The sequence below is a fragment of the Salvelinus sp. IW2-2015 genome, linkage group LG14 (genome assembly GCF_002910315.2).
Source record: "Salvelinus sp. IW2-2015 linkage group LG14, ASM291031v2, whole genome shotgun sequence".
NCBI classification, from domain to species: Eukaryota; Metazoa; Chordata; class Actinopteri; order Salmoniformes; family Salmonidae; genus Salvelinus; species Salvelinus sp. IW2-2015.
The window spans coordinates 5,089,060-5,160,773 of record NC_036854.1 but is presented as its reverse complement, the minus strand read 5'-3'; the positions used below and the strand labels follow the sequence as shown (position 1 = coordinate 5,160,773).

The following is a 71,714-nucleotide window of genomic DNA, read 5'->3' as shown; positions in this document are numbered from 1 at the left end:
ATAGCCTGAAGCCACAGGGCGCTTCTCGCATGCTCCATTTCCCTACATGGGAGCATTGTGAACCGTAAGTCGGGATTTTTGATCAGGTTACATATACAGTGCCTTCGGAAAGTATTCAGACCACTTTACTTTTTCCACATTTTGTTACGTTACAGCCTTATTCTAAAATGTATTAAATTGTTAATTTTCCTCAATCAATCATCCATAATGACAAAGCAAAACGTTTTTAGAAATGATTGCTAATTTGGTTCAAGTCCGGGCTCRGGCTGGGCCACTCAAGGACATTCGGAGACTTGTCCCGAAGCCACTCCTGTGTTGTCTCGGCTGTGTGCTTAGGATCGTTGTCCTGTTGGAACCGTCGCCTCTAGTGTGAGGTCCTGAGCGTTCTGGAAGAGGTTTTCATCAAGGATCTCTCTGTACTTTGCTCCGTTCATCTTTGCCTCGATTCTGACTTGTCTCCCAGTCCCTGCCGCTTAAAAACATCCCCACAGCATGATGCTGCAACCACCATGCTTCACTGTAGGGATAGTGCCAGGTTTCCTCCAGATATGATGCTTGGCATTCAAGCCAAAGAATTTGTTGGTTTCATAAGACCAGAGAATCTTGTTTCTCATGGTCTGAGAGTCTTTAGATGCCTTTTGGCAAACTCCAAGCAGGCTGTCATGGGCCTTTTACTGACTAGTGGCTTCCGTCTGGCCACTCAACCATAAAGGCCTGATTGGTGGAGTGCTGCAGAGATGGTTGTCCTTCTGGAAGGTTCTCCCATCTCCACAGAGGAACTCTAGAGCGCTGTCAGAGTGACTATCGGGTTCTTGGTCACCTCCCTGACCAAGGCCCTTCTCTACKGATTGCTCAGTTTGGCTCAAGGAAGAGTCTTAGTTGTTCCTAACTTCTTCAATATAAGAATGATGGAGGCCACTGTGTTCTTGAGGACCTTCAATGCTGCAGACATTTTTTGGTACCCTTCCCCAGGTCTGTGCCTCAACACAATCCTGTCTCGAAGCTCTACGGACAATTCCTTCAACCTTATGGCTTGGTTTTTGCTCTGACATGCACTGTCAACTGTGGGACCTTATATAGACAGGTGTGTGCACCTTTACAAATCATGTCCAATCAATTGAATTTACCACAGGTGGACACCAAGTTCTAGAAACATCTCAAGGATAATCAATGGAAACAGGATGCACCTGAGCTCAATTTTGAYTCTCATAGCAAAGGGTGTGAATACTTACGTAAATAAGGTATTTCAGTTTTTTTTATACATTTGCAAACATTTCTAAAAACCTGTTCTTCGCTTTGTCATTATGGTGTATTGTGTGTAGATTTGATGAATTCATTTGATTTGATCCATTTTATAATAAGGCTGTAACGTAACAAKATTTGGAAAAAGTCTGAATGCTTTCCGAAGGCACTGAACAACACAGCAGCTTTTCGGCATGTTTTGTTATTTCTGTGTAATAAAATAATTGACATAGTTGGCTCTTTTACAATGGGGGTCAATGGTAAAGAATACTTTCCCCCCCCCAATTTGTGCGCGTGGTTGAGGGGAATTCCTTCATATGACATGAATACCGACTTATTGAAATGGACAGCCTCATCTATAACCATTTCTGTCGGTGTGTCTTCTCTCACAGTCTATCAAAGTGGTTCAGTACAACATCAACACAGAGGAACTCTACTCCAACCTCAAGGAGTTCATCCACACGCTCTACTTCAGGTAAGGAGCTTTTGACATAGCTAGTAGTGTGTGTAATGACTGACACATCAGTGGCAATAACATTAAAGCAACCATGGGAGTCAGCCATTTTGGAGATGCACCCCAGGCCATAATAACATTGATGATTGAATGTCTGTCTATTACCTTTCTGTCCTGCCCAGGCATCTGCTGGTGAACCCCCGTGACAGGAGAGTGCTGATCATCGAGTCCATCCTCTGTCCCTCCCACTTCAGAGAAACCCTCACCAAGGTCTTCTTCAAACAGTTTGAGGTACTGAGACCAGCTGGACCAATGATCTATGTCTCTGGGTGCATTTACACATGCAGCCCAATTCTGATCTCTTTTTTTTCTTCCACTAATTGTTATTTTGACCAATTTAGATCAGCTCTGAAAAAGATCAGATGTGAAATGATCTAATGTGATTGGTCAAAACCAATTATTGGAAAAAATATCAGAAATGGGCTGCCTTTGTAAACTCAGCCTCTTATGTGTAGAACCACTTTACCTGGTACAAAAATGCTATCCCCTTCTCCTAACCCAAACTAGATGGGTGTAAGCTAAATGGTGAATGTAATGCTCCCCTAAGCCAATAGGGAGGCTAGATGGAGCCATCTCCATAGTGCTCACACCTGATAGTAGTTGGAACACAAAGGGGCATGGATTTTATATTTTCAGATCAGGCAATGGATGTTTAGGATGATGCCTCTGTTTCCCAGGTGCCCTCAGTGCTGTTTGCTCCCAGTCACCTCATGTCCATCATGTCTCTGGGCATCAACTCAGGCCTGGTGATGGACTGTGGCTACACTGAGACACTGGTGCTGCCTGTGTATGAGTGCATCCCCATCCTGTCAGCCTGGGAAGCCCTGCCTTTGGGTGGCAAGGCCATTCATAAGTAAGTAMTGTGCATGTGTTTGAGATGGTGTAAAGATGTTGCCGTGTGTGCTACTTTGCTTGTGTCACGTACTGAACTTCAGGGAAACAACCTTTTGTTCACCTCTTGAGAGCTGTGTGTTTCAAGCCCCAGTTTCTTGACTACTGTGACAGAATCAAGTGTATCAAGGTGTGTGCTTTCAGGGGTACTTGCCCCCCTTTGTTCTAAGTGCCTGTGTGTGTTCTAACCCTCAGGGAGTTGGATGGGCTCCTGGTGGAACAGTGTACAGTAGACTCAGACTCCAGTACTGGACAGAGTCTACCTACAGTCATTGGTAAGACCCCGACATCAGAAACCTACTTGTCAAAAACATAAGTAACTTACCGTACAACTCAAGCAGTGCTTTGTCATTGTATAAACTGTCTCAGCRGTCCCATGGATCCTCTTGTTTTCTTGCTGTGGCTATATCATGCATTGTGAATAGCTGTTGTTGGCAATCTTGTTAATTGATTTTCCTAATTAGCTTCATAATGATGCTGGTGTTCCATTGTTATATGTAGAGGAAGGAAGGAATTTATAATTGCTCTCTGGGTGAATCAATCATGCAACATTTTGTATTCAGAAGTCGTTGATTTTGCCTGATGTGAAAGAAAGGAAGGACCTGCTCCGTCTCTTTTTAATTATATATTTAATATATATATATAATATATATTGAAGCAAAGCAGATACTGGTTTGTATGTAACATCACGGAGAAGAAAAAATACTTTCTAAATAATGGGCCATTTAGTTATATATATATATATATACACACACACATGGCCTATTTGAATTATTTTTCTCCCTGTGTACTGTATCCTGGAAGTACTGTTCTTTTCTGATCCGAGAGTGAATTCCTATGAAGAGCAGCAGTAGCTCACTAGCTAGCTGATGCAGGGCTAGGCAGGCCTGATGGCATAAATCATTTCAACAGGCATAACATAGACCACCTCTCTCTCTGCACTACTGAACCACACCACTACAGTACCACGGCACAACTGAATGCACTATTACAGTCAAATGACTGATGTAGCCTATGTAATTAATGGCATGAGACTGTTGTGAATGCAAACACTAAACTGTAGCAAACGTATCCAAGGCAAGCAACAAAAAGAAGTATGTATTAAAATTGGGACAAGTAGAATGCTCTGAACTTATCAAGAGTTGATATAATCTACTTCACTTTTTCCATACTTCCTCAACCAATGAGTGCACCTCTGGTGTCCTCTCKTTGTCTCGGACACACACCATTTGACTACAATGAGACACAATCATTGAGTACAGTAATAGAACCATTGACGTGAAAGGAAGGGCTCTATGTGAGGGAGGATAAGTGGGTCATTGGTAAATAGGTCTCACTTTTCATCCTGTATTTTGTTCCCAGGCTCCATCCCAGAGGAAGTTGTGGAAGATATCAAYGGTATGTTCAAAAGAGACTGAAACCACTTGTTTTTATTGCCTTTATTACAGACAATGCTGGGATTCCAGTTTAGCAGCTAAAGTAAATTGATTTAGCTACAAAAGGCAGCTAAAGCTAATTCATTTAAAAAAAAAACATATCTTCGCCCCATTCATGTATGTTGGCGGTAGCATACTCTCATAGACCCTCTTGTTTGTGTTGTTTCTTGTCCAGTCAGGACCTGTTTTGTCAGTGACCTAAAGAGAGGCCTGAAGATCCAGGAGGCCAAGTTTAACCTAGAGGGCACGGCTGAGGTCAGTGACCTTTAACCCCCAACTGGGCAGTCAGTCATTTCTATATTTGCATTGTCTGGTATATTCAAGCAGTAGCTATTGCTGTGTTCTTCCAGGAAATGCCATTCGTAAAGTTAGTTTGGTGAGTATTATAGTTCAGTGCATTTGAGACCCTTGCATCCATGTTCTTCCAACTTATAGCGACCAACACCACCCCCTGATGTTGATTACCCATTGGATGGGGAGAAGATTCTGCATATCAAGGGAACAATCAGGTAGCTGTTTTTTATATATATCTTCTCAGCTGAAATGTGATACAATTACAAAACACAGCAAAGGGGTCGTGTTTTCTGATGTAATCTCTGTCTATTTCATTCATGTCCAGAACATTTCAAACCTGGATATTTGGTTCTGTGTCTCCTCTTTAATATCTGGGTCACCTTCTTCTATTATTGAATCTGGGTTGTCTCTGCAAGGTTTTCATCATTCATCATGTCTGTCTGTATGCTCTTCTCAGGGGTGGCTAATGAACCTACAATTGCCCCTTGGGGCCACAYAAAACGTTTATTAAATTGAATTGAAATCAAGGCTGTCTTTTTGCAAACTTATTGCAGGGACTCTTGATTGATGTGTTGGTTCTGTATTGTAGGGACTCTGAGTGACGTGTGGGTTGTTGTGTTTTGAAGGGACTCGGTGATGGAGATGCTGTTTGAGCAGGACAATGAGGAGAAGAGTGTGGCCACTCTAGTGCTTGACACTCTGGTCAAGGTAACATTAGTTTTCATAATTGAAAAATACCATGTATTAATCTGGGGTTTCTTTCTGCTCAAACCGCAAGAGATGAGATYCTGCCAAAATGGGTACGGAATTCATGTTACTTCGTCAGTAATTACTGGACGATGTTTTGTTCGCAACGACCTTTCATCAGACATATGCGTCTTCTAATTAAAATCGTCAGCTATTTCATAATTCCTTCTTTTTCCATTTTGTAATGACGAACGCATTTCACCGACACGTACGAGGAGAGACTTTAACCCTGTTACCATAGCAACAGTCCCATCCTCCCGGGACTCTCCAGTTCACTGAGGTGAAATCGTCTCGGTTCCTTCTCGATTTGCCTGAAGACACGATGTTAAATTGCATAGAATTCTACTTTGGGCAGAAATTAGCATTTGTATCAGGAAAGTTTCCTCTCACGACCTCTYCAAGCCAGAATGCTGAATAAAATTATACTTTACTGGTTGTCCATGTAGTTGGTCCTTTTGCAGGTAGGAATGTGAAACAAAATATCCACAGAGTAGTACTATCAACCRGACCTTCAGTATGCTGGTCTGTATATCGTTTGTATTTCTGTTTTTATTTTCAATACTGATGCAATTCGCAGGTGACAAACATGTGCGCAATATGGTTGAGCCTAACYGAACGGCAAACACTTCCAGCTGATTGCAAAAAAAAAAAGTGCTTCGGTTGACTACATTCGGTATTGTGCATCATGTGCAATGCGTCAGCATATTGAATATACAAGTGACAGAACCTACCGCTGCCGTAGAAAGTCGGGTAAACAATTTCCTGTGGATACCCCATCCACCTCCTACCGCCAAAATGACCAACAGCATGTACAGCTGGTAAAGTAAGTGTAAATATAATTTTATTCAACATTCTGCCTTGTAGACGCTATTGCATATTTTTGACAGTWAATTTTTTTCAGACTGATATCCATGGGAACAGTCTGATGTTTAGGCAACTTCTCAACGAGTCGGATCAGACCAATGACAGACCATTCATCTTAATAGGCAGAGCAGCTTCCATTACTCTTCTTGCATGCTTTGTGCTTGTGCTGCACTCTGTAAGCACAGTACCATAAGCACTCATTGTGAACAAGTGTGACAGGCAGTGTAGTAAGCTTGTAAACAGTCCACTTCTCTACAGTGTAGGGTCGGTCAATGAGATTTCTCTCCTGAGAGACCAGCACTGTGGACGAACAGGTTTCGTCCCACCCAGTCCTTAAGGAGTTTTTTCTTGCCCCTGTCGCCTCTGCTTGGCACTGGTTGCTGTGAACCACTTAACAAGTACAACTGACTTAGTAAATGAAACAAATCTGAATGACTGATTGATACATTTCTTCTGATCACATGTTTTTTTTGTTGGTCTTATTAAATCCTTATTTCTGTCCCATAGACAGTCTTAAGCAGCAGTCAAAACACCTAAGTTTTGTACATTCAGAGAATAGCTGGTTTCTGTATTACAGTTCTACCAAGTATTKATACCACTGACAGACTTTTATAAAAGGTGTTTTGACTGCAACTAACACAAAACACAGTCTTACTGTTAAACTTGTGAAAAGTACATTTGATAAAATACMAAAGATTGATACATACTGATGTGTTTCTATCTGATGAACCCCCTCAGTGTCCCATTGACACTCGTAAGGCGCTATCTGAAAACCTGGTCATTATCGGGGGCACGGCCATGCTGCCTGGCTTCCTGCACCGGCTCCTGGCTGAGATACGCCTCCTGGTGGACAAACCCAAGTATCGTGACGCCCTGGCCACCAAGAGCTTCAGGCTGCACAGTCCTCCAGCCAAACCCAACTGCACCGCATGGCTCGGAGGTGAGAGACAGAGTAGTCTGATAACCAACCTTGTCCTTGGACGCTGTATGGATCAGTTGGGGGTTGTAAACCAGCTTTGAATAACCCTGTCTCCTGCTTTCCTCTCCCTGTGTAGGAGCGATCTTTGGAGCACTGCAAGACATCCTGGGTAGTCGTTCTGTGTCGCGCGACTACTACAACCAGACAGGCCGTATCCCCGACTGGTGCTGTCTCAGCTCCCCGCTGCCAGAATCAGTCTATGATGTAGGGAAGACCCCCCCACCACTCATGAAGAGAGCCTTCTCCACAGAGAAATAAACCACCAGACCAGACACTATTGTCTACCCCTGGTCTGCGTCTGCAGTGCCACCCTAAACCAAAAATAGTGCACTATATAAGGAAAGTGGTGCCATTTTAGTGGCACCACTAAAACTCACCCCAGACGTAACGTAAACATATCAGACGTTATGGGTGTGTCTCAATAGTCTATTGTGGTTTCCTCTACTCATGCCCTTCCCCTCATCTGTAAGGCGAGGYAGCCACTTTAGACTAGAGATGCACCCAGCATCTCAACCCCCAGATGGCTGTGGATTGTGGGGGGTTTAGTTTTATCAGTCTTTATGTGCCTGTTCTTGTTCTGTAAGACTCCTGCCACACTGTGTTCCAGATTCTGCTCACTCTATTGCTAACTAGATGTTTTGTCTAAGGATTGCACTGGTACAGTAGTCAGCATTTGAATTGAGAATACTGTGCTGGGGTCAGGGAGAGCAAGTTCTGGGTCCAGATCATTGTGCACAAGGTGGTCTTGAACAGAGTTGTGGCCATGTGTTGACTATCCCCTTGAGGCAGAAATGTGGATTTGACTCAGTTTTCCAGCTGAACTGAGGATTGTCATGTTAAAACACTCTTGAGCTGTATATAGAAACTGTCAGTAAGAAAATGTACTGCAGTTCAACCAGATAAATTGTAGTTCAACCGATTTAAATTTCAGTTCAGTTTTGAAATTTGGCTCTGTCAAGTTTCTCTTTATGTAGTCCTTGTGAATGCTACCCCCAGGCATTCCTTTTCAGCTAATATGTAGTGTTTATTTTTTATTTGCCATGTAAAACATTGTAATATCAGTTTCAATCTCCCCAGAGCTCTTATCCTGTAATGCATCAACTCAAACAGCGCTAAATAAACATTCCTGCTGTTGCATGTTGTCGTTCCTGTCTTGTCTGTTTATGTTGCTCTGCACTGTCTCTCGTGAGACTTATTTCTCACTCTCCAGAGCCTTTAAGTGATGTTTCACACAGATATGCCCACTACTAGAAAGCATACTATAGAGTACACTGGCTGAATAATGTTCACTCCATGAGACAGCAGTCAGGAGGATTGTTTGAAGATGGTTTATGGGTATTTCCCAGCACTGTCACTTTCAAAGTAATGAACACCAGGCCAAAGTAATCACCAGTTGTATCATGCTTATAAGAAATAACAGGCTGAGCAGCACACGCAGATCTCTGAACTACCTGGGCTGAAGTAGTCTCTTTTCCGACAGTCACTGGCTTCTCTGGTATGGAGTGCCATGAGTCTGACACATGAAATAAAGAAAAGATGCCCGCACACTAATGAATGCTCAAGTTGTTTTATTGTGCAACACTGACAAAGGTCTTTGTCATTTTGGGTTGTAACATGAGCTTTGAGAAGTGTGCTATTTCATTATTWWATTTTTTWAAACCAGTACCAGCAAATCATTTAATGTGRGTACACTATGTTTAAAACATGAATTATCATCCATTTCTGGCATGAATAAAAGATGGCAGTCAGAACTGGAATACATGAAATGTGGCTGTATTTGATTCAAGGTCTTCTATCCTCCTGGGTCCATATCAACTTACACATATCAACACACACATTCCCCAATCCCACAATGACTTGTAATCATACAGCTGAGATCACCATATGACTGTATCCTTAAAACCCTGAATGAACCTCTATGATCTGGCCTGGTCCCAGTCTAGTGGATTATGGATCCAATATGGACATTGGTAGGTAATTCTGGCTGGCCGGGCAGGTAGGTTTTGAGTACAACATGTATCGCCCACAAGGAGGCGCCATAGGGAAACCAAAGTGTGCCTCAGAGGTCACAAATCATAAACTTTTTAGGCGGTTACTGTGTGTCTGTCTGGGAACTGGTGAGACTGGGAAATCTGATACAGCTCAGAGTCCAATCCCCAGTTTGACTTAATCTCTGCCTGTACACGCACACACAAAAAACACCCACTGTCCCTGTCTCCCTCACTCTCTTTAGGCTTCCCCGGAGCTATCTCTGTTGGGGTCTCAGCATGACATCACTGAGCCAGACCACACAACAGTCACACTACTGTTCTCTTCCTGAGCCTCTCCATGTTGGGAGAAAGTACTTCTTTGGAAACTCTCTCTCGGATATGGAGATGGGTATAGAACTGAAGGATAACAGTGTCTAGTCTACCAATCCTGTATCTAGTTTAGCAATCCTGCATACTAACCAAACGGTACTAACCCCCAGAGTAAGTGATTCAACTCCCGAGAGTAAGTTATGTGAGAAGAGTGAGATGCGAGGGGGAGGAAGGGAGAGAGAGTGAGCGAGATATGAGGGAGGGAAGGATAAAGATACGGAGAGAGGGAAGGATAGAGATAAGGAGAGAGGGAAGGATAGYMGGAAGGATAGAGATAAGGAGAGAGGGAAGGATAGAGATAAGGAGAGAGGGATAAAGATAAGGAGGGAGGGAGGGAGGTATAGAGAAAAGGACGGAGGGAGGGATAGAGAGAGGGAGGGAGGTATGGATAAAGGGAAAGCTGGAGGATAGGGAGAAAGAGGGAGGGAATCTTATACGCTGCTTGTCTCTCCTCCAGACACTCACATTCAAAACAAACCTCCCTAATTAACTCGTTGTCAATCACTCTGGTTTTAATAACATAAATTATGATTCCACAGAATCACTACTAGTAACTGTATTCACCATCATCAGTGTAAGAGTTGTTTTATCAACTAATAACAGGGCTGTGCCATTATCATGAATGTAGATGGAAGGTAATCTCTCCTAAGGTGTGAGTAGCATGGCCTATGAGTTGCACACCCCAAGTCGATGTTTTATGTACACTGGCCCGCAGAGTGTTGTCCAGACAGATAGTGCTTGTGTCTATTGCAGGGTTCTACTCATCTTCATCCACTTTAAAGACTAGCTGCTGCCGCAGGGTCAGAAGCACCAGCTCACTCTAACTTGGGTGGTAAAAACATTTGTTCTGAGCCCACTGGGCGCAGACGTCAGTTTAACATCTAGTTTTGAATTAAATTTGGTTGAGTTGTCAACTAATGTGAATTCAACCACAGAAAAGTCACCATGTCATTGGATTTAGGTTAAAAGTCACCATGTCATTGGATTTAGGTTAAAAGTCACCATGTCATTGGATTTAGGTTCAAAGTCACCATGTCATTGGATTTAGGTTCAAAGTCACCATGTCATTGGATTTAGGTTCAAAGTCACCATGTCATTGGATTTAGGTTAAAAGTTGGGTAAAAAAAGCCTTTACGTTGATGACTTTTTTCAAATCCAATCAGTTTCCATGTTGATTCAACGTCATCACATAGATTTTTTTGGGTTGAAATGACAGAAAAACATTGATTCAGACAGTTTTTCCCCAGTGGGAGAAAACTGTATTGGTAGTGGATGTAAGGGGTGCTTTCCTCCCTTATYAAGTGCTTTGAGCACTTGGAAAAGCACCAAATCCAGTTCATTATCATAATGAATTCATTATCTGTTAAGATAAATAATGATGATAATCTTTAGATGCTGAAGGTCATCAATCTGGCTTTAGTGTGAGGGGGGACTGGTATATGGAGACATACTGTATCTCCTCCTGCACAAGTCACAATAATGAACTGTCATGTTCCTTCCCTCATCAAATATCATCCTCTATCACTTTTAGAACCACATTAGTTGTATTAAACTGCACATAAATTGATTCAGAGTGCATGGTAGTAATAATAAAAAACTAAACAGGAGACAAAATACTCATTTAAAAGTAGGTCTAAAACACATATGTTAAAATGTTAATACAAGGTGGACTGACAACCATTTAGCTGCACATAACTGGGAAGAGAGAGAGAGCGAGAGAGCGCGAATGACATTATGGGACATTTGAATGCTTTGATAAACACTTTAGTCAAAGTAACCTGATTGAATTTCACTTCACTTATCACTTTTGGATTATGTCCAAGCGCCGCAATATAGTAGGTAGCCGATCCAACAAAAAGTCAGTTCTCCTCTGACAGATCTTSACGGTCGGCGATGGTCATCGGAGCAGCGCTCAATCGGTCCTCATTTCTARAACGCGTGATAATGGTCACATCTCTTCACCGTGACTCACGACTGTCACTGCCGCTCAGTTTTGTGAAATTTAGCCAGGCTATATTTCTTTTAAACAATTTGACTACAAAAAAAAGGACAACTTTTTCCTTCAAAATGCACAGTCTCGGCATCTCGCAGATGTTGGCCTCTCTTCTGTTCCGTTTAAAACCTGCCCAGGTAAAGTATGACTGTTTTTATATATGTCACTATCAAGAGACAACAGGGAACATGTGTTGTGTAAATGGACAAGCAATTTTGTCATCTTGGGATGATGTCATGATTCTGCTTTACTACTTCATAAATCATCGTTTAATAGCCTACTCCTTGAAAACTGCTACTCAGAAAGAATGATATGCTATCAATCATTCCATGACTTTTAATACAGCAAAACTAGCACATCACATTATTGTAAGGTTCTTTATTGTATGTAATTTGTTCCAAATACTGGGCTCTCTGTAAAGGGTGAAGTTCTGCATAAACACGTCATATTTCTGTATCTCCAATTTATTCTCTGGCTCCAAGATATGACTCCCATTACCACTGAGTCACATTTAGAGCTATTTTCTCTCATACTGTAACTCACCTTTTGTCGTCACAGTAAGTTCACCATTAGGGAGATAGAGTTAATCCTCTCCTATAGCTCATACTGAAGAGCTCCAAGAGAAATCAGGGATAAACCAACTATTCGGGTTCATCATGCAAGCTAGCCTAGTGGTTAGAGCGTTGGACTAGTAACCAAAAGGTTGCAAGATTGAATCCCCGACTGACAAGGTAAAAATCTGTCGTTCTGCCCCTGAACAAGGCAGTTAACCCACTGTCCTAGGCCGTCATTGAAAATAAGAATTTGTTCTTAACTGACTTACCTCGTTAAATAAACGTTTTTTAAAAAGCACATTCCAGTATAACTACGCATTGAACAGGAACTGAGGTGTCACCACCTGCATGGAGTTCTTTAGGTTTTCTGGGAAATGTAGTTTACATTTACAGGTTTAATAGTTTATACAGGGATGTTGAAGTTGCACCTGGTGTATTCTACTATTCTTACTCTGAATAGTAAGTTGAGACRCTAAATGACTTCAAATCAAAATCAAAGCAAATGTTATTGGTCACATACACATGGTTAACAGATGTTATTGCGAGTGTAGCGAAATGCTTGTGCTTCTAGTTCCGACAGTGCAGCAATATCTAACAAGTAATCGAACAATTCCACAACAACTATCTAATACACACAAATCTAAGTAAAGGGATGGAATAATAGGCTGACCACATCGCTCGCGGGGGTCAACGAGCATCTGCATTGCCAAGGGCTAACAGACCGGACACGTCGCGTGCGCGAGCGTCACAAAATAAATGTAGAAATCTATGTTATTCAATTATTGCACCCACACTGCTTGCGCGCGCTAACGAGCGTCTGCGTTGCCAAGGGCTAAAATAGAAGTCATTCCTATTTCTGATGCAGATCACGCTGAAAGTCCTGCCTCTCCCATCTCCTCATTGGTTTATAGAAGCAGGTACCCACGTCCCATCTCCTCATTGGTTATACCCACGTGGGTGATTGAAAGACYAACTTTGTTGCCGGTCGTCGTGGTAATACAATGAAAGTTTAGATGCGATCCCCATATAAGTTCAAAGATGAAAAAGCCTGGAAGGAGGAGAGATGACTAGAAWRGATTCGGTTGGCCGTTTTATGTGTGAATTAATTGTCGGAGGTCATTGTGCATTTCAGGTAAAATAACAACTCCATGTTTATATCCCAGGACAAATTASCTAGCAACAGCAAGCTAGCTAAATAGGACAAATTAACATTAGCTAGCAAGTGCAAGCTAACTAGCTAAATTGCCATACATGTTTAATGCTTTTCGACCTGTCCCCAAATTAATGTCATTGGTTCAGAGTTTGTTTTGATATTTTAACCTGCGTGTTGTGATCGCGTTTGGTGTGGGGAGGCAAAATACATTTATGCACGATAGCGCACGATGGCGCACGCGCGCCGCCAGTTTGGGTTCCGTGTAAAATAGAAGTCATTCCTATTTCTGACGTAGATCGCGCTGCAAGTCCTGCCTCTCCCATCTCCTCATTGGTTTATAGAAGCTGGTACCCTCGTGCCATCTCCTCATTGGTTATACCCACGTGGGTGATTGAAAGACGAACTGTTGCCGGTTGTCATGGTAATACAATGAAAGTTTAGATGCGATCACCATATAAGTTAAACGATGAAAAAGCCTGGAAGGAGGAGAGATGACTAGAAACGATTCGGTTGACCGTTTTTATGTGTGGATTAATTGTCGGTTGCATTCAGGTAAAATAACAACCTAATGTTTATATCCCAGGACAAATTAGCTAGCAACAACAAGCTAGCTAAATAGGACAAATTAGCTAGCAAGTGCAAGCTAACTAGCTATAATTGGCAATAAATGTTTAATGCTTTTCGACCTGCTCCCAAATTAATGGCATTGGTTCAGAAGTTTGTTTTGATATTTTAACCTGGGCGTGTGGTGATCGCGTTTGGTGTAGGGCAGGGGTGTCAAAGTCAAATGGACGGAGGGCCAAATAAAAAATTTAGCTACAAGCCGAGGGCGGACTGTTCGAATGTTCATTGAAAATTTTTTAAATGACGCATATAGTCTAGTGAACCTAATTGAACCTACTGAAAACCTAACAAATATATTCCAATATGATCAGATAAATAAAGCAATATTTTCTTATGGCTCTGTCAGTAATCTTTAATTTTCAACAGACACAAAAGACAAATTTCTTTATATAAAAATCCCCATAACATGAACATTAAATGAAAGAAACCGGTATTCAAGGCACCATCAGTAGCCTATATTTTCTATTTTAGCAAAAGTGGGCTAAATTTACTTCAAAGAAAAAAACAATAATAGCAATTTTCTATCATCCACTCAACTGAAAATATTTTTAAAATATAATTGGATTGAAATAGCAATAAAATAAAGTGCAAAAATCTATTAATCAAAAACAACACTTTGTTTAAGGAGAAGTAACATGCAGTGAAAACAAATATTAAACTTTAACTTTTAAACTTGAACTGAGTAAAAACTCTAAATATGTGATTGCACAGTAATGTTCACTTGTTTGGAGTTGAGGGTGATACTTGGTGGTGTCCCATCTTTTCACAAGTTCATCAATGTTCGGGGTAAGGCTCTGAGCTGAGGAAATCCTCAGAATTGAGTGGAGGTGTTCAGCAGTAAGTCGACTTCTGTGTGATGTTTTGTTCAGGTCTCATCAAGAAAACAGTTGTTCACACAGGTATGTGCTGCCAAACATAGACAACGTTTGAGCAGCCTGGATGCGCAGCTGGGGCATTGTGTCGGGAGGAAACGGGCGACACTCGCGCAGCACCCACTGCCGCATATTTTGCCCTCAGTGCATCATTGCATTGGAGGTCAATCAACTCCATTTGGAGGTTTGGTGGTGAGCTTCACGTCAACAGCAAATGGGTTACCGAGCAGTTCCAACCTGTTTTTTGTGCTTCAAAGTCAGCAAATCGGCGTCGAAAGTCAGCGGCAAGCATACCTATTTTATCAGCCAACTGTGCGCTCGGGAACGCACTGGTAGAGAGCTTCTCTTTCATGGTCTGGCAGCTGGGAAAGTGGCTCAAATTTTCTTTCCGCATCTGGCGTCTCCCACAGAGTCAGTTTGGTTTTAAATGCCTTCACTGTACTGTACATATCAGAGATGACATGATCCCGACCCTGCAGCTGCAAGTTCATTGCATTCAGATGACTCGTAATGTCACACAGAAAAGCCATTTCACACAGAAACATTTCGTCTCGGAGTTGTGTTGTGTCTTTCCCTTTGCTGTCCAAGAACAGACAAATCTCCTCACGAAGCTCGAAACATCTTTGAAGCACCTTTCCCTGGCTTAGCCATCGCACCTCTGTGTGATAAGGCAAATCACCATGCTCCGTTTCTAACTCCGTCAGAAATGCCTTGAACTGGCGGTGATTCAAACCTTTGGCTCTGATAAAGTTAACTGTGCGCGTGATGATGCTCATTACATGCTCCATTTTCAAGGCTTTACCGCACAACGCTTCCTGGTGTATGATACAATGATAAGCTGTCAGCTCACCTGTCGCGTTTTCCTCTGCATCTTTTCCCGTATCTTCGCACCAGTCTCGCTCGTGTGTCCACACATCGGCAGGTGCTGCGCGTCGGTTGTCAAACCGCCACGAGTTTTTCCAGGCAGCTCCATCTCATTTACACATCTTGACACCTCTTATACAAATCATGCCCCGTAGTTGTGCCATGCATAGGACGTAAAGCCAAAAACTCCTCTGTCAAGCGCTTAGGCTGGAGTCCACTCCGCGGATGAAAATTGACAACTGGGCAATGTCAGAAATGTCGGTGCTCTCATCCACAGCCAAGGAATATGCAATGAAATCTTTTCCCTTTTCACAAGCTGCTCTTTTAGATTGATGGATCAACTGGTACTACTCTCTCGCATACTGCAATGGTGTTTCTGCTCAGACTCACATTTAAAAAGAGTTGCCTTTTTTCTGGGCAACTTCGTCACAAACTTTAATCATGCAGTTTTTGATGAAATCCCCTCCGTAAATGGCCGGGCTGATTTAGCGATCTCTTCTGCCAAAATAAAACTGGCCTTGACAGCAGCCTGGCCTTGTGATTTGGCTTTTTTGAACAGAGCCTGTCGAGATTTGAGGCCTCGTTTTAATTCCTCTGCCTTTTGTAGCCTTTGTTCCATGTCCATATTCTTGTTTTTGTCGCGCGTGTTTCGTTTCATAATGTCGTCTCAGATTATACTCTTTCAGTACCGCCACACTTTCTCCACCAGAAGACACACAGGTTTTCCAGCTACCTCCGTGAACATATACTCCGACTCCCACCTTGTTTGAAACCCCGGTTCTCAGTGTCCACCTTCCGTTTTGCCATTTTTGATGGGTATCTGAAAGTTAATTTTACTGTGATGCTGACGACTGCTGTGCCAATAAATATTGAAATGAAGGCAGCCTACTGCTCGGTGCGTCACCGTTGCATTGTGGGAAATGTAGTATTGGTGCGTGTAAAAGATCTGCGGGCTGCCGGCTTGCTGCGGTCTGCGGGCCGGTTCTAATAATAAATCAAGATCATCCCAGGGCGCGTAAAAAACCTTCTCGCGGGCCGGATGTGGCCCGCGGGCCTTGACTCTGACATATGTTGGTGTAGGGGACAAAATAAATTTATGCACAATGGCGCATGCGCGCAGCCGGTTTGGGTTCCGTGTAAGCCATCTGGCACAAGAGACTTATTGTGAGAGATACCAGACCCAGAAGTTCTGACTGAGCGCACATTTGAGCGACCCGTGACAGTACATTTACTTTGTCCTGTTAAAATGTATGCTATAAAATCCAATGATTTCATTGGGGAGTTCCCCCCCTCATAGCAAATACAGTTGAAGTCGGAAGTTTACATACACTTAGGTTGGAGTCATTCAAACTCGTTTTTCAACCACTCCACAAATTTCTTTGTGGGAGGCCTACAAACCTGACTCATTTACACCAGCTCTGTCAGGAGGAATGGGCAAAAATTCACCCAACTTATTGTGGGAAGCTTGTGGAAGGCTACCTGAAACGTTTGACCCAAATTAAACAATTTAAAGGCAATGCTAACAAATACTAATTGAGTGTATGTAAACTTCTGACCCACTGGGAATGTGATGAAAGAAATAAAAGCTGAAATATATCACTCTCTACTATTATTCTGACATTTCACATTCTTAAAATAAAGTGGTGATCCTAACTGACCTAAGACAGATAATTTTTACTGTGATTAAATGTCAGGAATTGTCAAAAACCTGCTTAAATGTATTTGGCTAAGGTGTATGTAAACTTCCGACTTCAACTGTAGCTGGCAAAACAATTCAAGCTATTTTCACATGGCCTATGTGCCCATGGAGCTGCTGGCAGTCTCTGAGGGGTAGGTGCAACTCATTAGGAAGTGTTAATGTTTTGTACATTCAGTGTATAAATATTGTAACTTTTTATTTTTTTACTAACTGCTAAAATAAGGAAACACCAGCATTACCTTTTCTAATAGGGCGTTGGGCCACCGCGAGCCGCCAGAACAGCTTCAAAGCGCCTTGGCATAGATTCTACAAGTGTCTGGAACTCTATTGGAGGGATGCAACATCATTCTTCCATGAGAAATGTTGACGGTGGTGGAAAACACTGTCTCAGCGCCGCTCCAAAATCTCTCATAAGTGTTCAATTGGGTTTGAGATCTGTGACACCACACACACACACACACACACACACACACACACACACACACACACACACACACACACACACACACACACACACACACACACACACACACACACACACACACACACACAACACACACACACACTTTAAACCCCCCATGCTCATTGGAGACCCCTCTTTCAAAGATCTCTTCTTCTAGCCATGGTAGCCAAAATAATGGTCAACTGGGCATTTTTATACATGACGTTATACATGACCATAAGCATGATGGGATGTTAATTGCTTAATTAACTCAGGAGGCTACACCTGTGTGGAAACACCTGCTTTCAATATACTTTGTATATTGAAGACACTCTGCAAGTGTCTTCATGTGTAGGATTATGCTCTTGACAGGGGTAGAAATATGAAATAACTCCTTTGGGTTCTAAGTTGTAACTTTCATCAGACAGTAAAGAATAACAAATCCATATGGATTCCTRTGTATGAAATGTATTAAAATGTAAATGAGTTTACAACAATGGACTTGTMTATCTCATTATTTATCTGTATCAGACATGGCATGTGTGAATGACATTTTGAGTTGTTAACACAAAAGTGTCCTTGTCTTGGGAATGTGCTGTGTTCATTGTACTGGGGTCATGATGTGTTGCCTGACTGACTCTTGGAGAGGAAAAAAGATCTGATTGTCCTCATGTGGGTTGTTTTGATTTTGTGTGTGTTTGTGTGTGTGTTTGTGTGTGTCCTGAGAACTTCCCCTCCATCCCATCAGTTTGTTTTATAGTTAAAATAATGTAGGCCTACTATACTGCCCTACCAAGCAAAAAGGCAGTAACTGCTCATAGCGTGGAACTGAGAAAAATTGCTTTTATTTACCTTGGTTTTTTATTTATTTATTTAACCTTTATTTAACTAGGCAAGTCAGTTAAGAACAAATTATTATTTACAATGACAGCCTACCAAAAGGTCTCTTGCGGGGACGGGGGCTGGGATTAAAAATACATTTAAAAAATATAGGACAAAACACACATCACTACAAGAGAGACAAAACAGCACTACATAAAGAGAGACCAAAGACAACAAAATAGCAAGGCAGCAACACAACATYACAACAACATGGTAGCAACACAACATGGTAGCAGCATAAAACATGGTACTAACATTATTGTTTCATGGTAACTTTATGCAGTTACTGCTAACATGACACCCATTTTCTCCAAAACACAATACAATAGAGGCAGGATACTTGTCCACATGATTAAGCATGTATTTAATGTAGCAAAAATTACATTAACTCATTTATTACCAAATGAGCAGTTACTGCCTTTTTGCTTGGTAGGGCAGTATAGGGATTTAATGGCGTTTGCATTATTTGTTATGATTATGTTATAATTATGTTATGATAATAACATAATGGCATGACCAGGGAAAACGTGTAGCCTATAAATAGTGTTCATCGAGTAAAATAACTGCAGGTGTGGCATGTGATTACAGAATAATTTGTACAGTTATGTGTTTACTTTGCAAGAGGAGCCTTGACAGCCAAAGGTTAGGTTTGGGACACAGTGGCTGAGAACTATTATGTAATGTAATATAAGACTAGGTCTCACGTCACGGATTCCCCATACGTTTGAAATGCTTGTACTGTACAACTCACATGGTTTACTGTTCGACACAATGTGATCAACGTGCCACACTCTTGGCATACGGTCACGTTTCTTAGTTTAGTGCCAACTCATCGACCAATGAGAGGCCGCAAAATCTAAGTAGTGGGCGGACTACATAGACAAAAGAATGTGACGTATCCACAACTCTCCACGCTTGGAACACGACGAGACGCCCACAGACTTCCAAATATGGATATGTGAGGTATAAAACYTTGGTATTAGAAGACTATCTTGTGTCCACTCCTGCTTTTCACCGCGGGGAGAACATTGTTGGTCATTCTGAAAATTGTACGGTCTCGAGCAAGACATTGTAACAGTGGGTTCTTGTGGCATTCCTCCCTGCATGTGCGCTAGCTGACAGGGGTGTACCATAAATCTAGTCCCGTGTACAGCACCGTTTATATTTCTACTTGCGGACACTACACTGTCACACCAGACAGAKAGACTGTGGRCGCGGAGACTGGGAACGTTCGATCACAAGGTAGGGTCGGTTGGGCAAGGGCACGAAGTACATTTGTACTGTTTCAATCATGTCTATGCATTGTTCTGTAATGTAATCGTTGCTAGCTAATACGTTTTAGAAAACTGTAGCTTGCTACGTTATTTTCAGACTTACTAGGTGGAATAGTATTCCGTAATAACCAAGTAACGTTAGTTAGCTAGCTAATTTCAATAGCTAGAAATTGGAGTAACGTTAACTAGCTAGCTAGCTGTTATGCTAAAACTGCAGCTAGCTACTGAAATATGATCCTAGCAGCAAGGACAATAACAATATATGAAATATGATCCWAGCAGCAAGGACACAGAAACAGCTAGATTCTAGCAGAATAAGAGCAGAAAGAGTATTCTACCCAGCCCAGGTCTGACGTTTTCAGTGTCCTATATGGGGGGGAACGAAATGCTATGATTGGCTGCAAGACTGGTTAATGTTTGCTAGCAAGTTGGCTACTACCGGCTAGATGTCCAAAAGTAGTGCACCACCTAGAACAGAACGAAGGAGTAGTAATAGGCATGTAGTAACCATATCATAATGCTGACATTTATTTTGGTGCATCCCAGGTTTCTTATCCATCTACTAACTACAGTGACAAGACCATTGAAAAGAAACAGAGACAAGATGAGTAGTACCAAAAGGAAAGCAGAGGGGCACACTAGGAACATGGGCAAACTACGAACCATGAAGTCTGGAAGCTCCAGAACAGACTCAGAGAGAGACTCTGGCTTCTCAGGTTTGTCCTTTCACTCTGATGTCTTCACTCCCACCCTTATCGTCTTCTTTCTACTACACTTCCATTTATTAATTCCCAACTGTCTTCCCCCACCATATCATTGAAGTTCTCTTTATTTTCTGGTCCCGAAAACACCGAATCAATCTTCTCCTCCTTCCCCCTACAGATGCCAGCACCATAGACCCGACAGATTCTGAGGGCTCATCGCACTCGGTGTCCAAGAGAGAAGTTCAGCGCCCTGGATCAGTGTTGGGAGCACAGTCCTCACAGCTAGCTGTGGTGGGGGGGTCCTACTCCAACATGCCCCCCATGATCATCCAGCAGCCTCAGGTGGTCTTCCTACAACCTGTGGTCTCCCACTGCACCACCTCCAACCCCAAGGAGGCCTCCTCTAAACACCGGCGCCCAAAAAAGTTTCTTCCCATCCTCAGGTCCTACCCCAAGATTGCCCCTCACCCTGGGGACAGCTCGAGTTCCTCTGGGAGAGGAAGCTCTTGTTCTTCCTCCTCGGGGTCAGAGAGAGGTGGTTTGTCCTCCAYCCACCGGGAGCGCCATCACAACCACAGAGACAAACAGCAGAAGCAGCAGTCTGGTAGTTCTAGCTCTGGTTCTTCTGGTTCCAGCACCCTCAGTTTCCCTCCTCCAACTAGCTCTCTGTCCCCCTCTCCCCAGCGCAGGCTCGCCCTCTCCTTCACAGACTCCAGTGCCTGTAGCAGCCCTGCTAGACCCTCCCCCGCCGTCAGTAGATCAGAGTACACCCCCGCCCCGTCCTTGACCGTAACCCCTTCTCACACCCTCAACTTTGAGCACCCTGAGAAACTCAAGTCCCAGCCTCTCTCCCTCCCAAAACACGCCGCCACAACCGACAACGGCGATGGAGATGACCACGACATCAAGCGTAAGCGCTTCTGCAACACGTACAACATCCTGTCCAAGTCTGGCCTGCTGGACATCACCCTAAGAACCAAGGACCTGCTCCGTCAGAACCGCAGGACCCAGGGAGACCTGGACCGGCTCAAGGAGCACACCAACCTCTTCCTGCAGGCCCTGCAGACCGGAGACACCAGCATCTGGAGCAAGCTGCAAACCAGCCTCCAGGAAGAAGAGAAAGAGGCCGAAGAGAAAGGGAAGGGCAGTGGGCAGCAGAGCATCTTAAAGGCAGATACAGATTAGACCTGGACTAAGTAAAAGCAGGGTTTCATCTGTTAGATTGGGGAGAGACTGAGTTGAGGTGGGGGAGGCTTGGACTTGGGCTGACTGAGGAAGCTGGACCGGCAGTAATGTGCCCACAATGATCACGCAAACAGACAGTTACTCTGACCTTGTCTCCCTGCACTGCTGCCTGGTTCAGCTACCCTAAACAAGGCCAGGCAAACTCCCTCTACACACTAGCCTGCCTGCTTTACCCTAAACCAGGCCAGGCATACTCCTGGTAAACACTGTAGCCTGCCTGCCTTACCCCCCAAATCAGGCCAGGATGGATGGGAGGCTTCTGTATGATATGAAATCGCTCTATTCCCTATATAGTGCACTACCTTGACTCTATATAGTGCACTACTTTGATCCTATGTATAGTGTATGGGGAATAGGGTGGTGGACGTTGCATTCTCTCTTTTCTGTTGTACCCAGCCTGGCTCGCCTTCTTCCTGTCAAACCGCCTTCCTGCTTCTTAGAAGAAGTCTTGTTGTGCTCTGAGTATCTCTGAGATAAGCCCTAAGGGACTTTTTTACTGGAAGCTGAAAGTGCCCACCACTTGACACTTATAGCCGTCATCGTGATGAGTAAAATAGGRCTATATTGAAGAAGGCTTGCATGGTATAGTTAGTAAGAGTGCTGAGTGGATACCTGAATTAAACCCAACAAAACCACACGTTTTTGATGAAAATATATGGTGTTAATTTAGGCTCAAACAAATATGTTTATTGATACGTTTTACAATACCCACTGGGCACACACTGGTTGAATCAACGTTGTTTAAATTACGTGGAACCAATGTGGAATAGACGTTGAATGACGTCTTTGCCCAGTGTGTAGCCACTTATACAGTAGGTTTCCACTGAAGCACGTCTAAGGAGAATGGAAAGCAAGCAGCACAGAATTATTTTTTTCCCTCGTGAATTCATGGACTAAAGACAGTGATTTACATAAAGACTCCTTTAGGACTCTAGTGAGGATACTGTTCATCAAAGCATTTTTTTTATACAACAAAGACTAATGAAAGTCCCTCAAATGGAAGATGGGCTGAAATCTTTTTGTCATAACATTTTTTGTAAGASAATTGTCAAGACTTTATCCAAAAGCAGAATTTTATTTAAAACATTTTATTGTATTTGCACTCAAATAATTAGAAGGTAGTTCCAAAGGAATTTCTATGGAGCGTTGCTTCTTTTCTTCAAGGCAGAAATGAAGATTCATTTGAGAACATCGAACCTGCATAGCTTCTTTTTTTGCTAAAGGGATGTTTTTTACTGATAGTTTCAATCGTTGTCCTTTTAGTCGATGTTCATTTAAATATAACTAAAAGTGTGTTTACTGTGCTGAACCAAGCGCTTATAACATATACTTCTCTTCATAAAATGAATGCCTTGAAATAAAAAAAAAATGGTGTGGGAAGTTACTCCCAAGTAAGACTAGGTTGGCACTACTTATCATAAGGTTAAGTTATTTTTTATCTGTTATTCTTTGTGTTTTGTAATAGATACACCAACATACAGTATCTCTCTCCAATGTTTGGTCATTCATGGCCTTATTTAGACAATTGATTATGTGGTGTCAAGGACAAAAACYAATTAGTTCTCTATACGAAGACAGACTCTCAGACATACCTTAGTGCCACATCTTGACATTTTGTCCTGCAAAGCATCTTTAATGGTTTGTGTGCCTCAGAGTTGTTACAAATACAACGAATGTGATATAATTTGCTCATTTGCTAGATGTCATCTTGTGTAAATACTAGTAATAGGCCTCAGGTCAGCCATTTTAAAATGTGAGCTTCCTGAATTTATCATCTTTAAGAACTGAATAAGATATGTATTTGCTTGTTACCACAGTTTGAATAGGTGAAAAGTGTAAATGTTTGCTATTGTTGATTGGATACATATTTTGAAACTTGACTCAAATTGGGAGCTTTTTTTGTATAATTTTACCCTGCCTCCTTATCGCAAAGACATCAATTAATTGTGATTGTATTTCTCAATGTTTCAGTAGCACATTGGTAATAGCTCGTGATTGATGACAAATGGTCCATAGCCCTAACAGATAATTATGTACCAATGTTTTTCTATTACTATTCTTCTTTAAATGATACAGTACCAGTCAAAAGTTTGGACACACCTACTCATTCAAGGGTTTTTCTTTATTTTACTATTTTCTACATTGTAGAATAATAGTGAAGACATTACAACTATGAAATAACATATTCAATCATGTAGTAACCAAAAAAGTGTTAAACAACAAAAATATGTTATATTTGAGATTCGTTAAAGTAGCCACACTTTGCCTTGATAACAGCTTTGCACAGTCTTGGCATTCTCTCAACCAGCTTCATGAGGTAGTCACCTGGAATGCATTTCAATTAACCGGTGTGCCTTGTTAAAAGTTAATTTGTGGAATTTCTTTCCTTCTTAATGTGTTTGAGCCAATCAGTTCATTTTGTGACATGGTATGTGTGGTATACAGAAGATATTTGGTAAAAGACCAAGTACATATTATGGTAAGCAAAGAGAGTTCATTAGAGTTAGCAATCTCAGAAATTGCAGCCTAAATAAATGCTTCACAGAGTTCAAGTAACAGACACATCTCAACATCAACTGTTCAGAGGAGAGCGTGACTCAGGCCTTCATGGTCGAATTGCTGCAAAGAAACCACTACTAAAGGACACCAATAATAATAAGAGACTTGCTTGGGTCAAGAAACACGAGCAATGGACATTAGACCGGTGGAAATCTGTCCTTTGGTCGGGATGAGTCCAAATTTGAGATTTTGTTTCCTACCGCCGTGCCTTTGTGAGACCCAGAGTAGGTGAACAGATTATTTCTGCAWGTGTGGTTCCCACCGTGAAGCATGGAGGAGGAGGTGTGGGGGTGCTTTGCTGGTGACACTTGATTTATTTAGAATTCAAGGCACACTCAACCAGCATGGCTACCACAGAATGTTGCAGCGATACGCCATCCCATCTGGTTTGAGCTTAGTGGGACTATTATTTGATTTTCAACAGGACAATGACCCAACACACCTCCAGGCTGTGTAATGGCTATTTGACCAAGAAGGAGAGTTATGGAGTGCTGCATCAGATGACCTGGGCTCCACAATCACCCAACCTCAACCCAATTGAGATGGTTTGGGATGAGTTGAACCGCAGTGAAGGAAAAGCAGTCAACAAGTGCTCAGCATATGTGGGAACTCCTTCAAGACTGTTGGAAAAGCATTCCTCATGAAGCTGGTTGAGAGAATGCCAAGAGTGCAAAGCTGTCATCAAGGCAAAGGGTGGCTACTTTGAAGAATCTAAAATATATTTTGATTTGTTTAACACTTTTTTGGTTACTACATGATTCCATATGTGTTCTTTCATAGTTTTGTGAATGTAGAAAATAGAAAATAGAAAGAAAAACCCTTGAATGAGTAGGTGTGTCCAAACTTTTGACTGGCTCTGTACATTTTCTAAAAGGATGGACATTGAAAACACTCTTTTTGCAGCTAAGCAAATCAGAGCATCCTTTAGTTTGAACGATGATCAGTGAATGCATTATCTGRGTTTGTGTTGCTGAAGATAAAATTTTTGTACTTTTTTAAAGATGCATTGCTTGCTTAATAAACTTTATTTCAAGGAACATGATCTCTGTCTGGTGATGAATCATGATAATATCTGAGTCAATATAGCTAATTGAGTAGAGAAAATGGATGAGATCCCAAGTGAACAGACAACTGACAGTAAAAGAAAAACATACTAATAATCCAGAGATGGGATGTGAATGTTCTTCCTCTCACTTCAAAGCAGGAGCGTAGGCAAGCATGTTGACAAGAGGTAAGAGTCCACATTTACATAAGAAAGCTATACTACTTTGTGGTAAGCGCAGCAATGCACACACAGCAGAATAAGGTATTGTGTGTAGATTTATGAGGGAAAAAATGTATTAAATACATTTACATTTACATTTAAGTCATTTAGCAGACGCTCTTATCCAGAGCGACTTACAAATTGGTGCATTCACCTTATGATATCCAGTGGAACAACCACTTTACAATAGTGCATCTAACTCTTTTAAGGGGGGGGGGTTAGAAGGATTACTTTATTTTATTTAAATACATGTTAGAATAAAGCTGTAATGTAACAAAATGTGGAAAAAGTCAAGGGGTCGGAATACTTCCCGAATGCACTGTAATGCATGATAATTAATGGCATTCTCACAAACAATCGCAACATTGTTTCAATAATATATAGAACTTTCCTCGCAGCTCTGGTATATAAAGCTTTTTTGAGGCCTTGCTCACAATTCATTCTGTGGCAGCACKATGACCAAACGATATACTGTATGTGAGGCTCTTGATCATGTCTTTGATCATGACACTGGTGAGGAYGAGAGAGGCCAGGAAACTGACAGTGAAGATGCATTAGAGGAGGAAGTGTCAGAAGTTGAAGACAACAGAATATGATCCAGACCAAGAGACAACCGATGTGAAACAATCCAGTGATGAGGAAGAGGGCTCTGCTGAGGTTGTTACATTCCGGTCAAATAATGGGAATTTGTTCTGGTCTTCATCCCCACCTGAGAGGAGAGGTCGGCTGTCGGCTGAAAACATCAGAATGACCCCAGGGCCAACGAAATACACCATATCCCGGGTTGGTGACATAAAATCCTGCTTCGAACTGTTCCTGACAGAGTCAATCGAAACTATAGTGATAAACATGACCAACTTAGAGGGGAGACTTGTTTACGAAGACAACTGGAAAGAGGTAGACCGGACAGACGTCCAAGCATACGTGGGTCTCTTGATTTTGGCTGGTGTGTACAGATCCAGAAACTAATCTACCACCAGTTTATGGGATGCAGAGTCTGGTCGGGCAATTTTTCATGCCACTGTAAGGGGTGCGTAACTGACTGCAGGGAAGTCAGGCGCAGGAGAGCAGACATGGGTAACAACCGGAGCGGTTTATTTAGGCAAAATGAACTGCACCCAGAAACAACAAAATACGGGTTGAAATAACCCGTCGCAAACCAGCTAGACATGCACAAACACTTTACAACAAACAATTCCACACACAGACATGGGGGGAACAGAGGGTATTATACACGTCACGTAATGAGGGAATGTAAACCAGGTGTGTGGGAAAACAAGACAAAACAAATGGAACATGACAGATGGATCGGTGATGGCTAGGAGACCGGTGACATCGACCGCCGAACGCCGCCCGAACAAGGAGAGGAACCGACTTCGGCGGAAGTCGTGACAGCCACTATGTCACTCCAGACATTTCACGTGTTGTCACGGGTGATTCGCTTCGACCACCGTGATACAAGACCAGGCCGCTGTCAACAAGACAAGCTGGCAGCGATCAGAGAGGTTTGGCACAAGTGGGTACAGCGCCTGCCACTCACCTATAACCCAAGWCCAGACATCACAGTGGATGAGCGTCTGGTCACTTTTAGGGGACGCTGCCCAATAATCTGTCTGTAAACAATTGTTTACTATAGTTTGTTAACAAGAAATTTGTGGAGTGGTTGAAAAACGAGTTTTAATGACTCCAACCTAAGTGTATGTAAACTTCCGACTTCAACTGTACAAGAGTCAGAAGCCAGATCTACGGCCGCCAGAGACAGAAGAGACAAAAGGTGCAATCTGTCTGCACCAAGAAATGTCAAAACGAGCATTACCTGCCATAAATGCAGTGCATATATTTGCAAGGCACATGCAGCAACCGCCACGTATTGTCCAACATGTGCATGAGAACACACAAAATGTAACCACTAACCAATTGTTAGTAATACTGTTATTGTTACTGTTGTTCTTTAATGTGTTCAGACATTAATTTTGTAATATGGTAAAGTTTTCTTGTGTAGTTTTGAGCCTATGTCCTTTCTTTACTAATAAAATCKTACCGMTCAGTTTTGACCGGGAACACAACAGATGTTATTTTGTGCCACTATTTAAACATTTGAAATGGTTTCAAATCAAATGTCCTTGTTAAACTTTGACACAGAGTAGTCTTATGATAAATAGCACAATATGTTTAATCTGAGTATTTGTTATAGTCAAAATAATCCATACATTATGCTTTTTTTTACTCAAAATGAGTTGTATGAGCTCAGGTCAATGAGGCCTACAGGCCATAAATAGCAAATAGAAGTTCACAACGTGTAATGTTCACAAGAACTTAAGTTGATAAAAATATCTAACAACATTAGGTGATAYTATATGTATTATTATTATGGATTTATAATCAGCTATAATGGGGCGGTCATTTTGGACTGGGAACACAGAATGAATTAACATGAAACCAAAACAACAGAAGGGTTAATGTTATTTAGTAGGCCTGCTTTGTCTGTCCTTAATTATTACATTGCTGACGACGTCTGTCGTTATGTCTTGATCAAAGTCCATGCTTCTTGCTATTATTATTTCGTATTGCTCACGCATGTATACCGAGCGACAGTTCATTAGAAAATAAAATTACAAATGTAGATCGTTTATTTTGATTGTACAAATGTTGTMGCATAAGTGTCGGAAGAGAAGTTTTGCTACCCTCGAAAATGAAACAATATATGGGGCAAGCGAATTATCCTACCTTCATCTAAATCTGTGTCTGGAATAAATGCAGGCAGTATTACCCAGCCATGAATTAGGCTATTTATTAGCCTATTTAGTTGATCATTTAATAGGACTAAGTAAGTAAATCATGTGCATTTTCATCAGTTGGGGTCGTTTAACAATGTGTGTGAAGGAACATAACGATGTGCTCTGAGATGCACTCAGAGTGATAGAGCACCATAGGTTTTGGCTTTACCACCATTTAAGGCACGCCTCCAGGTTTTCCGATTACGAGTATCAAGTATGATAAAACGAATATGAGTACCACGAGATCGGCACACCCCTATTTTGTAGTATCTTCCCTCTCGAGTAATGGTTGCTATAGGTAAACTACCTGGTTACAACATCCGTGCCTGCTGTGCTGCAGTGTTTCCAGAAATGTMGTCATGTAGCATCAGGGTGTAGGAAGGAGCAGCCTAGATGTACCAGGTGTGGGGGGMTTCCATCTAGTGGAGACATGCCTGGAGGACTAGCCCAGTCAGTGTAGTAACTGTGGAGGAAATCATAAAGCCAGGTCGTCAGAGTGCCCGATAAAAGTGAAACAGGTGCAGGTAGCTAAACTCAGAATAGGACAGASTGTTACTTATGCAGAGGCAGTGAGAAGGGTTGAGGGTGGAGTGGGAAGGAATGCTCCCTCTGTTGCCTTTACAAAAGGACCAACAGTGAATGTTCCCATTACAACATGGGGACCCATGAACTGTGCTTTGACAAATCCAGGTTTCTGGCCATCACAACGGTTGTAAATTGGGCTGCGCAAAAATGTACATTGCTTTAGAAGCAGCTGAACGAGACCCATCTGCGGAAGAMCTACAGAAATGTTGGCAGAAGAAGTGCTGCCCTCCCAGGCCCAGGCCCTTGGAGGGATACATTTATCTGATCTCTGTAATTTATCAGATTTTTGATTAGTGGGATAGGGGTGGGTATTGTGGTCCGAAAATTGTTAAACKGTTTTAAAAACAATTATTATAAATGCAACAGTTGGACAATGGATGAAGGTACTCCAAACTTTTWGAATTAACATAAAGGGGAGGGGCATGGCTGCAACCACCAAACACTTACTCTGTCTACCCTKCTTGCACTCACCTGTGCTGTCTAGACTGCCTCATTAATTACTGTTGTTGTCACGTTGTCTTGCATAATTCAACAAGTGTGTCAATAGCTGGATTAAAAATCAACAGGCTTGGCCGTAGATTACATCTGTCTAAACATACTTTTGCGAGATCAGACATAATATCACTATAATCCAAGTGTTCATTTTTGGACGTTGCTTTCATTTCAGCGCGTCTAATTTGTAAACATTTTAACTGTATTAAATTATTACTTTTTTCAGTTCCACAAAAAAATGAACACCCATCAAAATAAAGTTATCTTTCTTCCCTTTGTTGTGATGTAAGTGTCGAGATGGTGCGTTAAATCCCAGACGAAGCTTCAGCGTTCTTATAGATCAGGGATGGGAACTTTGATGGAGGTGGGGGCCACAAYAATCTGAACTCATCGTGAGTGGCCGCAGTTGCTCGCGGGTCTGCGTACCCACATCCATACCCGATATGATATCTGAGTGAGACTGACTAACAAAATCAATGGGGGCCACCAGCCTGTAATTCTACCATGATAACAAGTTTACAACAGCTGGCTGCTAAACTAATTCAAGCAGGCCGCCAGTTGCCTATCCCTGTTATAGATTCAASTATCCCACTGAGCTCATTTCAGCCATTACCGGGGTGTGTTTGACAGGTCATTACACATTTTTCTGCAGTCTTAACGTTAACGGGAAAACGTAGCAGACACTAGCAAGAGTATGAAAGAGTCCCATGAGTAAAATGAAAGCAATCAATCCATTGAGATTTTGCACCCCTCAAACACAGGAAATAGATGGCTGAAAAAGACTCAGGGCAGGACAGGAGTACAAATCACACATTTTCTTAGAGACATATTTTGTCTATCCAGGTGTCAGTGGAGATGCTCTATGTTCTCCAGAGTGGGAGATGACATCAGTCTGCCATGTACCAATGTGTTTTTTTATCTAGACCACTCCTCAACTACATGGATCTATAACATCTTACTTTTGATGAAGTTGGTCTGCGGAGGGTGAAAAAGGAAGAACATAACAACAGAGCAGAGAGACTGAGTTTAGGGTCTGACTGTTCTCTACATGTTAAAATATCAAATTTTCTTTCTCAGTCTTATCGTGCACACCAGAGACAGATCTAAAGCCTGATGGACCAGCGACATTAAGATGATCTCTGCCTGCCTATTATGGACTTATTATGGAAACTGTAACTCACTCATCATTAGTGGTGTTACTCTGAGCTGAACGGATGAGACAGGTACTGATCTGCAGGGAGACTCCAGACACCAGGTCACACAGATGTCTGGCTGTAATATCACTCTGACTGTGACAATGCACATCTACATTCTCAGGTAACATATATATCTCCCATTTCATCAATAACCACTGGGCACACACTGGTTGAATCAACGTTGATTCCACGTCATTTAAATTAAATTACATGGAACCAATGTGGAATAGATGTTGAATTGACGCCTGTGCCCAGTGAGTAAGTAAATCTGCCACCCTAACATAGACTGTAGAAATAGGAACTGGTTCTGTATGAAATGGAAATGGAAAAAACCCTGGGGAAAGAGAAGATGTTGGGTGTCAAGTACAAAAATGGAAAACCTTACTTTATTGGCTCAGAACGTGAAACTGATGAGAGTGACATGTTTGAAGGAGTTGAAGACAGAAATGATTCATTTTTTTTAAACTGGAGGAGCGGATTCAGAGCTGCACGGTGTGGAGGTTGATGTGTCTGTGTAACAGTATAGCTTCCGTCCCTCTCCTCACCCCTACCTGGGCTCAAACCAGGGACCCTCTGCACACATCAACAACTGACACCCACGATGCATCGTTACTCATCACTCCACAAAAGCAGTTGCKCTTGCAGAGCAAGGGGAACAACTACTTCAAGGTCTCAGAGTGAATGACGTCACCAATTGAAACGGTATTAGCACACACCCCGCTAACTAGCTAGCCATTTCATATTGGTTACATCTGTAAAGAGAGGGAAGACAGGAAAGAATGACAAATATGATTCTGGTCCAGTGGGAGTGATATTTTTGGAGATAATGGATCCTTGCCTTCTGACTGATCCATATGTAGTGTCAGGTTGGGTGGAGAAGAGTTTGGGGACTGTTGAGTCAATGAAAGTAACTCAAAGTGGACTTGTGACGATTTTTTGCATTTCTTCCGTCTGGGAGCGGGCGCTCCGCACCACGCGCCTAGGGATAACAACTGGGACTTGCTATGCTCTCTTAACCAGACAAAGTCAAGTTAGGTGTGTCAGTTATCCCGTGAGACCTTTTGTACCAAACCCATTAAAGTGTTTTAGGTGCCAAGCTTATGGTCATGTTGCAGAAGTGTGTAGGAGGGAGATTCCTAGATGTGCAGGAGGGCATGAGACAAAGTAATGTGTAGTATTGGTGGAAAGAGTTGTGTGTGTTAACTGTAGGGGTACCCATTGTGCTGGAGGTCAGAAGTGTCTGGTGAGAGAAAGGAAGGTTGAGGTTGCCAGGATCAGAGTCTGCCTAAGCAGACTTAAAATGAGCACACTGCTTTTTCTAAACATGTTACTGAATTTCTGAAACAGTTTTTAAATGTTTAAAAAAATTATATTTCATACTCATTGTCAGTTACAAGTGTGTTTTTTCCTGTAGGCTCCACTTCCACTATTTATTTAATTTCTTATTAGCTAGTCAGCATCTCTTTTTAGTTCTTCCCATTGACATTGCAAATAAAAGGACTGTAGCCTAAACTTCATTCGAAATGACGCCACATGCCCTTTATCACCTTTACCTGCAACAAAATTCCTCGCCGGTCGCGGTGGCGCGTGCCTGTATTCCAAGTCTCTGGGAGGCTAAGGTTGGCGGATCGAGTGAGCTGAGCTCTGGGCTGTAGCGTGCTATGTCGAGCGGGTATCCACACTAAGTTCGGTYCCGATATGGTGCTCCTGGGGGAGCCCGGGGCCAACAGGTCGATCAAGGAGGGGTMCACCGGCCCAGGTCTGAAACGAAGCAGGTCAAAAGCCCCCGTGCCATCCAGTAGTGGGATAGCGCCTGTGAGTAGCCGCTGCCYTAGCAAGACATCGAAACCTGATCTTTTATATTAATTTAGTTGTATTTGTTAGAAATAATGTATTTCTCGGTGGCTACTACTGCGATGCAAAAACTCSAGCATCACAAAGAGTAAAATAGAAAGCAGACGAACACAGTTAGCACGTACTTTTCTCTGGAAATTGAGAATTATACCGACCCCTACTGACGAAGGGAGAGTATAGTAGCTACAGTATTTATAACAGCTGATGTTACCACACAAGAACCAGCAGATGTCAGTAATCAAAAGCTATTTGCGTTTATATTTTAGCAACGAAACCCGGAAGTACCCGTTTTGTCCCTCAAGTATTCCCGTAGAACTGGGGTCTACCACATTTCTATGTACAAATAAGAAAACAAGGTAACGCGTATAAATTAATATTTCGTAAGTAATTTATCTTTGTGGTTTGATTAAAGTGTATATGTGTGACATATACTGACTGTTGAGAAGCTTTGTTTTGGCATAAGAAGCTAACATGCTATTAACGGCAACAAATCAAACGCTAACAACAAACTCGCCGGCTATCTAACTAGCCACAYTTTTCAATCGACCTTTTTAGCTGAGATGGAAATGAATGTTGGCCAGTAACACAAAGGTACTCTATTGTAGCTGGTGACATTTGTTCATTTTTGTATGGGTGGGTATAATTTGTGGAACGTTCCAACAGGAATCTGTTTCCAAAACTTTGTAAAGTAACGTTACAAGGTTGCCAACAAATAACGCATACAAAGTAGCATGATCAATTCACCTAACTTAGCTAACTAGTTACCGAATAGGCATCAACTCACCACATAACTTATTTTTAATGTTTGTCCATAGGCTACCAGAGTGAGGACAGACATTTTTCGGAATAAACGTGGTTAGTGAAAAACGTAATGAAATAGCCCACTCCCTACCCTTACCTGGTATCTTATGCCGCTATACAACTTTGTATGCGTTGTTTGTTGGCAACCTTGTTATTTACGACGTGTTTGTAACAGATTCCTGTTGGAACGTAACACATTATACCCACCCTTTTTGGAGAGAACAGCGGAGGTGTTGTCTTGCTAGCTAGGCGGCCATCTTTATTGATGCTGCATTAGTTAAACATAACTAGAGGCTGTACAAGTTAGCCATCTAACTCGGTAATTTACAGAGATACCTGCAACTATGCAAAGCTTGTTGTGTGATTAACACTGAGRTAACGGACTAACAGCTCAGTTGTTAATTAATATACTTCGTATATTTTGTTGAAATGTTGGTTGCTAGTTTCAACAAGTCATATAGTTAGCTAGTCTATTTAGGTTGACTATGACTTAATGAATGGGAAACACTGGATGCTGATGAAACCGAGATGATTATTCTCACCCCCACTCTAATAGGATATCTCAGTTAACAGCTAATTTTGCTCAGTAATGGAAAGTGTGATTTATCCCTACAGATCTCTCAAGGCGTAATCCATGCTTTCAGATGAGCTTGACTCCAAACCCGAGGTAAGCGCTCCACATTGTTCACCTGCCAACACTAATACATAGTAGTATGTATTTGTGGTCTTCCATTTGCACATACAGATCCACCCTTAGCTACAGAACTGTTTGATGAATTATCTTGCTTCCTCTCTCCTCTGCAGCTGCTGGTTCAGTTTGTCCAGAACGCTTCCATCCCTCTGGGGCAGGGTCTGGAGGACTCTGATCCCAAACACACCTGCCTTCCCCTGCTGGCCCCTGCAGATAGTTCCCTGTGCACACAGCTGGCCCTGACAGGTCAGACAGCCAGCAATCATCACAGACAATGACTGAAAATCATCATAGACAATCTGCCATACAATAACCTTGTGTTTTTCAGATTCTATATTGCTACTTGGACTAAATCTCTCTAAGAACCTACTCTCTCATTGGTTCTCTAGCCAACTAATCACTCCACTAATGTAATCTGTGATTGGTTCCCCAGAGGGTGGTCTCAGCCATGTGTCAACGAGGTCTCTGTCCCTGTCAGAGTTTGGGGGAGCAGTGCAGAGCCCCATGGAGGTGCACCCCAACCCCCATCCCCGCAGCCCTCACACACCCCCCAGCCCATCTCCTGTCCTCCATGACCTGCAGCGGTCAGAGAGCAGCTCCTACGTCCTCCTCAACCTCGCCAAAGGTACGGAGACGCAGGGCCCAAGCAACCATATTAAATACKATTTTATTGGTCCCATGCGCCGAATACAAAAGGTGTAGACTTTACAGTGAAATGCTTACTTACGAGCCCATTCCCAACAATGCAGAGTTAAAAAGTGCACTGATTTGAAGTGGATTTAACAAGTGACTAACAAGTGACATCAATAGGGGATCATAGCTTTCACCTGGTCAGTCTATCTCATTTACATAACTATTCACACCCCTCAATACTTTGTAGACACACCTTTGGCAGTGATTATAGCTGTGTCTTTCTGGCTAAGTCTCTAAGAGCTTTACACACCTGGATTGTGCAATATTTGCCCAATATTATTTAAAAAATATTCAAGCTCTGTCAAATTGGTTGTTGACTATTGCTAGACAACCATTTTCAGATCTTGCCACATTTTCAAGTAGATTTAAGTCAAAAGTCTAACTCGGACCCTCAGGAACATTCACTGTCTTCTTGGTAAGAAACTCCAGTGTAGATTTGGTTTTGTGTTTTAGGTTATTGTTCTGCTGAAAGGTGAATTAATCTCCCAGTGTCTGGTGGAAAGCAGACTGAACCAGCTTTTCCTCTAGGATTTTGCCTGTGCTTAGCTCCATTTAGCTCCCCATTCCTTAATGATTACAAGCATACCCATAACATGATGCAGCCACCACTGTTTGAAAATGTGGAGAGTGGTACTGAGTAATGTGTTGTATTGGATTMTCCCCAAACGTAACACTTTGTATTCAAGACAAAAAGTGAATGAATTTGCCACATTTTTTACAGTATTACTTTAGTGCCTCGTTGCAAACAGGATGCATGTTTATATTCTGTACAGGCTTCCTTCTTTTCACTCTGTCAATTAGGTTAGTATTGTGGAGTAACTACGTTGTTGTTGGTCCATCCWCAGTTMTCTCCTATCACAGCCATTAAACTCTGTAACTGTTATAAAGTCAGCATTGGCCTCATGGTGTCCCTGAGTGGTTTCCTTCCTCTTCGACAACTGAGTTGGGAAGGACGCCTGTATCTCTGTAGTGACTGGGTGTATTGATACACCATCCAAAGTGTAATTAATAACTTCACCATGCTCAAAGGTATATTCAGTGTCTGCTTTATTTACATTTTTACCCATCTATCAATAGGTAGCCTTTGCGAGGCACTGGAAAACCTCCCTGGTCTTTGGTTGAACCTGTGTTATAAATGTACTGCTTGACTGTGTGGGGTACGAACAGGAGGTAGTCATTCAAAAATCATGTTAAACACTATTATTGCGCACAGAGTGAGTCCATGCAACTTATTATGTGACTTGTTAAGCACATTTTTACTCCTTAACTTATTTAGGCTTGCCATAACAAAGGGATTGAATACTTATTGACTCAAGACATCTCAGCTTTTAATTTTTAATTAATTTGACAAATTCAAAAGGCACTTGCACATCTGAGCTGTCTTTGTTGCACGTGCATGGTAACAGTGTAATAACATGAGAGAGAGAAAGAAACCTGCACACTGCTCTTGCTAGTATCACTGCTCTTTAATAAGCTTTGTGTCGGCCTCAAGGCCTTTATTTTTTTAAAGCTCTGGCGAAGGCCATGAGGCCGATACATAAAGCTTAATAAAGAGCAGTGATACTAGCAAGAGCAGTGTGCAGCTTTCTTTTTTCTCAATTAATTTGTAAAACATAATTCCACTTTGACATTATGAGGTATTGTGTGTAGGCCAGTGACCAAAAATCTCAATTTCATTCATTTTAAATTCAGGCTGTAATACAATAAAATGTGGAAAATGTCAACACTTAACAGTTCTATCAACTATATTTCTACACTGCCCTTCCTTCAGGGCATGCCTGATTGTTGTGCTGTAATGTGAATATATGTATTGAAATTAATTCTTTATTTAACGGTTATCTGTACTGTGGTGTGACAAAGCAGCTTTGCAAATACATCGACAAGTGTTATCATCTCCTCTGCACACTGTCTGTGGCAGACTGTCTCTGCTGGGCAAATTATCACATTTATTGTCTTATGATCTTGTTTTCTTTACATTTTAGGGCTGAGATAACGTGACAAGGACACTTCATCATGCCCTGACAAACTCTCTCCCTCCTTGTCTCCCTCTCCCTTCACCTCTCCTTTTCTGTTTCTCCCCCTCGTCCTCTCCTCCCTTTCTCCCTCTCTCTCCAGGCCTAGCAGCCTCCTCTGAGCCACTAATCTTTTCAGCAGACGGGACAGAGGAGGAGGAAGAGGAGGTGATCTCGTCCGGGGACTGTTGTGTGGATGGCACTGCCCCCTGGTACCTGCGGGTACAGGAGTTGGCACACGACAGCCTCATAGCAGCAACGCGTGCACAGCTAGCTAAAGATGCCAAGGCTAGCCAGGACGCCAGGGCTGGGAACGGCTGCAACAGTAATGTCACTGACTTTAATGGTGGTGGGTAAATTGACTTTTTAATGGTGGTGGGTAAATTTACTTTTTAATGGTGGTGGGTAAATTTACTTTTTAATGGTGGTGGGTAAATTGACTTTAATGGGGGTGGGTAAATTGACTTTAATGGGTGTGTGTAAATTGACTTTAATGGTAGTTTATTGCCACAAACAGATCACTGACTGAAGAGCAGGTGTGACATTTAGCTGATACTGACTATATAACAGGAAGACTTCTGTTTATGATATCACATCCCCTCTCTGTTTCTGTTGCCTAGGTGACCACCTGCCCAGCTTCCCGTTGGAGGGTGTGAAGAGAGAGCAGCCGGCGAGGACCAATCGTACGCTTTCGTCTAAACAGAACCTCCGCTGCTCCTTTGAGGGCTGCTATAGAACCTTCACCTGGCCTGCTCACCTCAAATACCACCTCAAAACACACAGGTACACACAGGTACACACACACACACACACACTCAAATATCACCTCAAATGTTAATGTTAATGTGTGTGTGTCAGGAACGACCGTATGTTCCGGTGTGGGGCGGAGGGCTGTGGGAAGAGTTTCTACGTGCTGCAGCGTCTGCAGGTCCACATGAGAACTCACAACGGAGACAAGCCTTTTTTCTGCAAGGAGAAGAACTGTGGCAAGAAGTTCACCACTGCAGGAAACCTCAAGAACCACAAACGCACACACACAGGTGGGGACAGTGACACACACTTAGAGGTACACAGCAGTAGAGCACATACACCGGAGCGACATCTGTTTTAGTCTGCTCTGTATCCTGTAGTACAGCATAGAAGTAAAGTGAATGTCTTTCATATGTTTCAGGTGTTTTCAGTGCTGTGGGAAGATATGTGCTTAGTGTAGGAGAGTGGTATAATGCTTTCTCTGTGAGAAAGTGTTATCATTAATGTGTGTTGTCTACATTTGAGAAGCCTTAATATGTACCTTCTAGCGTGTGATCTTTAATTGGTGTGTGTGTTGTCTATAGGTGAGAAGCCTTTCCTGTGTGAAGCAGATGGCTGTGGTCGTTCCTTTGCAGAGTACTCCAGTCTACGCAAACACATGCTCGTACACTCAGGTGAGAACACCACACCCACAGATAGGTTCATAAAATCTGAATTGACCTACTAGGACAGGGGTAGGCAACCTTGGTCCTGGAGGGCCGCAGGCACTTCATGTTTTTAACAGACCTGGAAGACCAGGTGTTTGAATTTAGGCAATCACTGAACTGATCAATTAGCTCAGTTGGTCAGCTGTGGTGCCTGTGGCACTCCAGGAAAAGGGTTGCCCACCCCTGTACTAGCATTTAAACACAGTTTCAGCTTTTCATTCTATACCTAGTGAAATGACAACAGCTAGGTTGCTTTGTTAACTACCGGTATAACAACAACTGAATATGTGGAAGTCGAGTTCATACTGTCCACGAGCACAGTTTAAAAATGTAATTGTGGTAACAGTCAGTTAGATAACTTTAGCTTCAGTTTGTGTCACTGTATGCGTCTCAAATGGTACCCTATTCCCTATATAGTGCATGCGTCTCAAATGGTACCCTATTCCCTATATAGTGCACTCTTTTTTTTGATCTGAGCCCAATGGCCTTGTGCTCAAAAGTAGTGCACTTTATAGGGAATATGGTGCCATTGGAGACAGTGATAAGTGTCCCTGTGTATGAATGTGTTCTAGGAGAGAAACCCCACCAGTGTGGTGTCTGTGGAAAGACGTTCTCTCAGAGCGGCAGCAGGAACGTCCACATGAGGAAGAGACACGGAGAGGAGGTGCTGGGGAACGAGGGCAGAGAAACAGGTAACACAGCGACACACAAATTACGCCAATGGTCACCAACCCTGGTTACAAGCATTACAGGATGTACAGGCTTTTCCTCCAATTCCAACCCAACACACTACACCTAATTCAGCCGGAGCCTTGGAGTTTACCTGTGTGTGTCTATGTATAACTGGCTCGTTGTCTTCCATTTGGAATGTTCGATATAACACACACACACACCTCTGTAATGAACAGTATGGCACCTCTGTGTGATTGACAGGCGAGGCTCTGACACACAGCAGTTTGCTGGAGGCTGACGGGTCACCTGACGACAATATGGTCACCATGACTACGGGGGTGGAGCCCATGAACGTACACCACGCCATGCTGCGAGAACAAGGTAGACACTCACAGTCATACAAAACGTTTCACAAATGCAAAACCCCAATAAATCACATTTATTTGTCAAATGCGCCTAATCAACTGGTGTAGACTTTACCGTTGAATGCTTAATACAGTCCAATCCCAATACTCTTAAAGGGATAGTGTGGGGATTTCTGGGTACACGAATGACGTAACACACATTTCCCGATGCTCCTGCAACTTGCGACAACCTTTATTTATTTTAGAGCAGTTTAATTCATTGTTTAATTTCGCCTTACTAATTATTGTTGACATAGTTTCATATCTCGTTGCTCTTCCGAACGGTAATAATGGCAGTGAATTTCTGAATGGAGGATTGCTAAAGTAGGCCGCAGCAAAGCCTTGGATTTTCCTGAAAGATTTCCAATTGGAGTGGCGGGCATATTTGTCTGCTCCTGACACAGTTTTGGTTACCTTGGTCAGCAGAATATCCGAAGCAAGGTTTTTCATCTCTCTTCGTAAAGGTTAAAAAAGGATATAGTCGATGTAAATGCGACTTGACATAAGAAGCCTGCATTCAGTTACCAAACTTTCATCAGCAAGCTAGCACAGCTGCTAATTGAGTAAACGGTCATATTTCTGTTATTTTAAACCTCAGTCTAGTCTACAACTTTACTTCTATTGCCTTGCTTCATTTCCGAAACAACATAATCTAACTCTTCACTGTTCCACAAATCCCGGAATTAGGCAGATAAGAGACACCTGCTCTAAAAGAGACCCTCTTTAAGGAATCCCCAGGCTTGCCTGGGCGAGCAACCACGCCAAGAGACTCGCCAGGGCGGGAGGAGGACAGCGATGGCCAGGACGCTGCCCTTAGTTCACAGAAGCTTTGATTGGGCTCAAAAGAGACATATACAGTTGWAGTCMGAAGTTTTCATACACATTAGCCAAATACATTTAAACTCAGTTTTTCACAATTCCTGACATTTAATCCWAGTAAAAACTCCCTGTCTTAGGTCAGTTAGGATCACCACTTTATTTTAAGAATGTGAAATGTCAGAATAATAGTAGAGAGAATGATTTATTTCAGCTTTTGTTTCATTCATCACATTCCCAGTGGGTCAGAAGTTTACATGCACTCAATTAGTATTTGGTAGCTTTGCCTTTAAATTGTTTAACTTGGGTCAAACGTTTCGGGTAGCCTTACACAAGCTTCCCACAATAAGTTGGGTGAATTTTGGCCCATTCCTCCTGACTGAGTCAGGTTTGTAGGCCTTCTTGCTCACACGCTTTTTCAGTTCTGCCCACAAATTTTCTATGGGATTGAGGTCAGGGCTTTGTGATGGCCACTCCAATACCTTGACTTTGTTGTCCTTAAGCCATTTTGACACAACTTTGGAAGTATGCTTGGGGTAATTGTCCATTTGGAAGATCCATTTGCGACCAAGCTTTAACTTCCTGACTGATGACTTGAGATGTTGCTTCAATATTTCCACATAATTTTCCTACCTCATGATGCCATCTATTTTGTGAAGTGCACCAGACCCTCCTGCAGCAAAGCACCCCCACAACATGATGCTGCCACCCCTGTGCTTCATGGTTGGGAGGGTGTTCTTCGGCTTGCAAGCTTCCCCCTTTTTCCTCCAAACATAACGATGTTCATTATGGCCAAACAGTGATATGCGACTTTTCAGGGAAGTTAGGGACCAATATACACAGGCAGTTAGGAAAGCTAAGGAAAGCTTTTTCAAACAGAAATTTGCATCCTGTAGCACAAACTCAAAAAAGTTCTGGGACATTGTAAAGTCCATGGAGAATAAGAGCATCTCCTCCCAGCTGCCCACTGTACTGAGGCTAGGAAAGACTGTCACCACGGATAAACCCACTAGAATTGAGAATTTCAATAAGCATTTTTCTACGGCTGGCCATGCTTTCCACCTGGCTACCCCTACCCCGGTCACCTGCCCGGCACCCCCCACAGCTACTCGCCCAAGTCTCCCCCATTTCTCCTTCACCCAAATCCAGATAGCTGATGTTCTGAAAGAGCTGCAAAATCTGGACCCCTACAAATCAGCCGGGCTAGACAATATGAACTTTCTCTTTCTAAAATGATCTGCCTAAATTGTTGCAACCCCTATTACTAGCCTGTTCAACCTCTCGTTTTGTCTGAGATCCCCAAAGATTGGAAAGCTACCGCCATCATCCCCCTCTTCAAAAGGAGAGACGCTCTAGACCCAAACTGCTACAGACCTATATCTATCCTACCCTGCCTTTCTAAGGTCTTRGAAAGCKAAGTTAACAAACAGATTACCGACCATTTCGAATCCCACCGTACCTTCTCCGCTATGCAATCTGGTTTCAGAGCTGGTTATGGGTGCACCTCAGCCACGCTCAAGGTCCTAAACGATATCATAACCGCCATCGATAAGAGACATTACTGTGCAGCCGTATTCATCGACCTGGCCAAGGCTTTCGACCACATTCTTATCAAATGACTGCCTCCCCTGGTTCACCAACTACTTCTCTGATAGAGTTCTGTGTGTCAAATCGGAGGGCCTGTTGTCTGGACCTCTGGCAGTCTCTATGGGGGTGCCACAGGGTTCAATTCTCGGGCCGACTCTTCTCTGCATACATCAATGATGTCGCCCTCGTAAAACTGACCATCCTACCGATCCTCGACTTCGGCAATGTCATTTACAAAATAGCCTCCAATACCCTACTCAACAAATTGGATGCAGTCTATCACAGTGCCATCCGTTTTGTCACCAAAGCCCCATATACTACCCACCATTGCGACCTGTACGCTCTCGTTGGCTGGCCCTCGTTTCATACTCGTCGCCAAACCCACTGGCTTCAGGTCATCTACAAGTCTCTGCTAGGTAAAGCCCTGCCTTATCTCAGCTCACTGGTCACCATAGCAGCACCCACCCGTAGCAGCAGGTATATCTCACTAGTCACCCCCAAAGCCAAAGCCGCCTTTCCTTCCAGTTCTCTGCTGCCAATGACTGGAATGAACTGCAAAAATCACTGAAGCTGGAGACTCATATCTCCCTCACTAGCTTTAAGCACCAGCTGTCAGAGCAGCTCACAGATCACTGCACCTGTACATAGCCCATCTGTAATATAGCCCACCCAACTACCTCATCCCCATACTGTATTTATTTATTCACCTTGCTCCTTTGCACCCCAGTATCTCCACTTGCACATTCATCTTCTGCACATCAATCACTCCAGTGTTTAACTGGTATATTGTAATTACTTTGCCACCATGGCCTATTTATTGCCTTACCTCCCTTATCTTACCTCATTTGCACACACTGTATATAGATTTTTTCTACTGTATTATTGACTGTATGTTTGTTTATTCCATGTGTAACTCTGTGTTGTTGTATGTGTCGAACTGCTTTGCTTTATTCTTGGCCAGGTCGTAGTTGTAAACGAAAACTTGTTCTCAACTAGCCTACCTGGTTAACTAAAGGTGAAATAAAAAWAKATTTAAAACTCAGGCTTTCTAACATCAATCCTGATGTCCACCTTGTTAGCGACAGGTGTCGGCAAGCTCCTGCTTCATTAATACATATGTTTTGGTCCTGTTCTTCTCTACATAGCTATTGGTCTGCCATCTTTGATACCACATCTAAACTATTACAAGTGCCRTTTGCTCCTACTTCCATAACATTATTTGGGGTATTACCTGATACTATAAGACTACCAAAATACATATCTAACTGTGTAGCCTTTGTGAGTTTGTTGGCAAGAAGGTTGAATTTACTTCTGTGGAAGTCGCCCTCTCCTCCCTCTGATTTTGTGTMGATTAAAGATGTCTTACATTTCAGAAGATATAATATACCCTACGGGGTTCTTCTGACAAATTCTACCGAATGTGGCAACCTTTCTTTACCTATGTAGAGACACTACAATTTCCCTCTACAGTAAACTGCCTACCTAAGCTTTGTATTTAATTGATCTACCTAAAAATTATAGTAAGACAGGCTAATATTAAACACTTTGTTTTGAAGACAAGCCATGTTTAATAATATTTTTTGTATTAAGTAATACTTAAGTTTATTTTCGTATGGGCATATACATTCCTACCTCGTTCAAAAAGCATGATCCCATGGTATATCGAATGTATAAAACCACATGTGCAATGTAGTGTATTTCAAGCATTGTTTACTGTAACTGAAATACATTTTAAAAAATGCCAGATTCTGGAAATCAATGTGTTTTTTCCACTTACGTGGATTTAGATGAACTCGTGGATACCATTTTTATGTTTGTCTAGTATGATGGAAGTTAGCTTGCGAGCTAATAATAACTAGCGTTAGCGCGATGACTGGAAGTCTACCACTAGCTGTGTAGAACTGAACTTCCTTCATACTGGATGCAGAGACATACCAATTGTATCCATGAGTTCATCTGACTCTGGGTAAGTAGAAAAATGATTTATTTGCCAGAATCTCGCACTCTTTAACAGTTAGCGATGGTGTTATATTTTTCAGGACTCAAACCAAGGGCATCGTCCAAAACCACAYGGGGATATATATAGTCTAACTATGGCCATGTTATTTAATTACCCCCCTGTGCCTTCTGTCTCTTCTAACTCATCTCTTCTTCTTCCCTTCGTTTTAGGCTCGGCAGACTCTGTGGTCGTTCTCTCTCAACCCCATGACCTGGTCACCATGACAACGACAAGCCACACGTACGCAGAGGATGTGGTGGCTTTGCTGTAGTCAAGGCTGTTGTGCAAATCTCTGTTCACACTTCAGGAAAGGCATTTGAGGCAGAATTCTACATGTACTCTCTGCATCCTTCACTGTGGCTGCGTTAAGACAGGCAGCCCAATTCTGATCTTTTTTTTCACTAATTGGTCTTTTGACCAATCAGATAAGATCTGAAATGATGTGATTGGTCAAAAGACCATTTAATGGAAAAAAAGATCAGATTTAGCCCTGTAGATATGTAATTAGCTGCTGAGGGTTTTATGAGAAGACGGTGTAAAATGTTCTAGAACTTGTACAGACAGACGTTTTCTGTAGTTTATAAATATAAGGAATTATCAGGTGACTTTCCAAAGAAAAAGACAGGTATACAAATAATGTTTTATTAATTAACAATGTATAGCTAGCTACCTGTGTTTGTCATTGTTAAACAACATACTAAATCAATTGTGTAAGCGTGCCTGAGTGCAGATAAGGCTAAAATGCAGTGATCTTTCTTTTGCTAAACAATATTAAGGCTGATGCTTTTTAGCTTAATTCACATTAATCAAGAGCTCGAATCAATTCCTATCGTTGAAGTTAAGCACTAAAGCACGATTTGAAATTCAAGGCAATGTTTCCACATTGAGACTTCGTTCTCGGTAAACGCTGCGTWTGACCATTTCAATCGCACTATGGAGCTGAACTTCTGCAATACTCAATAGCTTACATAAAACAATTTGAAAATGTACTTTTAAATGTGCTCCACAGAAATGTACTCAGTCCCTAATCATTAAGGAAACAGTTTCAAACTCACAAGCTGCTATTGGAACGAAGGCACAGTTAATGCACAGCTGCATATAGAACAATGGAACACAATATTTTTTCCAAGCACACTCTACACACAACAGCTTATATTTTTTAATGAAAATCAAAATCAGACCTAACTGATATCAGATGGTCAAAATATCCAGATTTGTACAGTAACACAACTATGTTGAGTTTCAGCCCCCAGTGCMTTAATAGAGACGTATATAATACAAGGCTACGGTATAGCAGCCAGTCACATGAAAACAGACCTACTGAACTATAGTACCAGTCGTGTGTTGGGTTACAAAATAGTTGTAACAATTGTAATGTCATCTCAAATGTAAAATCCTAATATGGCATATCTTTAAAACATTACAACAAGACACAAAGGCTTATCAGTTTAAAATAAGTATTCCTCAGTCCATTTCTTGTTGAGTACCATGTAAACCAGTGATAAACCAGTGATCCCACCTGCCCACCCAACCCTGTGGCTTATGTCTCTCAGTGGATCTTTAGGTTCTGGAAGTGTTTGAACGTGGCACCTAAAGCCCAGCTTGTCTCAACGTTGTTCACCTTCTTAGTCAGCTGGAGAAAGGAGACACACACCAAATCACTCATGCTATTTTGTATTTATTTAAGTAAAAATGTCRAACAGATCTCGTCTGACTATTTCTTTGTTGCTAGCTTTAAAAAGTGTGGTTTTGCGTTACTGAATTGCCAAAAGGACWATTCCATTATGACTTGGCGGTCTCACCTGCAGTACAGTGTTCTCCTTYAAGCCGAAGCCATCTTTGAGCAGACAGGTGATGTAGGTCATGTCCATACACAAGAAGGGGCTGACAGGACGGTACTTAGACATCTTGTTACACACTGGAATAAGAAACAGAAATCCATTGCCAGATCAGTGCAGTAAAGGGAAACGAGGAGAGGAAGACACCTGTAAGCCATTAAGACTTCTCAAGCATAGAATCTAGCCCTTACTGCGCTATCAGAGCTGCACTAGCCAACACCGCATAGCTGTTGTTTTGATGGTGTGGGAAAGAAACCGCGTTTGAGCAGTCAAATCCACAGGCGGCTCCCGGCATTATACAAGTCCTAAGCCTTGTATGTATGCGTTCTGCCAGAAGTCCATTCATTTCAATGGGAGGCAATTCACACAGCCGGGACTTATCTGCCAGATTGCAGTGCGTGCAGTGTGTTTTTGAATTATTTTTTGCTCAGAAAACCTGGGGGGCCAACACAGTAATGATAAATCCATTGCTATGGGCAGTATTTCTATTACATGTATTTGAAATATGTATTTCAATTACTTCTGAGTATTTTGTCATTTGTATTACATCGGGCTGAACTACACTCCAATGTGCTATGTAACAAGATACTTTCGAGAGCTGTCATTTGTATTTTCAAAATACAAAATACTTTTCTATCCCATTTTTCATAACGGTTGACCATTTTGTTGATCCCTTTCACCTGGAGTTGGCATCAAGTGTCTAAATTAACTCAAAGGAATTGTATATGTAAAAATGAACAATTGCAAAGCATGCAGAATATTATTCTAATGATATCCGCCATGAAACAAGGCCAATAACAATACCCAGTGTGCTAAGCAGTTCATTTTGGTATGTTAATATTTTTTTTGCATATACATTTTGATCATTTAGCAGACACTTATCCAGAGTAACTTACAGTCTGGGCACTCAACTAAGGTAGATAAAGTAAAACGTTACTGAGAATGTTGCTGTTTGGGCCGGCTACTTGCAAATGTATTTATGTATTTTAAAATACAGTTGAAGTCGGAAGTTTACATACACTTCGGTTGGAGTCATTAAAACTCGTTTTTCAACCACTCCACAAATTTCTTGTTAACAAACTATAGTTTTGGCAAGTTGGTTAGGACATTTACTTTGTGCATGACAGGTCATTTTTCCAACAATTGTTTACAGACAGATTATTTCACTTATAATTCACTGTATCACAATTCCAGTGGGTCAGACGTTTACATACACTAAGTTGACTGTCCCTTTAAACAGCTTGGAAAATTCCAGAAGCTTCTGATAAGCTAATTGACATKATTTGAGTCAACTGGAGGTGTGCCTGTGGATGTATTTCAAGGCCTACCTTCTAACTCAGTGCCTCTTTGCTTGACATCATGGGAAATTCAAAAGAAATCAGCCAAGACCTCAGGAAAAAAAATTGTAGACCTCCACAATTTGGTTCATCCTTGGGAGTAATTTCCAAACGCCTGAAAGTACCATGTTCATCTGTACAAACAATAGTACGCAAGTTTAAACACCATGGGACCACGCAGCCGTCATACCGCTCAGGAAGGAGATGTGTTCGGTCTCCTAGAGATGAACGTACTTTGGTGCGAAAAGTGCAAATCAATCCCAGAACAACAGGAAAGGACCTTGTGAAGATGCTGGAGGAAACAGGTACAAAAGTATCTATAGCCACAGTAAAATTAGTCCTATATCGACATAACCTAAAGGCCGCTCACCAAGGAAGAAGCATAGCTCCAAAAAAAGCCAGCCAGCCAGACTACGGTTTGCAACTGCACATGAGGACAAAGATAGTACTTTTTGGAGAAATGTCCTCTGGTCTGATAAAACAAAAATATAACTGTTTGGCCATAATGAACATCGTTATGTATGGAGGAAAAAGGGGGAGGCTGGCAAGCCGAAGAACACCATTCCAACCGTGATGCACGTGGGTGGCAGCATCATGTTGTGGGGGTGTTTTGCTGCAGGAGGGACTGGTGCACTTCACAAAATAGATGGCATCGTGAGGAGGGAAAATTGTGGATATATTGAAGCAACATCTCAAGACATCAGTCAGGAAGTTAAAGCTTGGTCGCAAATGGGTCTTCCAAATGAACAATGGACAACCCCAAGCATACTTCCAAAGTTGTGGCAAAATGACTTAAGGACAACAAAGTCAAGGTATTGGAGTGGCCATCACAAAGCCCTGACCTCAATTCTATAGACAATTTGTGGGCCGAACTGAAAAAGTGTGTGTGAGCAAGGAGGCCTACAAGCCAGCTCTGTCAGGAGGAATGAGCCGAAATTCACCCAACTTATTGTGGGAAGCTTGTGGAAGGCTACCCGAAACATTTGACCCAAGTTAAACAATTTACAGGCAATGCTACCAAATACTAATTGAGTGTCTGTAAACTTCTGACCCACTGGGAATGTGATGAAAAAAAATAAAAGCTGAAATAAATAATTCTCTCTACTATTATTCTGACATTTTACATTCTTAAAATAAAGTGGACATCCTAACTGACCTAAGACAGGGAATTTTTACTATGATTAAATGTCAGAAATTGTGAAAAACTGAGTTTGAATGTATTTGGCTAAGGTGTATGTAAACTTCCGACTTCAACTGTACATGTATTTTATTTTCATTTCAAAATACAAGTATTTTGTTGTTTATTTTGATACATCAATCTTTATGGTATTTTGTCATTTTTGCCCATCTCTGGCTATGCATATCATTACTCATCAGACTTAACTCATTCTCACCCTCTTTAGCTCCCTTCTTAAAGTCTCTGACCTCCAGCATTCCTCCTTGGGTCCCATCTGAAAGAGTGGAACGACGGGGGTCGTTAATCTTTCCTTCAGAAACACTGTCATTACACTGCATCATTCATTACAATGAGAGCAGGGCTACACAGTACATCTCCATCATACTAATAGGGCCTGCAACCTTTCTCATCATGTTACTCACTGACGAGTCGACGACCACGGACACCACTCTAATAACAATCTAGAACTCATCACACCACTGAGTCTGAGTCAGTTACTTCAGAAATTAGTAATTTTTCCCTGCCGAGAGGGAGGAGGGGAATGAATCTCCTTCTAGGAGTGAGTCATTATTTTAAGACACATATTGATGTCATAAATCGATGGTATAACCTGTCAATGTTTGTAGAGGGCGGGATAATGACTTAAATAGTTTTACTGTCCCGATCTTTCTACACTTTAGTAAATTGGAGAAGATATAATATATACCCTACGGGGCTCTTCTGACATTCTCCCAAATGTGGCAACCTTTCTTTACCTATGTAGAGACACTGCAATTCTAACAATGCGTGCCTCACTACCTCCGGAGGTGGTCAGGAAGGTCTGATCACAATGTGTCTTAATCGTCTACACCTGTCTAAAATTGTGGGCACAATCAGAATGTGGACAAGATCAGGACAAAGGACGATTGTCGGAACCAGGTATAAACAGGGCTACAAATGCGTCCACTGCTTGGTTGTAGTAGAAGTTGTATGTGTGTGTGTTCTCACCAATAAGGCCTGCATCCACGGCTCGGTCAAAGTAGTAGGAGAAAGCGTAGAACACACTGGTGTCTTTCAACTCATAGGGCTGGTGAACTATTCCCTTTACTACCTTCAACACCTCCTGGTAACACAGCTTGTATCCCGCATAACCTGGGACAGGGACCGAAACAGGATACTGTTATGAGCTCAAGTTTTTAATCAATACAATGTATTTGTATAGCACTTTCATACACATTTGTGACAGACTGCTTTACAGCAACTCCAGGTAAACCCTAGTACCCTYCATAGGAAGACACTTTGAGAGGTACCAAGTTCAGCATGCTACGTTTTGTGTTACCACCCAAATAACTGTTCCAAGATACATTTTACGCACACCATACGTAAAKTGTATGCACGCATGACTAAATCGCTTTGGATAAAAGCATCTGCTAAAAGGCAGATATATTATTATTAAGGTTGTTCTACTACAGTACATATTTGATGGTAGTTCTAMCAGATCCAGTGAGTTGGTTGACTCTCACCATCAGGTATCCCGCTGACTGTGTAGGTGAGTCCTCCAAAGCGCCACTCCTCTCTGAACTTCTTGGGCAGACAGGAGCTTTTGAACACTCTCCACTCCAACCCTGTAGCGTAAAGTAACAAAATAATGGTGAATGGGGGTCTATGAATAACATTGAAAAGTAAAAAGCATGTTCTAAAACCTATATTGTGTGTGAATTGGGGATTCTAACATGCTGATGATGATATGTAAATMAATGTTTGTGCTCGATTCAATCTGTATTGCTGAAGTTCAGGGTTATAGCGCAATTTAAATTTAAAGGTAATTTCCAATTGAGCCGACATACCCAGCGTTTACTGTGTGTGAACGCAGTGTCCGCTAACGCGGGAACACTGCCTTTAAATTTCTATCAAAGTGTATCGAGCCATCACCTTCTGCCCCCAGTGCTCCTAGGGCTGCCAGTCTGGCTGCCATCAGTCCATTACCCAGGTAGCTGTCAATCAAATCAATCAATGAATAGTTATTTGGATAGTACTTTTACAAACTGTTACGGGTTTGTTGTATAGAACAATTACTTGTGACTGTTTATACTTTCTGCATCAGTGGATATAGATTGTTTACCTGTGAGTGTACAGGTCATATGTAGAGTTGAACATGTCAAATCTGGCAATGTAGTCAGCAGGAGAACTTACAATGGTTTTCTGCACAGGAAAAATAAATATGTGAACAAATGTAATTAACTTTCCAGAAAAAATGAAATGCAGGTATGTCTAACTGATCTTGTGCCTGGCAAATGAAATGTAGGCATGCATGACTAAGTCGCTTTGGATAAATGGCATATATTATTTTATTATTCATATTCAAATATAAACACTGTGTATAGAAGCACAATATTGAAAATAAATCAGCTTGTACAAATTAACCCTAACCTTGGATTTGGGTAGAAAAGTGATTTGAGTCGATCCACCCCCCAGATCCAGAATCCCCACTGTCTTCCTGGTCTCAGCATAGAGGTGACCTAAAAAAAATATTTTCCCATTTGAACCAACTTTATTGACAAGTTCTCTCTGAAGACGGTGAGATAGGAATCAGTCACACTTGTGATTTGGTACAGCCCAGGATCTGTATCCAGAGGGGTGAAACACTCTGTGGAGATCTGAGAAAGATGATAGGAGTCCCTTTCAGGAATAAAACCCTGCTCAATATCGACTCTGGCTGTACAAGTTGAGGTTATCTTCTGGAGAGCCAGGGTTTATGAGAAATAACAACTGCCATTGCCATTTCAGATGTCTCTGAGTTTATGTATGTATGTATGTATGTATGTATGTATGTATGTATGTATGTATGTATGTATGTATGTATGTATGTATGTATGTATGTATGTATGTATGTATGTGTATATATATACACACATACTGCCGTTCAAAAGTTTGGGGTCACTTAGAAATGTCCTTGTTTTTGAAAGAAAAGCAAATTTTTTGTCCATTAAAATAACATCAAATTGATCAGAAATACAGTGTAGACATTGTAAATGACTATTGTAGCTGGAAATGGCAGATTTTTAATGGAATATCTACATAGGCGTACAGAGGCCCATTATCAGCAACCATCACTCCTGTGATCCAATGTCACGTTGTGTTAGCTAATCCAAGTTTATCATTTTAAAAGGCTAATTGATCATTAGAAAACCCTTTTGAAATTATGTTAGCACAGCTGAAAACAGTTGTGCTGATTAAAGAAGCAATAAAACTGTCCTTCTTTAGACTAGTTGAGTATCTGGAGCATCAGCATTTGTGGATTCGATTACAGGCTCAAAATGTCCAGAAACAAAGGCCTTTCTTCTGAAACTCGTCAGTCTATTCTTGTTCTGAGAAATGAAGGCTATTCCATGCTAGAAATTGCCCAGAAACTGAAGATCTCATACAACGCTGTGCACTACTCCCTTCACAGAACAGTGCAAACTGCCTCTAACCAGAATAGAAAGAGGAGTGGGAGGCCCTGGTGCACAACTGAGCAAGAGGACCAGTACATTAGAGTGTCTAGTTTGAGAAACAAATGCCTCACAAGTCCTTAACTAGCAGCTTCATTAAATAGTACCCGCAAAACACCAGTCTCAAAGTTAACAGTGAAGAYGCGACTCCGGGATGCTGGCCTTCTAGGCAGAGTTGCAAAGAAAAAGCCATATCTCAGACAGGCCAATAAAAAGAAAAGATTAAGATGGGCAAAAGAACACAGACACTGGACAGAGMAACTCTGCCTAGAAGGCCAGCATCCCGGAGTTGCCTCTTCACTGCTGACGTTGAGACTGCGGTTTTGTGGGTACTATTTAATGAAGCTGCCAGTTGAGGACTAGACACTCTAAGCTCCAGATACTCAACTAGTCTAAAGAAGGATTATTATTCCTTCTTTAAATCAGCACAACCGTTTTCAGCTGTGCRAGCATAATTTCAAAAGGGTTTTCTAATGATCAATTAGCCTTTTAAAATGATAAACTTGGATTAGCTAACACAACGTGACATTGGATCACAGGAGTGATGGTTGCTGATAATGGGCCTCTGTACGCCTATGTAGATATTCCACGAAAAATCGTCCATTTCCAGCTACAATAGTCATTTACAGCATTAATGTCTACACTGTATTTCTGATCAATTTGATGTTATTTCATGGACAAAAAAAATAGCTTTTCTTTCAAAAACAAGGACATTTCTAAGTGACACAAWWWWWWTTGAAAGGTAGTGTATATACATATGGCCAACACTACACCCTAATAATTGATTAGTCTAACCAAGAATGCATTACAATATGTACTATGACAAGAAGTTACAAGTCTCACCTGTCAAAAAGTTCACAGTAACCCACGCCAAAATTCCTATGAGAACAAAAAAGTTAAATTGAAGTGGGGTTAATACTGATCTGACAATGCAGTTTAGTGCACTTAACTCACAACTTGTTTGACATGCATAAGCATTCGTTTTACATGTGTGAGAGGGCTATCATTTGTGAGACGTGGTCAAAACGCTGACAAATCAATTACACAATGACACCACACGAGGCTTGGTAAGCAACTAAATCCATTCACCACATAATTACACGTTTTTGAGATGTAACCAACACTGCCTCTAATGACAACAACCCTCTTTTTCACACAGCGTCATCATAACAGATCAGGGTAATCTACAGTAATTTAGTAAAATAGCCTCATGAAAACCAACACAATGAAAAAGAAAGAGCACAGCGAGCTGTAGAAGGAGAACAGTGACTGATGCTATCAGGAGGAGAGCACTGTAGGAGCCTGTAGGAGCCTGCCTCCGGAGTGCTGATGAATAGGTTTGACTGGAGGTTGACGGGGGGGMTATTGGGAGACGAGACGTTACCTTCATTTGTACCATCCATTATGCTGACGCTGTCGTCTGGGATGAAGAAGGGAGATTCATCAAACACGTCCTGCACCTGAGGGGTGGAGTGGGAAGATGGAGAGATGACAACAGAAATAGTGAATGTAGTGTCAACACCTTCCGCAGTGCCATACTTGATGTAATAGTGCTGTACACTAGCCCCCTATCAGATCTAGCAGTGCCTTAGCCAGTACCTGTTCCAGCAGAGCCTGGGCTTTCTCTGGGGGCAGCAGCCTGAGTCCTGCTGTAGCTTTCAGGACCAGTGGGGTTCTCTTCCAATCCAACTGCGGGARGGTCTTCTTCGCCACCTTCAGAAGCTGCCTCACTGTGTACCCACCCTGGGGAGATAATGTGGTTGTGATGATGATGATGAATTTGAGTAAAATCTATTTGAAGTGTTTTGGGAATATTGGAATATCACTTGCTGCGTCGACAATTACAACCACTGCTGTACTCACCATTTCAGGCATGTCTGCGTATGCTGACAGWCCAGGCTTGATGGAATGGAACATCTCATTATCCAACACTGGTAACTCCTCTGTCAGACAAAATATACAAATGAACCATTAGTCAACAGAAATACTTGAAATTACAAAATCCACTCGAATCAATAAGCATTTAATCTACAATTTGCAAACATTAATGATGTTTTATGAAGATGGGCATTTAGTGTAATGTTCATTGATTAGCATCTAATAATAAACACATTTAATTTAGTTTAATAAATGGGCAATTCAATACCACAACATTGCATACAGTAACACATCTGGGAGCATCAGAATGTTAACATAACTCACCAGGGTCTTTCTGTATGAAGGTGTAGACATGGATGCGTGTCCCAGTGCTGCCAGCGTCAAACATTACCCCGTAGAAGATCCGGCTGGAGTTGGCCGGACGGCTGAGGCTGGGGAGGAGGTTACCCAGGCTGGCTGAGAAATCCAGGACAGAAGCCTTGGGCTGGAGCTGGGCATGGGACAGCCCTGTCAGAGCCAACACAACCAGAACCAGAGACAGGACCACTGCAGGTAGGAGAGGAGCCTGGAGAGACATCTTCACTCTGGCGAAGGAGCAGGAGATGAGTGTCCCTCTGATGGGTATGAAGCCAAGAGATTAGGCTAAACCTGATGGACTGATGGGTATCTTAGTCAACTCAACTAATAGGAGAGTGGAGACTGAGGCAGTTGTGTAGAGGAAAGTTTAGTTTAGCCAACAGCACGCTAGATAGCCTAATTGACACTGCTTCTGAGTCCTGACCTAACTGGATAGAAGATACAACTAGAAGCAACAACCAACAGAAGAGCCCCAAAGCAATAACATGCAGTTATATGCCCCTTGACCACACCCCAACTAGCCATTCACCAATCAGAAGTGAGCCCTCTGGAGGATGAAGCYCACACTTCCACCTTGACACTTCCATTAGCAGGATTATGTTAGACAAATGTACAGTACTCCCCCTTACTATGGTTCCTACATTCGCTTTTGAGCCAGAGGAGTCACCAAATCTGTTATATTCATTAGCTATGTTGTAGCTAATTGTTAGCGGTGAAAAAAGTACCCAATTGTCTTACTTGAGTAAAAGTAAAGATACTTGACTCAAATAAAAGTCACGGAGTAAAACACAAAAAATTCTAAAAGTATTTGGTTTTAGATATACTTAAGTATCAAAAGTAAATGTAATTGCTAAAATATACTTAAGTATCAAAAGTAAAATAACTCATAATTTTAAATTCCTTAAATTAAGCAAACCAGATGGCAAAATGTTCTTGTTTTTTTAATTTACGGATAGCCAGGGGCACACTCCAACACTCAGACATCCTTTACAAACAAAGCATTTGTGTTTAGTGAGTCCGCCAGATGAGAGGCAGTAGGGATGTTCTCTTGATAAGTGTGTGACTATTTTCTGTTCTGCTAAGCATTCAAAATGTAACAGCTACTTTTGTGGGTCATGGAAAAGATATGGAATTTAAAGTTTTAAAAAATCTTTAGGAATGTAGAAGTAAAAGTAAAAGTTGTCATAAATATAAATATTAAAGTAAAGTACAGATACCCCAAAAAACTACTTTAGAACTTAAAAATATGTTCACTTAAGTACTTACACCACTGCTAATTCTCAAAGATGCATTATGATGCTTTACAAGCCAAGAGTGTGCAACGCTGTCATCAAGGRGAAGGGTGGCTACTTTGAAGAATCTAAAATCTAAAATACATTTTGATTAACACTTTTTTGGTTACCTCATTAGTCCATGTGTTATTTCATAGTTTTGATGTCTTCACTATTATTCTACAATGTAGAAAATATAAAAAAATAAAGAAAAACCCTTGAATGAGTAGGTGTTTCTAAACATTTGACTGGTACTGTATATATACACACAAAAATGACAATTATAACAATAACCATGAACATTTGCATAATAATTCATCGTTACCCAAAATTCCACAATCGACACAGCCCTACTGGCTACCACTCGGCGCCTGGTTCCTCTAGGTTTCTTCCTAGGTTACTGACTTTTAGAGACTTTTTCCTAGCAACTGTGCTTCGGCCTCTGCATTGCTTGCTGTTTGGGGTTTAAGGCTGGGTTTCTGTATAGCACTTTGTGACAACTGCTGATGTAAAAAGGGCTTTAGAAAATYAATTTGATTGATTGATTTTGTTMAAATGTTTACAGGAAWATCTCAAAAMGTACCTAAGCTGTTGTTTTTMAATTGTGAATAAACATATTATATAACCCCACGTTATATTGGCTAACCCCATAGAACACTAACAGTATTGCAGGTGAAACCACACAGCAGCTTTCACTAGGGCTGGAGATGTCAAGAATATACACAGTTCTAGAACGCTAATGTCAACTCTGTTCAAATTTCCATTGTAGTGTTGTCAAATTTCCAAGGACATAGATAGCTACAGCAGCTGCTAACTTACACTGCATGCAAAGAAATGAAAGCTAGCTGCTACCTTTATGGTAGAGGTAAAAACAGTTTCAGGCTGGATATTCGATGGATATTCGCGCTTTCAATCCTCAATAGCTTTCAAACCACTTGAGCCACAGACTCCAAATAAGTGTCATGATGTTGGAAAATTGTGCACAACATTGCACAGGTCTTATTTTCATGATTTGGACATTAATTCGCTTTGCAAAACGAATAAACATGTGGAAATGTGAGCAGCATTTTGTATTCCTAGTTGAATTAGTTAGGGAGCGGAGCGTAAGCAAAGCACCAACTTTTTTTACATTTGAATTTCAATAGCTCCTTGGTCATGTGACCTACTGACCTCAAACAAGGTTCAGAATGTACAATCAGTGGGCCTACACATTGCACACCCTTTAGCTTGTCTATTTTCATCTCACATTTTTACATACATTTGTCAAACTTTCTAACTTCAATAGCTCCTTGGTCATGTGACCTACTGGACTCAAACAAGGTTCAGAATGTCCATTGACTACCCTTCTATATTCTACACCTTTTAGTTTGTCCATTTTCATCTCACACAATTATACATTAATTTGCCTGCTCTGCCCCTCTGAAGGACCGTGTCACTCACATACCTACACTTGGGCCTTCTCCCTGGGACCTTCCTGACCTCCAGGTTAGACTAGAGTCAAGCTCAACAGTGTCTTCTTTCCCCGCTGATTCTGTCAAGCCTGTTCCATTGGCTGTGGTTTCGCTAGATAGTAGGTAGAGACAGTGGGAATCTCGTTCATCCATTCATGCGCTTCACTAATTAGATGATGAGGCATTTGGCTACTTCAAGAGACTCTTAATTTTGTCCCACCATTTACCCCCACTTCATTGAATTTCCTCACTTTGACATGAGGGGGTCACAGCCACCCCGAAGGTGGTTTGAGTGCGACTGCGAAGGGTAGCATGCAATGGTCAGATATCATCAAATTGACATCCATTCGAMTCACGCCCGGTGGTATCATCAGAGGCTTTTCTGTCTTACAAACTGGACATCAATTGCCGCTACTAACCTTCATCGGACTTTAACTGGGTTTTTACACCCAATCGACATCAAGTGCCAGCACAATACTTATAGGCTTGAGAACCAAATACCCATTGCAGTATCTAGCGGCACCATCGACCAGGTGTCGGAAGAAGCAAAAATAAAATAATCATCCCCTTTCAATCATTTGCTTGCCCAGGTGGCCCTCCTGGACAGAACCATAGGAACCACCTTTACCAGCGCTTCATTGATATTCCTCACTTTGACATGAGGGGGTCACAGTCACCCCACGGGTGATTTGAGTGCGACCGCGACAGGTGGGTACGCTCCTTTGAATTTCATCAAGTTGACATTCAGTGATCCGTGCCCAGTGGGAACCTAGGCTTCTTCCGTCCATTTTATGGTTCCGCAGCAAATCAATGGGCGTGGATGGTACTACCCACATCAGATGTAGGCCTCCCTCCCCAGACAAGCTGGAGATACCTCTCCCACTTCGTAGGGCATGAGCCAAATCCATGCAATGCGCTATCACTGCGGGGTAAATGGGTTTAATCTCTGCCTCAAGTCTAGTGAGCGTAGAGGAGACCTCTCCACCTACAATGTGTGGTCCCGGCAAGCGCCATAGCTGGGGAGATCCGCGAGAAGGGCCCGGCGCACATCCAGAGTTGCCGCCGCCAACCGCCGGACCCAACCACCCACCGGTCCGCCTTCGGCACCCTGACGGACACCACCCCGACYAACCCCCACACGCAGCCTCTTGCGAGACCACGCACGAGAGAACYCGAGATGGGCCGCACAACAAACTTCCAATGGTGGCGAGAGGATGGCGATGGAGCGACTCCTTCTCCAGCCACGGCTCGAYCCCAGCCCCSCTTCGCACCCCAGGCCAACCGACCCAGCCCTTAGAGCCAATCCTTATCCTGAAATTACGGATCTTTTTTGACAATTTCCCTTACCTACATTATTATAACATGCCAGAGGCTGTTCACCTTGGAGACCTACTGTGGATATGGGTACGGCACGGCGTGAGATTTACACCCTCTCCCCCGGATTTRCCCCCGGAATCGGTCGCGTTAACGCACTGGATGCCTTGCGGCGCCCGTCTCCGCCAGTCCGTGGACATTCTGAAAGTAGTTTGAGGTCAGTAGGTCACATGACCAAGGAGCTATTGAAATTAGAAACATTGAAAAACATTGAAAATTCATGTCAAATTGTGTGAGATGAAAATGGACAGACTAAAGGGTGTGCAATGTGTAGGCCCACTGAGTGAACATTCTGAACTTTGTTTGAAGTCAGTAGGTCACATGACCAAGGAGCTATTGAAATTCAAAAACMTAAATAAATAATTTAAAAGTGCGAGATGTAAATCGACAAAAATAAGTGTGTGCAATGTGTGTCTTTTCCATCGGGTTAACTAGAAGCAGTTTTGAAAGTTTTAGGAGTAATGGTTAAAGAGCTATTGAAATTTGAAATGTTTTATTTGTCACTATGTTGACGGTCCCTAACTGCTGTTGGTGGATGTAGGGAAAACTACAGGCGAATATCCGTTGAATATCCAACTTTAATCTGTCTTTACCTCGGTGAATTCAAATGGGTACAAAAGTTGATAGCTATTTAACTAATTTCTGAAGTTGACCCAGGCTGTTGCATGACTTGCAATTGACAAACTTGCTAGCAAGCTAATCGGTGACTTCTTCCTAAGAAACCACAAAATCTATTATTGTACATTTAAAAAATGTACACATTTCTTCTAGGGCAACACATGTAGTCCCATCCATAAACACACATATCATCTAGCTCGCTCACTTAGGATGTCACTGTTCATTTCGACATCCAGCTGTTATCAAGCTAGACAGCTACTCACAGCTGGATGTCATACCTCATCAATGTTATGATCACACAAGTGACCTTATGGCTCTGTCGAACTACTGATCAAATAAACATTTATAAATCTAATGTAGATTGTTGTTTTCCATACATTAGGGTAATCCTGCTGACAATGTAAATAAAGACAATAAAAGGTTAATCCAGAGAGAATGAACATGCTGAGAAAACAAAACAATCAGCCCACCCATTTTCAGCATGTCCGATGCAGTCAGGAGAAACCCACTGTAATTATTTTTGTGCCAGCACAGCAGAAGCATATTTCTATTGTTTTGATTTTGCAACAAGTATAATGGTTTGTCTGTCAAAACAGAGTAATTTCTTAGGCAGCAAAATACCAGGCTTTAAGGCATTCCCTTATGTAGCTATTGCTTGTGGGTGAGGATTAGTCTATGGACAGATAATCTTAAAGTTTGAAACTCTGCCATTTTACTGTTCACATAGGGGCCGATTCAGACATAGGAAACGTCCTATGCATGCCTTTCCTACACACATCCCAGTAGTTGGTATWGGGCACATGAGTGGAAAGGCTAAAGCAACCGACAGTAGACGAAAGTTGAGGGGTGAGGTCCGGGGAGGTGCAACTGCGACAGCTGAAAGTTGGACTCTAATGTGGTTTTCCAACACCAAGGCTCAGATCAATCCTGCAGTCAGTGGTGATTTTAGCATGTAAATCTTGGTGGGGCAAAAAAACGAATATATAGTTGAAGTAGGAAGTTTACATACACAGCCAAATACATTTAAACTCAGTTTTTCACAATTCCTGACATTTAATCCTAGTAAAAATTCCCTGTTTTAGGTCAGTTAGGATCACCACTTTATTTTAAGAATGTGAAATGTCAGAATAATAGTAGAGAGAATGATTTATTTCAGCTTTTATTTATTTCATCGCATTCCCAGTGGGTCAGAAGTTTACAGACACTCAATTAGTATTTGGTAGCATTGCCTTTAAATTGTTTAACTTGGGTCAAACGTTTCAGGTAGCCTTCCACAAACTTCCCACAATAAGTTGGGMGAATTTTGGCCCATTCCTCCTGACAGACCTAGTGTAACTGAGTCAGGTTTGTAAGCCTCCTTGCTCACACACACTTTTTCAGTTCTGCCCACAAATTGTCTATGGGATTGAGGTCAGGGCTTTGTGATGGCCACTCCAATACCTTGACTTTGTTGTCCTTAAGCCATTTTGCCACAACTTTGGAAGTATGCTTGGGGTCATTGTCCATTTGGAAGACCCATTTGCGACCAAGCTTTAACTTCCTGACTGATGTCTTGAGATGTTGCTTCAATGTATCCACATAATTTTCCCCCCTTATGATGCCATCTATTTTGTGAAGTGCACCAGTCCCTCCTGCAGCAAAGCACCCCCACAACATGATGCTGCCACCCCCATGCTTCAAGGTTGGGATGGTGTTCTTCGGCTTGCAAGCCTCCCCCTTTTTCCTCCAAACATAATGATGGTCATTATGGCCAAACAGTTACATTTTTGTTTCATCGGACCAGAGGACATGTCTCCAAAAAGTACGATCTTTGTCGCCATGTGCAGTTGCAAACCGTAGTCTGGCTTTTTTATGGCGTATTTGGAGCAGTGGCTTCTCCCTTGCTGAGCGGACTTTCAGGTTATGTCGATATAGGACTCGTTTTACTGTGGATATAGATACTTTTGTACCTGTTTCCTCCAGCATCTTCACAAGGTCCTTTGCTGTTGTTCTGGAATTGATATGCACTTTTTGCACCAAAGTACGTTCATCTCTAGGAGACAGAACGTGTCTCCTTCCTGAGCGGTATGACGGCTGCGTGGTCCCATGGTGTTTATACTTGCGTACTATTGTTTGTACAGATGAACGTGGTACCTTCAGGCGTTTGGAAATTGCTCCCAAGGATGAACCAGACTTGTGGAGATCTACAATTTTTTGTCTGAGGTCTTGGCTGATTTCTTTGGATTTTCCCATGATGTCAAGCAAAGAGGCACTGAATTTGAAGGTAGGCCTTGAAATACATCCACAGGTACACCTCCAATTGACTCAAATMATGTCAATTAGCCTATCAGAAGCTTCTAAAGCCATGACATAATTTTCTGGAATTTTCCAAGCTGTTTAAAGGTACAGTCAACTTAGTGTATGTAAACTTCTGACCCACTGGAATTGTGATAAGTGAAATAATCTGTCTGTAAACAATTGTTGGAAAAATGACTTGTGTCATGCACAAAGTAGATGTCCTAATCGACTTGCCAAAACTATAGTTTGTTAACGAGAAATTTGTGGAGTGGTTGAAAAATGAGTTAATGACTCCAACCTAAGTGTATGTAAACATTCAACTTCAACTGTAAGTGGAATGCATGCCAGCAATGTCACTACACAACACAACACTAAACAATATATTAATTGCACTATAACGGTGACAAAAGGTGCCCACAAACTGTTAGGGCCTACACATAAAGCTGTCCCAACAGCAGTCCCAACATTTTACCACCGCTATACCTGGTTATCAGCGGAGCCTTATCTGGCAGTGAAACAGTTTATTCAGCCTCATTTACCACCTTTAAAAAAAACATAGCTAATATGGATGACTTGCTTAAACAAAATGTGGTTTCTAATGACAATTGAGATGGACAAACTATGGCGGTAAGGGGATGACAAGCGGATAAGAGGTTAGTTAGTCAATGTAACTATTTGTTCAGCACTTTTGAAATGTACAGCAGCAGAATTCAGAACATGGGTCGTTCTTACAGTGCTCTCCCTGTACACCAAGTTAGAACCGTATAAAGYGAGCATATAAGCAGACAATGAAAGCTCTTACAATATTCAATGATTACATTTCTCTAAAACAGGTTATAGGCTACAGTAGAACAGTCAGACCAGTGGGCTAAATTTAGAGAGGTAAATAGACTAAATTATTAGGGTGAGGCACATGGGCTACTAACATCTTACTACACAACATACACTTGGTATTACTTTCTACAGTATACATATCTCCCTGGCATATTACATCATTTATGAAGCAGCACACAATACATTTTTGGACTCACATTGTTGTGCTTGGCTCACTTGAACAGGAAGGTGGCGGGGCGGTCCTCCGAGTTAACATTGACAGCATGGTCAATGTTGAATGTTTATCATTTTAAACTTGGAAAAGAGCCCCTTAATCCCAGATCTYGGACCACACAGCTAGTCACTGATTCCTTCCAAACCACTCTTTATGTAATGTTAATGTCCAATGGCCAATGAGCAATGATACACTTATCTATAATTTCTCTTCATATGACAAGGATTAAAAAGGATTTGCCAGTAGATTGTCGACTTGATTCATGATGACTGCTAGCTAAGATTTTGAAAGTATGACGTTGACATGATCAGTCCAATCAAAGCTACTGTACATATAACGTGATTTGACYTCATTTTATCTCTGGCCAATGACCTTGAGCCTTCTTGGATGGGCACTTCTATGGCAGCAGCCAAAGGGCAAGAATTTTCAAGGTTTCCTCTTACACTTGGCAGTGACGTTAAGTCCCCATGAGTGACAGAACACTGAGCCAATCACTGCGCAACGCTCCGTATTTTCTGCTGGCTTGCCCCACCATCACAGAAAGCACTGAGCTAGGCTGAAACACCAGCATTTTGGAGCTGCCTTAKTCAAGAAAACAAAAAAGAGACCATCTTTGTATGCGGCTTTATTWKCTCAATATATATATTATTTTTTACATTGTTTGCAAACTGATATGTGACACGTATTAATGCCAAAATAACAGGCAAGCCCAAGCCCCCGCAAAAATGTTATAATTATGTGTAGTTATTTTTGCTAAAAATGTGGGTCTCAGAACAGGTGGGGCTCTGTCTGTACAATGTACAATCAATTAGTGAGAAAGAACATCAACTCCATGTAGGGGCAAGTCGGACAATTTTATTCCCATCATGCACCACACTTTGAAAGGCGGTGACCAACGATGGTCATCGACATGACAAAAGTGATCCGTTTGAAGACGCCCAATCAGACTTACCMTACGCAGGCATGTAATGTGCTCTACATGTGTGGCTACCTTTCGAGGCACTGAATAAATTCAGAGGAAGAGGTGAAGTGTGAGGGATAACTGGGCCCAAAATCTGGCTTATTAAAGGCTTATTTGCTACGTGTGGCTTATTTGGTCGATTAGAAGTTTCGTAGTGATTAGGTTGTTACAAGTGTATTGATACAACTAGGACACGTGACATCCCYACAACTTTCAGAAAAAAATAAAACTTCTGTTTTGGAGTTGCACAGTCATAAATCCCGCCAAGTTCAATTTTTTTCTTGAAATATGATTTTAAACTTAACCCTAACCACACGGTTAACATTATGCCTCAAGCTAAATTCAAACCAAAAAGTACTTTTTTTCTCCCCCCATAAATGTTTACAATATAGCTAATTTTGACATGGTGGCTGTGATTACTAGTGGAAACCATTGTGATGGGCGTTCAATCGCATATCTGCACTCTCATTGGCTAGAATGGTCCCACCTGATCTTGCCTTCTCCAGACTGCCTTCCATTTTTCAAGACATTTATTTTAATTGTTAGAGTGGCCACTTGAGTAATCTGTGACAAATATGTTATTATAAACTGGGTGGTTCGAGCCCTGAATGCTGATTGGCTGAAAGCTGTGGTATACCACGGGTACAGTATGACAAAACATTTGTTTTTACTCTTCTAATTACTTTGGTAACCAGCTTATAATAGCAATAAGGCACCTCAGGGGTGTGTGGTATATGGCCAATATACCACGGCTAAGGGCTGTTTTCAGGCACTCCACGTTGAGTCGGGTGGTATAGCCGTGGTATATTGGCCATATACCACACCCCCTCGGGCCTTATTGCTTGAATCAACCGCTAAAAATCCTCCCACTTGCCGGCCAACAGATTCTCATTGGGGTTTCAATTTCATCTTAAAGTTGCACTATGCAGAAATCGTGCTGCCATTTCCTGGTTGCTAAAACTCTAATAGTTTTAAGATGGTACAAAGATTCTCAACACTATACTGTCTAAACCYCTGTGAAATATTTTCCATAACCAAAAACATTGTGTCTGCTGTTTAAAGCTGCTGTACAAAACCGAAAGTAAAAGATGAAAAAAAAACAATTGACATCGCTCACATAGAACAGATCTACAGCTTCTTAGACTTGATCTATAAATCACATTTCAAAAAGCCATCCCTTTAAATGTGGTGTACCTTTATTAATTTGAATTTGTTGACAGACTCAGTAGAATACATGGAGAAAACGGGTTTAGAATATACAGTGCATTCGGAAAGTATTCAGACCCATTCTCCACATTTTGTTACCCTACAGCCTTATTCTAAAATGGATTAAATAAATAAAAAATATCCCATAAGTTTTATTTTTTTTTTGCAAATGTATTCAAAATAAAACAGAAATACCTTATTTACATAAGTATTCAGACCCTTTGCTATTGGACTCAAAATTGAGCTTAGGTGCATCCTGTTTCCATTGATCATCCTTGAGTTGTTTCTACAACTTGATTAGAGTCCACCTGTGATAAATTCAATTGATTGGACATGATTTGGAAAGCACACACCCGTCTATATAAGGTCCCACAGTTGACAGTGCATGTCAGAGCAAAAACCAAGCCATGAGGTCGAAGGAATTGTCCGTAGAGCTCCGAGACACAGATCTGGGGAAGGGTACCAAACAATGTCTGCAGCATTGAATGTTCCCAAGAACACAGTGGCCTCCATCATTCGCCCGGCGAAACTGAGCAATCTGGGGAGAAGGGCCTTGGTCAGGGAAGTGACCAAGAACCCGATGGTCACTGACAGAGCTCCAGAGTTCCTCTGTGGAGATGGGAAAACCTTCCAGAAGGACAACCATCTCTGCAGCACTGCACCAAAGCAGGCATTTTTTAGTAGAGCAGCCAGACGGAAACCACTCCTCAGTAAAAGGCACATGACAGCCCGCTTGGAGTTTGCCAAAAGGCACATAAAAGACACTCAGACCATGAGAAACAAGATTCTTTGGTCTGATGAAACCAAGACTGAAKTCTTTGGCCTGAATGCCAAGTGTCACATCTGGAGTAAACCTGGCACCATCCCTACAGTGAAGCATGGTAGTYYCAGCATCATGCTGAGGGGATGTTTTTCAGCGGCAGGGACTGGGAGACTAGTCAGGATCGAGGGAAAAATGTATGGAGCAAAGTACAGAGAGATCCTTGATGAAAATCTGCTCCAGAGTGCTCAGGACAAAGGTCTACCTTCCAACAGGACAACAACCACCATCGATAAAAAACAGTACTGTGCAGCCGTCTTCATCAACCTGGCCAAGGCTTTCGACTCTGTCTATCACCGTATTCTTATCGGCAGACTCAACAGCCTTGGTTTCTCTAATGACTGCCTCGCCTGGTTCACTAACTACTTCTCAGATAGAGTTCAGTGTGTCAAATCGGAGGGCCTGTTGTCCGGACCTCTGGCAGTCTCTATGGTGGTGCCACAGGGTTCAATTCTCAGGCTGACTTTCTCTTTATATATCAATGATGTCGCTCTTGCTACTGGTGATTCTTTGATCCACCTCTACGCAGATGACACCATTCTGTATACATCTGGCCCTTCTTTGGACACTGTGTTAACAAACCTCCAAACGAGCTTCAATGACATACAACACTCCTTCTGTGGCCTCCAACTGCTCTTAAATGCTAGTAAAACTTAATGCATGCTGTTCAACCGATCGCTGCATGCACGTMCCCACCCGCCTAGCATCATTACTCTGGACGGTTCTGACTTAGAATATGTGGACAATTATAAATACCTAGCTGTTTGGCTAGACTGTAAACTCTCCTTCCAGACTCATATTAAGCATCTCCAATCCAAAATTAAATCTAGAATCGGCTTCTTATTTCGCAACAAAGCCTCCTTCACACATGTTGCCAAATATACCCTCGTAAAACTGACTATCCTAACGGTCCTTGACTTCAGCGATGTCATTTATAAAATAGCCGCCAAAACTCTACTCAGCAAATTGGACACAGTATATAACAGTGCCATCCGTTTTGTCACCAAAGCCCCATATACTACCCACCATTGCGACCTGTATGCTCTCGTTGGCTGGTCCTCACTACATATTCGTCACCAAACCCACTGGCTCCAGGTCATCTTTGCTAGGTAAAGACCCGCCTTATCTCAGCTCACTGGTCACCATAGCAACATCCACCCGTAGCAAGCGCTCCAGCAGGTATATTTCACTGGTCACCCCCAAAGCCAACACCTCCTTTGGCCGCCATTCCTTCCAGTTCTCTGCTGTCAATGACTGGAACGAATTGCAAAAATCACTGAAGTTGGAGACTTATATCTCCCTCACTAACTTCAAGCATTGGCTGTCAGAGCAGCTTACCAATCGCTGCAGCTATACACAGCCCATCTGTAAATAGCACATACAACCAACTARCTACCTCATCCCCGTATGTTTTTTTCTGCTCTTTTGCACACCAGTATTTCTACTTGCACATCCTCCTCTGCACATCTATCACTCCAGTGTTAATTGCTAAATTGTAATTACTTCGCCAATATGGCCTATTTTTGCCTTACCTCCTTACTTCATTTGCACACTGTATACAGATTTTCTATTGTGTTATTGACTGTATATTTGTTCATCCCATGTGTAACTCTGTGTTGTTGTTTTTGGTCGCACTGCTTTGCTTTATCTTGGCCAAGTCGCAGTTGTAAATGAGAACTTGTTCTCAACTGGCCTACCTGGTTAAATAAAGGTGAAATAAAAATAAATACAACAATTGAGAGGATCTACAGAGAATGGGAGAAACTCCCCAAATACAGGTGTGCCAAGCTTGTAACGTCACACCCAAGAAGACTCACGGCTGTAATCACTGCCAAAGGTGCTTCTACGAAGTACTGAGTAAAGGGTCTGAAAACAAGCATTTAAGATTCGTTTAAATAAAATGTGCATAAATGTAAAAACCTGTTTTTGCTTTATAATTATAGGGGGGAAAAACTACTTCATCCATTTTAGAATAAGGCTGTAACAAAATGTGGAAAAAGTCAAGGGGTCGGAATACTTTCCGAATGCACTGTAGGCCTCAATAAAGGAAAGCCATCTAAATGTATCCATATTAGTCAGTTTAAGCACCAACTTGTAGATTGAAAAGTACTCTGATCTTGTAGATTATTTAGGCACATTTTAGGGTTATGAAAGTGTGTTTGGAGACGCTTTACGCACTAAATATATTGATGAATTAAAAATAGTGGTTTGATTCATCCTGAACGGTGCCATATTCATGTTCAATATTCATGCTTGAGAGAGAAATGTCAAAAATACAATGTCTAGTTATATAGAGCTCAGTGATGAGGCATAGGAAGTAGTATACTTCGCAACAGTATTCAATGGATATCTTTATTCCATGTAAAACAGGAACACCGCTCACTAACTTTACAAATTGGATTTTTCGAATGCACTCACAAATACTAACACTTTGACAGTGTCTCTGTTCCACAGGTTGGGGACACTAATGACCATGATGGCTGTGTGACTGGGGTGAAGCCACTTCTAGATGCTTATCTACAGTCAGTGTACCGCTGTTCCCCTCCTAATGGTTATAGTTAGGATGCGAGGGGAGTACTGATCCTAGATCTTTGCCTATGGGCAACAGAGGCCTTCTCTCACCCTTTGCATTCCATCTAGTCCATCGTTCTCATGGAACTCCCAGGAGCAGCATATGTCTAATGTTTAAACAGAAGGGRTTGAGGCTATAGTAACAGTACATTTCAGATCTAATCTGACACCACCCTATAAGAAACATTACTTTCATTAACAGGGTCAAACTCCAATATATAAACTTCGCTCACATAGTACACTCTGTATAAAACATATTCCAGGACTGCAATAAAGTCGTATCAGTTATCCATACCCCTTGGCTGCTAACCCCTTGTGAATGTCAGTCAGTAGAACGTTGTGCCAGGGAGAGAACACCACATTTACAAGCGTACATTCCGTTTAGCGCATGGTTGGCATGGTAACTGCTGCAGCCTTAGTCGTGGCGTCCTCAGCCTTCCACTGTGAAGTCACCGTCTTAATCTGAGTGTAGAACTGAATGCCCTGTAGCGACAACACAGGAGAGGAGAGTCAACCACAGAAATCTTCCACCTCATATATAGTTGTCTGAAACAAAAACGTAAGATCAATATGATCGTATGATAAAATCGGTGGGTGAGAAAAAATTGTGGGCTTGTGCTGGTCATTGCCGGTGTTGAGCTAACCTGTTTTCCGTAGAAGTTGGTGTCCCCCCTGAAGGAACCCCTGGAGCCGGTAAAGGAGAACATGGGCAGGGGGACGGGGATGGGCACGTTCACTCCAATCTGACAGACATACAGATCACATTATGAATCAAGGAGATAAATGTCGACAGAGAAATTACAGGATCCATGAAAAAGCCTTGTGCATTGTTGCAAAATAGTTCTGTGAACAATAGATGGTTGTCCCTCAGAATCTTAAATCCCATTAAAAGCAGATTAAACCCCCACTGAGTAACCACAAGCTATGAATCACCAATCTATCAGGAAATGAAGMCATCCAATGATCAATGGGAAACTACTTGCAATGCTTGACATCAAATCACACAGGTCTTACTTTCCTAAGCACCTACCGGAATTCTCTGAACGTTGAACTATGGCTCACCTGTCCGACATCCACCTCGTGTGTGTACTTGCGAGCGGTAGCGCCGTTGGTAGTGAAGATGGCGGTTCCGTTGCCATACTGGTTGTTGTTGACCAGGGAGATGGCATCGTCCAGAGTGTCAGCCTCCAGAACCACCAGCACCGGCCCAAAGATCTCCTCCGTGTAGCACTTCATCGCTGGCTGGGGAGGGGAGGAGGAGGGGGAGGAGGAGGAGGAGGAGTGGGAAAGCAGGAGATTAAGCTCCCTGTCAGTGTTCTACAGGATATTATGTCAAGAATAGAGATTGGGTGGACTATCATGTATTATTATTGCAGGCCTTCCAAATGAGTTGAAGGCAAATCAGCTTTGAAAGGAAAGATCCAATATAATAAGTGAAGTGGTATGACTTGTGGAAGGGGATACACAGAACTGTATGAGCTGAAGATTCACACCCGAAAACCTCAAGGATAGTGAACGTGAGAAAAAGTGGAAAGTTGCAGTCAGGTTGACAAAGGCACTGTGTTATCTTCTCTCCATATAGACAAGATTACACAACCATCAATGTGACTAATTGTTTATCAGCCAAGATCTCCATATAGCAGGCAGACGTCGTTGGTCAAGTCAGGCCTCTTAACTCCAGCCAGACATTAACCTACAAGCAGGGGTTGGAACCGTTTCAGGGAACCAAACCAAAAACAAGAAGAACATTGAGGAAAGGAAATGGATCTCTAGTATTCCAGAACAGAACCATTATTTTCAAATCTTGAGAACCGGTTAATAATGTTATTTATTGTTCCAAAAATATTCCTAATATCTAGTGTAATATAAATATATTTCASTGCTAGTAATAGCCTAAACAGTTTCCAATTCATGACATGATGCCCAGCGCTTCAAGCATGCCCCCTCCATGTCCACCCCTCTCGCTCTCCCTACCGGWAAAARTTCAGTCGCATTTCACYCCTGCACTTATCTGTCCATCAAACAACGAGCTTACCGGAAACATAGTAAGCTGCTCTATATCTGCTAATTAGTGGATTTCACCAGATWAAAAAAWATATATATACACGTAAATTAACTATTACTTTTCTGGGGTTCGAACCGGTTCAGAACTTTATTATGCTGGTCGGAACAAAATAAAATAGGGATTCTGCTCGGAACAGAACAGTTGCAAAATAAATCATTTGGTTCCAACCTCTGCCCACAAGAGGGGCTTTGGTTAGCTAGTACTGCAGGACAAGGGTTAAATACTCTTATCTACTGTAACAGTGAGTTACAGAGCTACTACAGGCATGTCGGAAGTTTGAACGTTAATCTCCTTTATGTGAAAGTGTCATTCCCACTGTACCAAGGTTCAGCGTTGTTGTGAGATACTCCAGTGATGTAAACCCAAATATAAACTTGGTGGTTTTAGCCTTCCAATGRTGATTGGCTGAAAGCTGTGGCATATCAGACCGTGTACCACAGGTATGACAAAACATACATTTTTTCTGTTCTAATTACGTTGGTAACCAGTTTATAATAGCAATAAGGCACCTCGGGGGTTTGTGGTATATAGCTAATATACCACTGCTAAGGGCTGTATCCAGGCACTCCGCGTTGTGCCTTGGATGAGAACAGCACTTAGCCGTGCTATATTGGCCATATATCACACCCCTATTGCTTAAGTATWGAGGTGCGGTGGTTCACTAAAAGTTACATGATGTAATGTAATAATGTAGCCGGAATACTTGTAGATGAGGAAACCTTGGCTTTAGCTCAGCTACTGAAAGTCAATCACTCAGCTGACCAAAATTCATAGACCCCGCCCCCCTTACCGTTACGTTGCCGATGATAGTGGGTCCTACGAAGTTTCCATTCTCGTATCCTTTGACGTGGACATTGCGTCCATCCAGCAATAACGTAGCTCCCTCGTCCACGCCACTCTGGATCAACATCTCAACACGGGCCCTGGCCTCAGGGGAGATCAGTGGACCCACGTCAGCACCTGGCTGGTCACCTAGATACACCCACACAAAGGAAGAAAACATGGAATTAGAATTCATAGGATGGACATTCCAATTCTGAGCAATGTTGCATGATACGGTATGTGGACTGGAGCTAGTGGTCCTATTGGATGTACTGTTTCAAATGGGGGAAAAACACTAGCAAGTCTTAAATTCACACCGGGGTTAGTGAGTCTTTTAGGTAAAAGGGTGAGGTACCTGCATTGACACGCAGGGCTTTGGAGCGCTCCACCAGCTCTGGGAGCCAATCACGAGCTTCGCCTACCAGAATGGCAGTTGAGAGAGCCATACAACGCTGTCCTGCTGCGCCGAAGGCCGCGCCCACCAGCTGGTTCAGAGTGTTCTCCTTGTTGGCGTCAGGCATCACCACACCGTGGTTCTTAGCTCCCTACAAGCCAGAACACATGGGTTGTTACATTTACTGCAATACATTTTAGCAACGTGCAAAGACATACAGTAGACCTATGCAATAAGTATCTCAAGAAAAACTCAAGGATCGACAGCCATCTATTGTCTCAGTCTTGATAGAACTATTCATCTTGCAGTATGGTTAAGGCCACAGTAAACTATTTAAAAGCTGCTATSTAACTTTTTGGGCGACCCGACCAAATTCACATAGAAAAGCGAGTTATAGATCTGTCATTCTAATTGAAAGCAGGTTTAGTGGTAAATCTTCTATGTGCGCTATTTCTATGTTTTGCATTCTGAAGTTTCGTTATTTGCGTCTTTCGGTTTTGAACACTACAAACAATTGAAAATACAATATTTTTGGTTTTGAAAATATATTTCACAGTGGTTTAGATGGTACAATGATTGTCTACAAACTTGTTTTGTCACAAACAAAATAGGTGAATTATTCAATTTTTTTAAACCGGGAAATGGCGGAGCAATTTCAGCATTTTGCACTTTTAAGGCAGACATGTTTCTTAAATGCGTAAGAGATTCTTCAATGATTTAATCCCCAATTGACTCCATTCATAGAACGGTTGCTGGTCATCATATTTACCATGTTGGACTGCACTCTCTTGCCGTTCTTGGATCCTCTCTCGTAGATGTACTCTCCTGCCTGGTTGGAGCCCACAAAGCTGATGGCCTTGATGGCTGGGTGGTCACAAATGAAGTTCACAGCTACGGAAAGAGGTCAAAGGTCATCTAATTTCACTCATCAGCATCATCCCATCATCATTACATGGCACTGTAAGGGRACAAGATGGCATGGTGTAATCACCTTGGAAACGAAACAAACAACCTTTCTTATATGGACTCCTTTCCCCTAAAGCACTTAAATACATTACCTACACACATTATGCAAAACGTTTAACATAATGCTTGAGGTATATCAGTAGTCTGAATGGTCTTGTAGATGCAGCACTAACACACATGATCAGCATAGCCTGCTTCATTGCATCCTGGGAAACAGGACACACACTTCAATAGCATGTTTTATAAAGACTAAGCACACACACAACCCCGTCTCACCAGCGTGCTGTCCATGGATGATGTTCAGYGTCCCGTCGGGCAACC

The 71,714-nt window shown here is 42.0% G+C and overlaps 5 protein-coding genes across 8 annotated transcripts in view; 3 read left to right on the top strand and 2 right to left on the bottom strand.

The window, feature by feature from the left end:
• LOC111973040 (actin-related protein 10) overlaps positions 1-7,848 on the top strand; it is a 29,512-nt gene extending 21,664 nt beyond the window's left edge. Inside the window, exons 3-12 of the mRNA XM_024000189.3 lie at positions 1,635-1,717; positions 1,879-1,987; positions 2,434-2,609; positions 2,843-2,922; positions 4,010-4,045; positions 4,259-4,338; positions 4,519-4,592; positions 5,004-5,085; positions 6,727-6,928; positions 7,044-7,848. Of these exons, the coding sequence (XP_023855957.1) occupies positions 1,635-1,717; positions 1,879-1,987; positions 2,434-2,609; positions 2,843-2,922; positions 4,010-4,045; positions 4,259-4,338; positions 4,519-4,592; positions 5,004-5,085; positions 6,727-6,928; positions 7,044-7,225 (1,104 nt within the window). The 3' untranslated portion in view covers positions 7,226-7,848. The remainder of the gene's footprint in view (positions 1-1,634; positions 1,718-1,878; positions 1,988-2,433; positions 2,610-2,842; positions 2,923-4,009; positions 4,046-4,258; positions 4,339-4,518; positions 4,593-5,003; positions 5,086-6,726; positions 6,929-7,043) is intronic.
• An 11,570-nt stretch (positions 7,849-19,418) lies between these two features.
• LOC111972740 (CLOCK-interacting pacemaker) lies at positions 19,419-21,887 on the top strand. Its single transcript, XM_023999802.2, has 3 exons — positions 19,419-19,652; positions 20,231-20,400; positions 20,567-21,887. The coding sequence occupies exons 2-3, from the start codon at positions 20,289-20,291 to the stop codon at positions 21,571-21,573; spliced, it is 1,119 nt and encodes a 372-aa protein (XP_023855570.1). The 5' UTR covers positions 19,419-19,652; positions 20,231-20,288; the 3' UTR covers positions 21,574-21,887.
• Positions 21,888-32,627: 10,740 nt separating this feature from the next.
• On the top strand, positions 32,628-45,196 carry LOC111972738 (zinc finger protein 410). 4 transcript variants are annotated; one of them, XM_023999800.2, is made up of 11 exons: positions 32,628-32,716; positions 33,777-33,828; positions 33,966-34,098; positions 34,286-34,477; positions 36,661-36,882; positions 37,178-37,340; positions 37,416-37,597; positions 37,892-37,981; positions 38,587-38,706; positions 38,948-39,067; positions 43,663-45,196. In XM_023999800.2, the coding sequence occupies exons 2-11, from the start codon at positions 33,796-33,798 to the stop codon at positions 43,761-43,763; spliced, it is 1,356 nt and encodes a 451-aa protein (XP_023855568.1). In that variant the 5' UTR covers positions 32,628-32,716; positions 33,777-33,795; the 3' UTR covers positions 43,764-45,196. The 4 variants fall into 4 exon arrangements, with proteins under 4 accessions (XP_023855568.1, XP_023855565.1, XP_023855566.1 ...); XM_023999797.2 differs by having other exon boundaries at positions 36,661-36,906; XM_023999798.2 differs by having other exon boundaries at positions 32,643-32,740; positions 36,661-36,906.
• On the bottom strand, positions 44,660-53,997 carry LOC111972739 (ectonucleoside triphosphate diphosphohydrolase 5-like). The gene is made up of 13 exons (XM_023999801.2): positions 53,517-53,997; positions 53,178-53,257; positions 52,914-53,057; positions 52,699-52,774; positions 52,158-52,193; positions 50,254-50,342; positions 49,946-50,025; positions 49,756-49,817; positions 49,347-49,448; positions 48,832-48,975; positions 48,062-48,118; positions 45,295-45,410; positions 44,660-45,125 (listed from the first exon to the last, which is right to left on the bottom strand). The coding sequence occupies exons 1-13, from the start codon at positions 53,767-53,769 to the stop codon at positions 45,042-45,044; spliced, it is 1,323 nt and encodes a 440-aa protein (XP_023855569.1). The 5' UTR covers positions 53,770-53,997; the 3' UTR covers positions 44,660-45,041.
• A 12,916-nt stretch (positions 53,998-66,913) lies between these two features.
• The window catches only part of LOC111972894 (methylmalonate-semialdehyde/malonate-semialdehyde dehydrogenase [acylating], mitochondrial-like), an 11,056-nt gene continuing 6,255 nt past the window's right edge, over positions 66,914-71,714 (bottom strand). The window contains exons 5-11 of the mRNA XM_024000007.2: positions 71,670-71,714; positions 71,197-71,318; positions 70,389-70,578; positions 70,002-70,183; positions 68,209-68,388; positions 67,791-67,889; positions 66,914-67,629 (exon numbers count right to left, since the gene is read on the bottom strand). The exon at positions 71,670-71,714 is cut by the window's right edge and continues 258 nt beyond it. Of these exons, the coding sequence (XP_023855775.2) occupies positions 67,528-67,629; positions 67,791-67,889; positions 68,209-68,388; positions 70,002-70,183; positions 70,389-70,578; positions 71,197-71,318; positions 71,670-71,714 (920 nt within the window). The 3' untranslated portion in view covers positions 66,914-67,527. The remainder of the gene's footprint in view (positions 67,630-67,790; positions 67,890-68,208; positions 68,389-70,001; positions 70,184-70,388; positions 70,579-71,196; positions 71,319-71,669) is intronic.

Coding starts and splice junctions, on each gene's coding strand:
- LOC111972738 (XM_023999797.2), top strand. CDS start 33,796: ATGCTTTCAGATGAGCTTGACTCCAAACCCGAG. Junction 34,099..34,285: donor CACACAGCTGGCCCTGACAG/GTCAGACAGCCA, acceptor TTGGTTCCCCAG/AGGGTGGTCTCAGCCATGTG. Junction 39,068..43,662: donor CGCCATGCTGCGAGAACAAG/GTAGACACTCAC, acceptor CCTTCGTTTTAG/GCTCGGCAGACTCTGTGGTC.